General features: G+C 52.7%; 5 protein-coding genes and 6 non-coding genes across 11 annotated transcripts in view; 6 read left to right on the forward strand and 5 right to left on the reverse strand.

Annotated features, from left to right (window-relative positions):
- The first annotated feature begins 2,413 nt into the window (after positions 1–2,413).
- Positions 2,414–23,327, forward strand: CDR2L (cerebellar degeneration related protein 2 like). The gene is made up of 5 exons (XM_062010745.1): positions 2,414–2,849; positions 15,812–15,924; positions 17,218–17,366; positions 18,302–18,466; positions 20,628–23,327. The coding sequence occupies exons 1-5, from the start codon at positions 2,771–2,773 to the stop codon at positions 21,511–21,513; spliced, it is 1,392 nt and encodes a 463-aa protein (XP_061866729.1). The 5' UTR covers positions 2,414–2,770; the 3' UTR covers positions 21,514–23,327.
- Positions 23,328–26,272: 2,945 nt separating this feature from the next.
- Positions 26,273–28,943, forward strand: MRPL58 (mitochondrial ribosomal protein L58). Its single transcript, XM_062010851.1, has 6 exons — positions 26,273–26,456; positions 27,081–27,117; positions 27,360–27,419; positions 28,096–28,178; positions 28,295–28,464; positions 28,741–28,943. The coding sequence occupies exons 1-6, from the start codon at positions 26,295–26,297 to the stop codon at positions 28,823–28,825; spliced, it is 597 nt and encodes a 198-aa protein (XP_061866835.1). The 5' UTR covers positions 26,273–26,294; the 3' UTR covers positions 28,826–28,943.
- Positions 28,944–29,495: 552 nt separating this feature from the next.
- TRNAR-UCU (transfer RNA arginine (anticodon UCU)) lies at positions 29,496–29,568 on the forward strand. Its single transcript has one exon. It is a non-coding gene; the product is annotated as a tRNA-Arg (tRNA).
- A 764-nt stretch (positions 29,569–30,332) lies between these two features.
- TRNAR-CCU (transfer RNA arginine (anticodon CCU)) lies at positions 30,333–30,405 on the reverse strand. The gene has a single exon. It is a non-coding gene; the product is annotated as a tRNA-Arg (tRNA).
- A 361-nt stretch (positions 30,406–30,766) lies between these two features.
- TRNAR-CCU (transfer RNA arginine (anticodon CCU)) lies at positions 30,767–30,839 on the forward strand. Its single transcript has one exon. It is a non-coding gene; the product is annotated as a tRNA-Arg (tRNA).
- A 503-nt stretch (positions 30,840–31,342) lies between these two features.
- TRNAR-UCG (transfer RNA arginine (anticodon UCG)) lies at positions 31,343–31,415 on the reverse strand. Its single transcript has one exon. It is a non-coding gene; the product is annotated as a tRNA-Arg (tRNA).
- A 1,122-nt stretch (positions 31,416–32,537) lies between these two features.
- On the reverse strand, positions 32,538–32,610 carry TRNAR-CCU (transfer RNA arginine (anticodon CCU)). Its single transcript has one exon. It is a non-coding gene; the product is annotated as a tRNA-Arg (tRNA).
- Positions 32,611–32,867: 257 nt separating this feature from the next.
- Positions 32,868–32,940, reverse strand: TRNAR-UCG (transfer RNA arginine (anticodon UCG)). Its single transcript has one exon. It is a non-coding gene; the product is annotated as a tRNA-Arg (tRNA).
- Positions 32,941–40,078: 7,138 nt separating this feature from the next.
- On the reverse strand, positions 40,079–43,369 carry ATP5PD (ATP synthase peripheral stalk subunit d). The gene is made up of 6 exons (XM_062010789.1): positions 43,297–43,369; positions 42,720–42,848; positions 41,587–41,683; positions 40,755–40,826; positions 40,399–40,461; positions 40,079–40,262 (listed from the first exon to the last, which is right to left on the reverse strand). The coding sequence occupies exons 2-6, from the start codon at positions 42,839–42,841 to the stop codon at positions 40,131–40,133; spliced, it is 486 nt and encodes a 161-aa protein (XP_061866773.1). The 5' UTR covers positions 42,842–42,848; positions 43,297–43,369; the 3' UTR covers positions 40,079–40,130.
- Positions 43,370–43,413: 44 nt separating this feature from the next.
- Positions 43,414–53,742, forward strand: KCTD2 (potassium channel tetramerization domain containing 2). The gene is made up of 6 exons (XM_062010692.1): positions 43,414–43,707; positions 45,503–45,611; positions 46,226–46,317; positions 46,948–47,043; positions 49,651–49,776; positions 50,456–53,742. The coding sequence occupies exons 1-6, from the start codon at positions 43,438–43,440 to the stop codon at positions 50,483–50,485; spliced, it is 723 nt and encodes a 240-aa protein (XP_061866676.1). The 5' UTR covers positions 43,414–43,437; the 3' UTR covers positions 50,486–53,742.
- An 8,104-nt stretch (positions 53,743–61,846) lies between these two features.
- The window catches only part of SLC16A5 (solute carrier family 16 member 5), a 9,832-nt gene continuing 4,363 nt past the window's right edge, over positions 61,847–67,315 (forward strand). The window contains exons 1-3 of the mRNA XM_010199123.2: positions 61,847–61,944; positions 62,463–63,099; positions 66,233–66,376. Of these exons, the coding sequence (XP_010197425.2) occupies positions 62,880–63,099; positions 66,233–66,376 (364 nt within the window). The 5' untranslated portion in view covers positions 61,847–61,944; positions 62,463–62,879. The remainder of the gene's footprint in view (positions 61,945–62,462; positions 63,100–66,232; positions 66,377–67,315) is intronic.

The following is a 67,315-nucleotide window of genomic DNA, read 5'->3' on the forward strand; positions in this document are numbered from 1 at the left end:
CCAGGTTAAAAGAGACTCCTGGATTCTAGTCTGCAACTGCATGAAGGTAGAAGACTTTCCAGGCAGTCATTGAATATTGGGGATAGGTAGATGTATCTGGAGAGGTCTGTGAGGATAGGAAGGGAGGGGAATAGTCTACAATGTCTCTTATTCTCAGCTTTATCTCCCTCCTCCACTGCTGTACCTAAGAGCCGAGAACTAGCCGCTACTTTAATCATCCGTGGCCCTCGGCTGCCTGTCACTGCAGGGCAGGATGGAGATTTCTGACACAGATCCCATCTTTTCTGGATGCACAGTCTGCTGCTCTTGTGTGAACATCCTATATCACCTTTTCTGTAGGCACCGCTGCAAGGTAATGAAATCGAGTCTAAATCCATTCCATCACACAGAAGGGAAAAAAAAAGAATCTAAACCCACTGTCACACGAGTTAATTTGGACCTCAGAGTCTCTGATGGATTCCAGGGCTGGTAAGGACAAATCAAATCCCTTGGACCAAACTCAACACTAGAAACTAAGAGAAAGGCCCCACCTTCTCTAACTCTTATTCCCTTTAGCTGAAAAGCAAGTACCAAAATCACAAGTCTTCTCTGGATTTATTTCTATGTAATAGATCTATCTCCTCCCCAAAACTCCACAAATCCGCATTTCACTTTAAGCTCCTTCTACCCTTCGGAAAGACATGAGAGTTTGTCCTCAAAAGAGATGAGTCTGCATCAGAAGCACTTTCTCTTCAGGGTACAAACCAGGCAGTGACTGCCCTGCTCCTGCTGGCCACACTGCTTCTGGTACAAGCCAGGATGCCATTGGCCTTCTTGGCCATCTGGGCACATTGCTGGCTCATGTTTTGTCACGTATGGAAACAGCGCCGGCCAGAGCGCTGCCGGGATCCGAACCTGCGGGTGCCGGGAGCGCTGCCGGGATCCGAACCCGCGGGTGCCGGGAGCGCTGCCGGGATCCGAACCCGCGGCTACCCGGAGCGCTGCCGGGATCCGAACCCGCGGGTGCCCGGAGCGCTGCCGGGATCCGAACCTGCGGGTGCCGGGAGCGCTGCCGGGATCCGAACCCGCGGGTGCCGGCCCAGAGGCGCGCGGCCTCATCGGCGACTCCCCGCGCGGGAACGCGCACAGCGCCCCCTGCAGGCCTCGCGCAGCGCCGCGCCCGCCCGCGCGCTCCCGCCCGGCCCCTCAGGCGCCTCAGCTGCCGCCCGCTCCAGCCACACAGCGCACGGCCCCCGGGGCCTCCCGCCTCCTCCCGCCGCTTCACCTCCCCATCGCTGGCCCTCTGCTCACACACCCCAAGGCCTGGCGCTGCTGACACCGACCTTCCCGGGCCCTTGGAGGGTCACCAGCATTGCCCACAGAGCTGCATGTGGTGCTCGCCTCACCTGGCCAGTCTAGGGGCATCCTCAGGGTGTGGGATGTTCTCCTTGCAAACAGATGGAATCCTTCAGTCACACTTCCAGAACCAATATTAGGCAGTAGAAAATGTGAATTCCCTCTTCTCAAGGAAGTTCACACAATCTCATAAGCAAAACACTAACTGGTGCAACAGAATCAGAGAATCACTGAGGTTGGAAAAGACCTTTAAGATCATCAGGTCCAACTGTTTAACCCATCACTTCCACTGATGTCTCCCAGCACCATGTCTACATGGCTTTTGAATATCTCCAGGGGTAGGAACTCCTCCACTTCCCAGGGCACCCTGTGCCAACGCTGGACAACCCTTTCAGTGAATAAATTTTTCCTGATACTCAATCTAAACCTCCCCTGGCACAACTTGATGCCAGTTCCTCATGCCCTGTTGCTGGTTACTTGGGAGAAGAGATCCCCACTGCCTCAGCCACAACCTCCTCTCAGGGAGCTGCAAAAAGCAAGAACGTCTCTTCTCAGCCCCTTTTTCTCCAGGCTGACCACCCCCAGTGCCCTCAGCTGCTCCTCATCAGACTTGTGCTCCAGACCCTTCAGCAGCTTTGTTGCTCATCTCTGGACACATTCCAGCATCTCAATGTCCCTCTTGTGGTGAAGGGCCCAAAGCTGAACACGTTATTCGAGGTGCAGCCTCAGCTGTGCTGGGTATAGGGTGACAATCTCTGCCCTGGTCCTGCTGGCCGTACTTTCTGACACAAGCCAGGATTCCTCGGGACTTGTCCACACTGTGTTTGTAGACCATTGCTGGCTCACACTCAGGCTGCTGTAGACCAACACCTTCAGGTCTTTTCCCATTACTCAGCTTTCCTGCCTCCTTGCACCTCAGCTCTCCCTCACCTTGCCCACTCCACAGCCCGCTGTCCGCGGCTGGGCTGGGCGGAGAGGAGGAGGAGGAGAAGGAGGAGGCCTCGCCTCCCCCTTCCCTGGAGCCGGGTTTCCTTGCAGCATTTCCATGCTAGAGGTCTCCACCGAGCTGCGGAGAGAGGATCTGCCAGGCTGCGCCGGGCCCTCTTCCTTCCTTTGTGCATCCCCCAGCCCCGTGCAAGCCCTGTGTCCTCCCCGCCCCGTCCCGCTTCATCCCCCGCAGAGCCTCCGCCGAGCCTGGAGGCAGGACCAAGCCTCCTTCCCGGGCAGGCAGAGCCGGGGCAGCGGCGAGGCACCGGCTGCCACGTCGTGTCACCTCCCCCTTCCCCCGGCCCGGCCGAGGCACCGAGGCCGCATCCCCGCCCGCATCCCCGCACCATCCCCGCACCATCCCCGCACCATCCCCGCTCCCCATCAGCGGCAGCGGCGGGGAAGCCTTCGGCGGATGCTGCGCGTCTCCCCGGGCCGCTGGTGCTAAATGCTGAGCGCCGACAGGATGGAGGAGTTTCAGAGCGAGGAAGAGGAGCCCTGGTACGACCAGCAAGACCTGGAGCAGGGTAAGGACGGGGACACCCCGCCAGCTGCCAGGGATGGCAGGCCAGGGGATGTGGGGGCAGGAAAGAGGGCAGATTCCGGGTAAGGAAGGGCGGGATACCTTCTCTCCAGTCTCATATTTGCTTGGCCAAGCCAGTCCCAGCGGCGGCACCTCAGTGGAAATCTCAGCTCTGCAAACCGCAGTCCTGGCTGTGGAAAGTTTAAACCCAATGAACAGAGGCAGAGAAGGCAGAGCTGTCCCGAGTACTGGGGAAGGAAAAAAATTGGTACGTTACATCTGCGAAGAAGCAGGTTCCCAGACAACTTGCTGCAAGCAGAATCGAGCCTGGGTAGTTATGACATTGCTTTCATCTCAGGGCAGCTGCAGGTAGTGTTAGCAGGCACACTAGTGAGAAATTAATACATCAGAAAGAATATATTGCCAGGCTGAGGATGCTGAAAGGGTCTTTCAAAAAGCTTTTGCTGTCCAAGCTCAAATGCAAAGGGATCTTCAGCTTCTGAGTCACCTAATTACTTGTGGAAATTTTTCCAATCAGCCATAAAAGCAGGAGAAATTGGGAAGGAGAAAATAAAATAATCCAAGCCAAGTTTCAAGCAGCAAAGATAGGCTTGTTAGAGGATAAAGATTCACTTGTGAAGTTTGTTGTGAAGTAACTGTGCCTGTGTTTGCACTAGTTCCATGTCATGTTCATCCAGAGGCTGGACAGTTGGTAGCTGGGGGTGTTTGGGGCTTCCTTTAAAATTTTGTTTGGCTTATCTTAATATTTTCAGTCAATACACAGTAAGTAAACAACTGGAAGAAGTCCTGTTTCAGGCCAGCAACCCGGGAGTGAATTGAACTGATTTGTCAATGCATAGGGAAGATCATTCCTACCTAAACCCAGTACCCCTCTGACACGTAGCACTGGAGGTACAGCCCAGTTGTACACTTCTGTGGCCAGCTGACTGTCAGCAGGGACGTGTGGCCCAGCTGCAGTGCCTCTGCCCACCGTTATGTCATGATGTAAAGTTTACACAACTTCAGCTGCAGGGCAGAGGCCCAGCAAGGAATGATAACCAGCTCCCCAGGGATTGCTGCAGCTGGTTTTTCACTCCGGTTTCTCAGTTAACAGGAAGTATTGATGGCCAGATCCTGGGCCTGGTTCTTGGAAATGGAACACTCAAATGAAGCCAGGGCAGAGCAGAGAGATGGAGCTGTCAGCTGAACAAACAGTGCAGCCTTTGAACGCTCAGAATTTCACATTTCTGGGTGACGTCTTCCCAGGGCTCACAAGGGGCCTGGGCACAAATCCCAGGGCAGGATGCAGGCTGAGGAAGAGCAGGACTACAAACAAACACAGGGAGTGTTGAACAATGTGGAACCGATTGATTTTTATCCCAACATTGTCCCTGGTGTCAGGTTCATGAGTCAGCATTGGCACTGTACAACTGGCTCACAACAATAAAATCACCTTCTTGCTGCCAGGTTCTCAGCTCTGACCTGGAAGCTTAAATGCAGAATCACTGCCTGCAGATGATGGATTGATGCTAGGGACAGTCTTCACCTTTGAGCACATACAGGACTGGAGGAAAACCACAGACCCAAAACAAAGCCCAGCTGTAGGGTTTACAGCCTGCTGTATGAATGAGGGCTGCACAGGCTTGCACAAACTCAGAAGGAGTGATGGAGAAAGCTTTAACTGTAACCAGCCAACTGGAAAGGTCTCACAGGGTAATTACAACCGTAATTAATTTGCATGATGCACAAAGCATCATGAAGGACAGTGCTAGACTTTGTCCACATACACCACGCCTTCCCATTACAGCTGTAGGCATACCCAGAGGTCTTTGGTGACAGCACAGCCATGAGGCTGTTGGTTTAGAAATGGAGGGTGGAAGTAGAGTGCAAGACATCCAGCGCAGCAGCGTGATCAGCACCAGCATTACTGAGAGGATTGACCTGCCAACAGCCCAGGGTTGCACAGAAGCCCACACCTGGCAGAGGACAAAAGCAGAGGCTTAAAGACTGATCTAATCCTTGGGAGCACAGGGTGAGGGAAATAAGACAGAACCTAAGCCAGGAGAGCAGAGAAGGTTCTTTCCTGAACCAGTTGGTTGTTGGGCCTTTATCGTCATATCACAGCATCATCAAATATTTATTACATTTACATCCAAAACTGTTTGCTAAGCAACAGATGGCTTAACTGGGAGCTCTGTGATGACTATGTTAATTAACCATTTTAGCACCACAGAGGAAACAGTGCCTCCAGCTCCACACAGAATCTCAAGGTCTGCAAGGGACCTCGAAAGCTCATCCAGTGCAACCCCCCTGCCAGAGCAGGGCCACCTAGAGTAGGGCACACAGGAACTCATCCAGCTGGGTTTGGAATGTCTCCAGAAAAGGAGACTCCACAGCCCATCTGGGCAGCTGTTTAACTCTCCTGCTGTGAACTTTCCTCCCCATCCTTCCCAGAGCTTTGCCTTGCTGAAGTAACTAATTTTTCAAGAAAATAAAACACAATCACTCTTCCCCCCCACCCACCCACCCAAAAGTGCCCACAGTGACTGACTGCAGCCACCACATGCCTTGGAGGCAGCAAGATCTGGTCCCCAACCTCAAAGCCCTCCACCCTTGTTCAAATGATGCTGGTGTCTTCAGATTCCTTTACCTGTTTCCTAGCATCTCGTAAGCCTGTGTGGTTCAAGGCACTGTACTTAGAATTGTACTGAGTCTCTGCTTCTGTATGCTAAGGCACAATGAATATGTACCTTAGTACATAGAAGTAGAGATTTAAATCCCAGCCAGGATAGTTGGGAATATTTGTAGTGTCCCCTGAGGTATTTCATTCTTATGATGTTCCCTCTGTGAAGGTTTTCTGGTTTGAAGAAAGTGGCAAAAATGGAGTTCCAAGGTGTTGGCAGTGTGGCCTTGCTTACTGCCAGGCTTTCTAAGCATGAATAGATGTCAGTGTTGCTTTGGTTCAAGCACAGCCTCACCTTCCATGGACTGGAGAATCTGTGCCTCTAAGCATGAGAACCAGGATGCAGTGATGGTGGGTCTTTTTCCAGCCCTTGGGAACTGATGGTGCAGCTACAGTTGCATCATACCCCATGCGCAAGGTGTACGTGCAGCCAGACCCCAAGAGAATGAATGAGCTAAAATTAGAGAGCCTGAGCTGGGGGTAAGTGGGGACACCTTTTCTGTTCTGTTCTCTGCCAGCCACTTCCAGCCTTCATCTCCCCTGCAGCAATCTCCCACGACAAGTCCTCCTCACACTCACCCCGCTGCATTCCCTGATTGTCCCAGCCTCCCTGTCTCCCTGCCAGCATCCAGGTCTAAGCCAAAGAGCAGAGTGCAGCCCAAGAGGAGAGCTCTCAAAGCCACTCTTGTCATCTCTGGAGTCTAAATACAGCCTAAGTGCTGGGGCGATTCCTGTCATGTAAACAAGCCTCTCACCTCTCTGAGTTAGCCAGCAGGACCAGGGGGAGTACAAGAACTAGCACAGCATCTCATTGCCACTGTGAGACTGATAAACCTCTCCTGGGCAGCTATAGGAACTTGTGGGCCAAACCATCTGCAGGCTTAGGACTTTATGGCTGTAACCTCTAAAGGTCTCCAGATTTAAGGATCTTATTTTAATTCCTCCTCCCCCTGCCAGGTATCTGATTGCTTGCATGCTAAGAAGGAAAATGACACAAGGTGCTGAGTTTGCACCACTCTGAACTCATCCCTGTGCAAAGACACAGGGTCACCAGAGCTCCAGTGATGGGCTCCTTGGAGTGAACCCATTAGCTAGCACCTGCCAGCTATCTACATCACTCAGCTTATGTGGGTTGTCATTCACACCAGCTTGCCCAAAGGATTCCCCTGCACTGGGGAGCAAGTGGTACCCCAAATCCTGTCCCTCGGGATGTGGTTATCCCAGCAGTGCAGCTCAGGGATGAGCCACGCAGCTTGCCTGTCCTCCAGGAGCACAGTGGTGAACTCACTGCCCTTCCTCCCCAGCCACAAGCCAGAAGGACAGTTTTACCTGCAGTAGCTGAGCCACTGCCTTATTTAGCAGTGCAGTAGCTTATGGAGGTGGAAAGTTTTCAATAAGTAATTGCTGAGCTGCTTGGGAATGACAAGAGGGACCAGAAGTCACAGGAGACAGGGAAATAAGTTGACAGTGAGGTGAGTCTGAGGAAGGGATGAAAACCTCCAAATATGGGGAGGGTAAAAAAAAGAATATACATAGCTGTATTTTCTTAGAATAAAAATTCCCCTGTTATTTGAAAGCAGCAAGAAAATGGGGCATAAGAGAGCTCCCACACAGCAACTGCCAGGATCTCCCCCCTGAAATTCCTTCCTACAGCTGCTGAACCCCAGGCACATACTTCCAGCTGTGGGAGGGAGCAGAATGAGAGGAACTGCTGGAAAGAAGAGGCAAAGGGGGAAAAAACTAAATCTGAGTTTTCTCCCACCCTGAAACAATCAGCTAACAATGGCATTTCTCCTTGGCAAGGATTTATGGTCTGAGTCCTGAAGGCCATTCCCCCACAGCAGCCCTCAGCCTGAAGGGTGGGAGACACTCTGCACGCAGGGGCTGTCCCCTCACCCAGCACTTCCCAGTCCTTTCTTTCCTCCTGTACCAGCCAGTGCTGGCTAGTGCCAGGGCAGATGCACTGACCCCATGTGACAGTCAGGAACTACTTAGAGCTGTGACAGCACCAGGGTCCCATCCTGCTCCTGCTAAACACAGTGCCAGCACCCAGGCTATGCAGGGCTCACTCCTACACACACTCCCTCTCCTCTGCTAAAAGGCCTTTCCCAAAGCAGCACAGTGGCATATCCTCACCTCACCCAACTAATACATCCATGTGCTCACACCAAACACAGCATTAGGGCTTCCAAAGCTTCTACTTAACATACTGAAAAACACATATGTGGGCCAAGAATTTAGGAAAATATCTCCAAAACAAAACATCCTGGAGGAATGAGACCAGATGTTACACAACTGCCAGTCTGTGCTCAGCTGGGAATTCTGAAGTAACTTTATGTTAGAGTTTTCTCTTTGGCTGTTGTAGGGTTTTCTTTTCCCCCATGCATGTTTAACAAACAGTTGCAAACCTTCTTTCCAAAAGGTGACAGTTTTTTTAATGGCTTAAACAGCCTGTTCTGCAGCCTTCTGGGAAGTCACTCTAATTTGTCCTGTGTGCAAGGCAGCTACCCTGGCACTGCTCAGTTAACTTGTCTCCTCCCTGAAGAATCTGGTCCTTTGAGTGTGTAGCATCCAGGTCCACGCTGACCTCTTTGATTCCACAGCTGCAGCGATGGCAGCATGCCCTCCTCCAAGTTTTCTTGGCCCACAAGCAAGTGTTGAGTCCTGGGAAAGCACACTGGACTGGGAGGTGGTAGCTGGGCACTGGTCTCTGCAGGAGGAGGCAGAGCAAGCAGCAGCATATCATTCCCCCAAGATTCAGTCCTTGAGGCAGAGCTGTTTTGGGAACACTGATTTTGGTGTTGGGCTCCTGAAAGAGGCATTGTCCTACATCCTGCTCTAGGACTAGTGATGGACACAAATAACACCATCTGGAGAACTCATCAAGGATTCCATCACCCCTTTCCCTGGCAAACTCAGGCTGGAAGGTTATGGCACTGTGTTCCTCCTGCATAGCTCTACAAATGCTACTCCTCACTCACCTGAGGTCAGGACCTCTTCCCACATGGGCAGCATCACCAGGTGGGCAGCTGAGCTGTGTGTGAGCTGTGGCATCTTTGGGTGTTTTAAAAGCAATGTGGGCAGCAGGTTGAGGGATGGTCTCCTCCCCCTCTACACTGCCCTGGTGAGGCCTCATCTGGAGTCCTGTGTCCATTTCTGGGCTCCCCAGTTCAAGAGAGACAGGGAACTGCTGGAGAGAGGCCAGTGAAGCGTTACAAAGATGAGGAGACCAGAGCATCTTTCATATGAGGAAAGGCTGCAGGACCTGGGGCTGTTCAGCCTGGAGAAGGCTGAGGGAGGACCTTATCAGTGCTTATAAATACCTAAAGGACAGGTGTCAGGAAGATGAGGCCAGTTTTTTTTTCCTGTAGTGTCCAGTGTCAGGACAAGGGGTAATGGGCAAAATCTGGAACACAAACAGTTCCACTTAAACACAGGGAGAACTTGTTTGGTGCTGAGGTGAGGGAGCCCTGGCCCAGGCTGCCCAGGGAGGGTGTGGAGGCTCCTTCTTGAGAGGTTTCCAAACCCACCTGGACACGTTCCTGTGCCCCCTGAGCAAGGGGAACCTGCTTTAGCAGGGGCTTGGGCTGGATGAGTTCTGCAGGGCCCTTCCAACCTCCACCATTCTGTGATTCTATGGTTCTGTGATACATGGAAAGTAGCAGACAGGAGTAACCAGCAGCCACAGTGCTGGTGGCGGTCCTGGTGGCTATTGCAAGTGGTAGTTGTACTGAAATGTGGCTGCTGCTAAGAGATCAAACCACTTGGGATCAGTAGTCCCACCTGCCTGGCCCCAGCAAGGGCAGCCAAGCTGGCTGGCAGTGGCTCTGGGTGGGAGCACAAGCAGGGCTGGAGAGCTGACATGGTGTGGCAGCCCTGTGCTGTGGGCACTGTGCCCTGTCCCATGAGCACACAGACCTGTCCTTTGCTTCTGCCTGGGGATCTGCACGTGTACAGCACTGTGCTGCAGCAGCAGCCACCAACATACACAGTCTCCTTGTTGTCAATCCTTGTCCATCCTGGGTCAGGTACAACCTCCTGCCCCCAAAACACAACAGGGAGATGAGGTTTCTTCGTGGCAGCAATCCACATGGCTGTGTCTTTAGCTTTAAAAGAGTAAAAGCCTCTCTTCACGGTTCTCTGCATCCCAACATAATTAATTAGTTGGAGCTTTGCTGCCTGGAGGAGTGCACGCAGGAAAGCACTGGCTGCCTTTCTCCCTCCCCTTGCTTCTCCTCCCCAGCAACCTCACTCATATGTATTTACTTAGGACACTTTTTGATCCAGGTGCACTGCCAGAGCTTCCGAGCCACCAGCCACTGAGCTCTTTGAAACCATTTTAGCCTACAAGGCAAACACAGGTTGTTTAGATAAGAGAACTGCAGGGAAAGACACAGCTGGGGCTCCAGCCATGATCTAATAACATACCCCAAGTTCTGGTGCTCTAACAGCTTGGCAAAACACTCATGGGTTGCTGAGGGCACAAGGACGGGACTGCTGGGCATTACATACAACTTGTAAGCAAAAGTAACCATCCAAAAAAATACAGAAGGCAGGGAAGGGAAAAGGAAGGGCTGAGAAGTCTGGAGGGCTTTCCTGCAGCACACCACAGTATAAACAGGGCACCCCTGAGCCCTTTTGTCAGGCTCTTCCACTCCTTGCTGGTGCCTCTCTTGCTCGGGGGATTAGAGGTGGCATGGAGGCAGCTGCTCTCATTGCACTGCTTGCCTCGACCCCCTGCAAAGCACCTCTCTCTCTGCCACCACCTGAGCTTTACCACGACCAGGAATGCTTGCAAAGCCAAAGGCAGCCCAGGGCTGTGCAAGAGTTTACACAAGAGAAAGGAAAAGGAAGGAAAAAAGCAAGCAGGAAATCCAGCTGATCTCATCAGGCTGACAGAAATGCCTGTGTGCCCAACACCAGCAAAGAGTATTTGGGCAGCAGAGTCTGAATGATGGCAGTGTGAAAGGGATGGAGAACTCATACCTCTGCAGTAACACTGAAAGCTCTGCCTGGCCACAGGAAACACTGTCATCTGTGGAATGGGCATGTTGAAAAGGCTTTTCCAGGTTGTTTACAAGATGCTGTCAGATGGCATTTGTTTCTCTGCACCCCAGCAAGTTCCATTGCAAAGGCTTATAAGGGCTAAGTACATAGATTGCTTCCATCACCTGGTATAGAGCAGCAAGTGATATACCAAAGCTGATCTTCATTGTAATGTAGCCAGACAGCATAATCCCTTGCAACTAAGAAGAGAAATAAATGAGTAGCAAAGTAGCTCTACCCTGGGGTAAACCAACATAGGATCATTTGTTTAGATTTTGAAAGGAATAATTGCACCTACCCTTGACTGTAAGTACCCATGTGTAATGGAGCAGACAGCTAATGCAATTAAATTAAACATCAACAGCATTAAACATCATTTCTTAACTCTCAACCTACCCCATCCATCAGCCAACAAGCAAAAGAACTTCCTCCAGAGACCTCCACACCAGAGCTCTGCTACCAGCTCCTCAGCGGGTGAATTTGCTCTCTGCAGCTCCTTCTCTCAGGAGCAGCCCTTCCCAAGAGCCAGCCCCAGCCCTTCAGGAAGGGACAAGTAATTCCTTATTAGATGTTTAGCTAAAAAGAACCTGCAAAAACATGCTCCACAAACACCTGCTTTTTAGCTTTATGAGCCAAAAGACTTCTGAGCCTGCCTGTCTTGCATGACAGGGAGAAGGTTCAGTTATTGAAAGGTGAGAAGCAAAGGACAACATCCCTCACCTGGACTCAGAGCACTGAACATGATCTCTCAGAGCTGAAACAAAGCTCAGGTGGCCAAGAAGGCCAGTGGCATCCTGGTTTGTATTAGAAGTAGTGTGGCCAGCAGTGCCAAGAATGTACAGGAAGCCCCTGTACTTGGTGCTGGCAAGGCTGCACATTAGTGCTGTGCTCAATTATAGGCCACTCACTACAAGAAAGACAATGAGGGGCTGGAGTGTGTCCAGAGATGGGCACCAGAGCTGGGGAAGGAGCTGGAGCACAAGTGTGATGGGGAGTGGCTGAGGGAATGGGGGTGTTGAGCCTGGAGAAGAGGAGGCTGAGGGAGACATGAGCCCTCTCTGACACTCCCTGACAGGAGGCTGCAGGGAGCTAGGGGTCAGTCTCTGCTCCCCAGTAATGAATAACAGGACAAGAAGAAATGGGCTAAAGTTGCCCCAGGGGAGGTTGAGGTTGGAGCTGAGGCAGAACTGTTTCCCTGAGAGGGGTGTCAGCCCCTGTGCCAGGCTGCCCAGGGAGCTGGGGGAGTGCCCAGCCCTGGAGGGATCCCAAGGCTGTGGAGCTGAGGGTCGTGGGTCAGTGGTGGGCTGGGCAGGGGGAGGTGAGGGGAGGGCTGGGACTCCAGGAGCTTAAAGGGCTTTTCTAAGCAAAACTATTTAGTGATACATGTGAATCCTGGGACCATCTGAAGAGCTACCAGATCACCATTATGTTAAGAGCAGCTGACACCTCCCCTGCTCAACACCAGGCTTGCACTTTCCCAAAGCCACAACCAAAGAAGTGCAGGGGAGGAACCTTCAGAGAACAGGCTGCAGCAAATGCTGCTCTGCCCAAACAGATGCAGGTCAGCACTGGGAAGTCAGAAATGGCTCCAAACCCATGTGTGCTTTACTGAAAGCTGCTGCAAAGGCTGAGGCAGCCAGGAAGTGCTTGGCTCTGTGGCAGCTCCATGCAGCACACATGTGCCTGGGCCAGGATTGTTTTGAGATGCTGCAGCAGGGTAACATCCTGCACTTTATTCCCCAGCCTCTTTTATCCAAAGACAACGTCCTGCAGCTTTGGGATCAGGATTTTTTTGAAGGCTGCCAGCAGAATTAGGCTGGGCTGCCAGTGATCTTTGCAGCTTCAGGCCAGCTGCCTCTTAGATGTGCTGCCCAGCCATGCTCCTGCTCCCTTCACACCATATGGCCTCTCTTCTCTTCCCCTCCCTCCTTGCTCAGGCGCCTTTCCCATGGAAGCTTGCAGGAAATGCAGCCTCAGTCCCTCCCTCTGCTTTGCTCTGTAGGCACAGCTCTTTGTTTGGGGACGCAGGGTATCTCCTTGCCTGGTGTTAATTAGAATGGTCACACCAGCACTGGTGGTACTGAGAGCCTGAGGGCATCATGCTGGTGCTGCCCAGGACAGTTTACATCTGCAGTCCTCTCCCAAACATGATTTGGGCAAGCCCTAGGCCCCCATGTTTTAAATGGAATGTTGTCTGTTTAACGTGGTGCCTTCAGCACTGGCACATGGAGCGGCCACGCAGCACAGCCGCTCCTCACCACTTCATTTCTCCTTCTGCCTCCAGAGGGGAGGGGGAGGGGAGGCATCAGCATATCTGCTAAATTAGGGCAAGTCATACAGCACTGGCTGGCTGATCTGGTAGTGGAAAAGCAAAGAGGAATACAAAAAACAATGTGGAGAATCCACACTACTGGAGAACCCCCAGATTCCTAAAGAGCTCTTTTTCCCTCACAAACAACTTACTGAAATTTCACACTCAGGTTTCCATCCAGGGAGAGAAGTTGTGTGCTCTCCCAGCCCTTGTAGAGCCACAGTTAGTGCAAAAATCAAGAGGAATCTGGTCTAAAGACAACATCAAAGCGCTTCCACACAGCATCCTCCCCCTCTGCACGGCCCCACAGCCTAGGACAGACCAACAGGTGGGGAAGAGGACTGTGGTGTAAGGCGGAGGGATGAGACAGCATTGCTGAGGATGCTTGGGCTGGCTGGCAGGCAGACAGTGAGTGAATGTGTATGTGACGATGGCTGAGGCAGTTAAAAGACAGTAAACGACTCAATTCCCCCATGTCCTTCAAATCTGGAGTCTCCCAGGCCCTTATGCTCAAAATGGAAACGAAGAATCAATTTCCTCCTCGGAGCTCAGCCCCATTCTTTCCTCTTTCCCACTTGTCCCCAAACGCTGCCCATTTCCCCCATTAAATTATTGCTGACAGAGCCCTTTAAATTACAATGCAGGATCTTGCACTGCCTAATCCACTTAACTCAACCCCAGCTGATTAAATTGGATGCCATATGGTGGGAGAGGACTGGGATAATCCACAGGGACAGGGACACACTCAGCTCATTACCTGGAGCGCCGCACAGAGCCCTGTAAGGGATGCAATTTGGGAGGTGCTGCTCTCCAGCAGGCTCTGGAAAGGTGACTGTGCCATTAAATACAGCCCCAAGCAGCTCAAAAGCACAAATTGTCCTCCATCTCTGCTAGCATCTGGCTGTTTCCCTGTCCCCAGCTGGTGTAGCAAACACTCGGCCTCCCAACGGCACTTTGGAAACCGGGAAAATTTGGTGCTTGGGGAAAAAATGAAATAGGTGGAAGAGGTCAATCTGTGGGGAAATGTGCCAATATCTTGATTGCACTGATAGCTGTGATTGCAGCCCTCAGACCAGGTCACTGGGCAATGATGACAATGATAATTAAAAGGGCCATAGCCTAGAATAACACCCTGCAGTGCCAGCCGCAGCTGGAGGCACGTTGCTGCAGCACAGAGGAGATCTGAGGACACACAGAGCAGCTGGTGGCTGGCCCATGGCTGGGGAGCCACGCAGAAAGAACCACGGCCATCAGCCACACTAAAACTATGGCAGTGCTTCCCACAGGCCAGCATTGTCCCTCAGGAAAGCCCCATCCCAAGCCCTGGCAGCACTCCTCCCAGCCAGCATGCCTGCCCAAGGCTGGCAGAAGCCTCATTTTGGGGTGTACCATTCAAAGTGGGAGAGATGAGTGATATGCCCAGTCTCAGAATAGATCCTAGACACCTCGTTTCTCTTTCTTCTTGGCTTACTGACCAAGTATCCCTCTTTCTCAATCAACCTGACAGCTAAATTAACCACTGGGAGAAAGTGTAGCCACTTGCAGCTCTTTGCAAAACACATCACTAGCTGCAGACTAGAGACAAGCATCACCATGGGCTGAGGAAATGCCAGAGCAGGAGACCCAAGTCCCCTCACACACTGCAGGATTGCCACTCCTTAATCATCTAATGCTGCATGATAACCGTACTAGAGAAAGAGCAACAACACTCATCAAGACCTGTTTCCTTGCCTTTTTGAAGGTTTAAGGTCAGCTTTTCAGTCTGCCACTGTAAGAGCTAGAAACTCACCTCTAAAAGCTCCAGGAAAAAGTAGAAACCCAGATGATTCTAGGAGGTCAGGCTTTAAGAAAACAGCCAATTTCTGTGAAAGCAAAAGGATGTTGTCAAAGCCAGCTGTGCCAGCCCAGCCCCACAAACAGCAGCACCTGAGGTGCTCAGGCTTTAACCAACACAGGACTCACGGCACTGGGGCCTTGTTTCTTTACCCAGCAGGCAACAAACTCAGTATTTTAAGCCAACCACACTGTCACCATGTGATTTTTCCCTGCATTTCTACTTAAAACGATTTCAGTGGCTTCCTAGTGGCATTTAGAGGTGGCAGAGAGCAAAGACAAAGTGGTGTGGCCTGACCCTGGAGCTGCCGCCGGCCCCCTCAGGCCACGTGTGGTTTTATTGCTCATGTCAGTCTGTTAGTGGGTGATGGATGGAGGCTGACAGGGAAGGCAAGGCACTCCCTTCATTAGGAATAATAATATCCTTCACACAGCATCCCCAAGGCCCCACGGGATTTTACCAACCCTCGCTCTCATTCTGATGGATGCTGAGTCCCCCCACAGGTCTCGGCCACAGGGGACGGAGGTGCAGAGCACATGCCACAGCCAAGCCTCACAGCCTGATCCTGGCTCTGCAGAGTGCAGTGCAGGTGCAGAAGGGTTATGCAATCAGAATAGCATCTCTGTTACATGAGAGAAGGCTGTGAGCCCTGAGCCTGTTCAGCCTGAAGATGAGTAGACTGAGGGGGGACCTTATCGATGCTGATAAATCCCTAAAGGGTGAGTATTGAGAAGATAGTCAGTCTTTTTTCTGTGGTGCCCAGAGACAGCACAAGGGCTAATGGACATAAGCTGGAACACAAAAAGTTCCCCTGGAACACAAGGAAAAACCTGTTTGGTGTTGAGGTGAGGGAGCCCTGGCCCAGGCTGAGCAGGAAGGGTGTGGAGGCTCCTTCTCAGGAGGTTTCAAACCTGCCTGGACGTGTTCCTGTGCCCCCTGCTCGAGGGGAACCCATGTGTCCCATAAGCATGCATCCATATCAAAACTTGCCAAAACAAACCAGTGCCCTGCAAGCTGTGGCACTGTGAGACCCCACAGCATCCACCCACAGAGCCACAGGAACTGCAGCAGCTCTGTCCCATCTGCTTTCAGACTTGCATTTGGCTGCGGAGCTGGGCAAGACGCTGCTGGAGCGCAACAAAGAGCTGGAGGACTCCCTGCAGCAGATGTATGCCACCAACGAGGAGCAAGTGCAGGAAATCGAGGTAGGGACACGGTCGGGCCCAGGGCAGGGACGGGAGCTGCTCAGCCACTGCTGTCCCCTCAGGGTGCTGGTGGGCAAGGGATGCTCCCAGCACTGCCAGCAGCTCAGGTGCCAGCAGAGAGGCAGGGATGCGCTCTGGGGATGGGAGTTAAAGCCCAGCCCAGTCCTGGAGAGGATCCCCTTTCCCCACCAACTGGGATTTTCTCACATCCCCATTCCCTACCCAGATGTGGACACCAGATTTGGGCACCAGGATGTATCTGGGGCACGTTTGGCCCTTCCCTGCCCATCCACCAGCCTTCACACTCATTTCTCTTTGCTCTGCTGCAGCTTTCCCTCGAGTCCAGTCATTCATAATCACGTTTGTTCCCAGCTGGCCCCTTGGTACCCCCATAACACAGTCCCCTTTGTTAGAGGCATAAAATAGCTCTTTCTCCAAGAGCTACAGTCTAAATCACTATTTCAAGCATCCTTTGAGGTCAGGGCAGAATTTCTAAGAGCCCACAGAACTGAGCTTAGAGGCTTAAACCTGCTGTGCCGGGAGGGTTTTCATCCACTGGAAAACTTCTAGGGATCTGTGAGTTCAAAAAGATTGGAAACCCTCTGATTTAAAAAGACACAGGGCAGAGGAGAGCTGCAAGTTCACAGGAGCAGCATGTGATGGCTGTAGGGATCTGACAGCTGGTGCCCAAAGAAACTGGTGGATGGATTTAGCTGCTCCCCTTAGCAGCCCTTTGGGAGTGTGTCCAGCGCAGGACTTGGGATGTGGCCCTAGCTTAGGGTGAGCTCTTGGGTAGATGCCCCTCTCCCAGGATAAAATCCTTCAATGACAGACTCACAGAGGAGTCTTTGAACACCCAGAAGCTGCAAGTTTCCTCACATTTCACAGACTCGAGCGTTTTAGCCTGAATTCCCAAGGAAACAACAGCTTCTGCAATCGATCTGTCAGACAATCCAGTAACCAACCAGTTTCAATCAGCTTTGGTGAAGGGTCATGGTCCCAGGGATATCAACTTTCTTTGGGTACTGGGAATGAAAAAGCAGCTGAATAGAGAGAGATTGAGGTTAGTGCCCTTCACAGAGGGCAGGGGAAGTTCAATTGTGTTTTAGACACCAAACTCTTTACAGTGGACAGGGGGTTTGAATATTTCAGCTGTGGAAGAGGCTTCAACCAGGCAGAAGGTCAATCAGCCACAAAACACATTATCAGAGGAAGGAAAGGCTGTAGGAATCTCTGCCTGTGAAACAACCTGGATTGTGGATGTGGAGTGTTTGTTTCACTGTTTTCTTGCAGTACCTGACCAAGCAGCTAGAGATGCTGCGGCAGATGAACGAACAGCATGCCAAAGTCTATGAGCAGCTGGACCTGACAGCACGGGACCTGGAGCTGGCTAACCAGAAGCTCGTGCTGGAAAGCAAGACATCCCAACAGAAGATACAGTGGTAAGGTTTCCCCTCCTCCCACCACAGCAATTCTGTAACTCAAGAGACCTTCATCTCGCCTTTCCCCTGCCCCAAAGTTCTGTCTGTGCTATTTGAGCCATTCTCTTATCAGTCACGTTTTGCAGCTATTTACAACAAAAGCTCACTGCACCAATGGGGGTTAGTGGAGGTCAGCCACGGCACAGGCACCCCTGGGACAAGGGCTGGATAAAGGAGTGTCTGAAGCTGCCAGGAGAGAGGCACAGCAACCTCTCCTCAGATGTGTTTCCTTGAAGAAGAGGCACATAATTATATCAGGGAGATCCCCAGCACGCAGGCAGCACAAACACTAGGCACAGATCCAGCATCTAATGAAACCCTGGCTAGTCCATGCTGAAACACCACTTTATCAATAGTATTTCTTTCCTAAAACAAGCCCATGATCAAGGTCATCCATGGAAACAACAGACTAAGCCATGTCCTTGCAACGCAGCATCTTTGGCAACCAGCTGCAGGGAGGGAGTTTCAGAGCAGAGTGTTTTACAAACTGCATTCACAGCCAGAACAAAACTAAATCTCTGCCCAGTCTCTCTGTGTTTATCTCTACAAGATAAACACAAGGAATAGAGTAAACAGCTCACCTGCTTGCTTCTAGCAAAAAGATATTCCAGGATTGTGCTTGTGTCCCAGAGGTGACTGTTGCAGCCAAGTGATTTGTGGGCAGATGGAATCCCTTGCTGTTGCTTGGGTCCCCCATCCTTTCCTACAAACACCCCCATTCAAGAGCAATCCTGCAAAGACCAACCACTGCCATGACAAGAAAGTGCTGCTGTGCTCCCAGGGTACACGCTGGAAACTGGAAGCAGTTTCTGTAGACTGGCTTTCTCTGTAGGGAAAAAAACACCAAGCACCTGTAGTTCCTGACTCCTCATCTGTGCTCCCTCCTCTCTCTGCAGCTTGACAGAAACAATTGAGGGGCTGCAGAACCAAGTGGAGGAGCTGCAGAAGCAGGTGGAGGAGATGAGGAGCTTGGAGCAGCTCCGCATTCGGCGGGAGAAGAGGGAGCGGCGCCGGACCATCCACACCTTCCCCTGCCTTAAGGAGCTGTGCTCCAGCCCCAGGTATGGAGCCTCGCCTTTAGCAGCCTCTCCAACCTTCTCCTCTGCCTGTGAACAGGGGATGTGGTGGGTTATCCCCTCTGGGGATGCAAAAAAGCCCACACACGCCCCTACAGAGATCCAGACTCACAGAATGGTGGCGGTTGGAAGGGACCTCTAGAGCATATCCAGCTCAACCTCCTGTTAAAGCAGATTCCCCTCGATCAGGAGGCACAAGAATGTGTCCAGGAAGGTTTAAAAACCTCCAGAGAAGGAGACTCCACACCCTCCCTGAGCAGCCTGGGCCAGGGCTCCCTCACCTGAATAGTAAAGAAGTTTTTCCTTGTATTTAAGTGGAATTTACTGTGTTGCAGCATTTGCCCATTACCCCTTGTCCTGTCACTGGACACTACAGAAAAAAATCCTGGCCCCATCCTCTTGACGCTAACCCTCTATTATAAGCATGAAAGCATTAATAAGGTCCTTCCTGACTCTTCTCCAGGCTGAACAGCCCCAGGTCCCACAGCCTTTCCTCATAAGAAAGATGTTCCAGTCCCCTGAGCATCTTGGTAGCCCTCACTGGACTCTCACCAGTAGTTCCCTGTCTCTCTCGAACTGGGGAGCCCAGAATTGGACACAGGACTCCAGATGAGGCCTCACCAGGGCAGAGTAGAGGGGGAGGAGAATCTCCCTTGACCTATTGCCCACACTGCTGTGAATCACCTCTTAATGTACCCCAGGATGCCATTGGCCTTCTTGCCCACGAAGGCACATTGCTGGCTCATGGTTAGTTTATTATCTGCCAGCACTCCCTGGTCTCTCTCTGCAGAGCTGCTCTTCAGCAGGTCACCCCCAGCTTGTGCTGGTGCATGGGGTTGTTCCTCCTGAGGTGCAGGACTCTGCACTTGCTCTTGTTGCTCCTCATGAGGTTCCTCTCTGCCCAACTCTCAGTGAGATCTGACTGAATGGCAGCACAGCCTTCCAGTGAATCAGTTGGTTGTCTCAATTTCATGTCATTGAGATGGTGCATTTTGTGTGACTCAGCACATCCAGAAGCACCAGTCACACATCAAGATATGCCACAGGCTGCCAAGTGCTGCACAAACAGCCTCAGCACTATTGCACACTTGATCCTCCTTAAAGCCTAGCCACTGTGTTAATTCAGTGACCTCGTGAGGGCATTTCTTGCTCAGCTTTGTCTACGATAGAGGCTTCTTTAAATAGATAAGCAATCGATAAACTTTGATACTGAAAGTATCCTCTGCCAGAGGATACAACCAAAGACACTTTTACTGCAATGGCAACAGGGGTGTTTATGAGGCCACAACCTAACCCCCAGCAAAATCCACTTAATGTCTCTGTGGTTCTTTCCCCCCGATCCCACTCACCCCTCAGTGCCTCAGGACCTCAGCTTGGCTTGCAGCTCTGCAGTTGCCTCTGAAGGTCAGGCTGCCCTTCAGTAACTTGGAAATCTGTTCACTCCCCCCTGCACCAGTCATGCCTCCCAGGGGAAGCCACAGTGCTTGCTCTTTTCCAATCTGTTCTAACCAGAAAGGATGCCATGAGCACTTCACTGAGGAGGAAAATGTCATTTCCCAACAGCAATGTGAGGGAAGAGGCAATGAAGGAGGGGCAACTCTGTCAAAAGCCTCTGTCTGCCTCCCTTGCTGTAGAAATCTTCTCCTACTCCATCTGGAGCACCTCCCAGACATGGGACAGCAGAGCCTGTGCTTCTGCTTTTTGGCTGTGTGGGGTCTGGGGTTGTTAGCAGGTACAGCAAATAGCTGATGAACTCCAGCAGGAACAACTCAAAGCCTTCTACTTTCAGCTCTTCAACTGGCAACACTTGAGACTTCATCCTTGCTTCACAGCACTGTTGGCAGCTTTGTCATTAACCAGATGAGTCCTTCATCCTTTAGGGTTTCATTTCCCTCCTGCCATTCATCACTGCTACCAAATAAGAGTGCAGGTTTTCTGGGTCAGAGCCTGGCCCCTGTGTCCAAAGCAGTCACAGCCACACCTGTGCTCTCCTGGCTAAGGGGAGGAGGCAAATCTCACTCACGAGCTCAGGTCACCTCCTTCCTGAGCACCGGTAGGATTACTTACACCATGATAAGATACAACCCGAGACCCTCGTGGACCATCATTTGGTCAGATCCTCTCAAGGCTCTTTCTTCCCTTTCAGGTATGAGGATGCATTCCAGGTCCACAGCAATTCCACAGAGTTCAACCAGAAGCCACTGGAGAGGGAGAACGAGCGTCTCCAAGCCATGGTGAACTCCCTGAGGTCCCAAGTGAACCAGGAGAAGCAGCGGAAGGAGAGGGTGGAGCGGGAGTACACCTCCGTTATTCAGGAGTATTCGGACCTCGAGCAGCGCGTGTGTGAGATGGAGAACTGCAAACTGCGCATCAAGGAGCTGGAGGCAGAGCTCCTGGAGCTACAACAGATGAAACAAGTCAAGAAGTATCTGCTCAGCAGAGAAGACAACTTATCCGAGGCCCTCCTCGAGCCGCTGAATAACGCCCCAGAAGCGGACTACATCGACCTGTCCGAGGAGGAGGGAGGCAAAAGCCACGGGCCGTCCATGACGCCTTCCCCAAACCACCCTGTCCGGAAGAGCTGCAGCGACACAGCCCTCAACGCCATCGTCACCAAGGACGCCGTGAGCCGGCACGAGGGCAACTACACGCTGCACGCCAACAACGTGCGCAAGCGGGGCATGTCCATCCTGCGGGAGGTGGACGAGCAGTACCACGCGCTGCTGGAGAAGTACGAGGAGCTCCTGAGCAAGTGCCGCCAGCACAAGGACAGCGTGCGCCACGCCGGCGTCCAGACCTCCCGGCCCATCTCCAGAGACAGCTCCTTCAGGGACTTCCGAGGGGAAGGGCATGAGTTGGAAGAGAGGAAGAGCATGGAGAAGACCATCAGCAAACACGTGGAGGCAGTGGACAAGCGGCTGGAGCAGAGCCAGCCCGAGTACAAGGCTCTTTTTAAGGAGATCTTCTCTCGCATCCAGAAAACGAAAGCGGACATCAACGCCACAAAGGTGAAAAACAAGAGCAGCAAATGAGCTCTGCCTCTCCCCAACTCCCACGTGCAATCAGCAACAGCCAAGTCTTCTCCTCAGCCCCAGGACACGCCACGTGGCCACACTGCTTTGAAGGTTCGAGAGGTCTACAAGCGAGAAAACGTCACGGAGACTCAACTCCCTTTATCTTTTTTAAGCTTGGGCTCCGGACAGCTGGTTGGGACAATTGTACATTGTAGTTAGAGGGTTTCAGAAACTGTGTGAGGGATGTCTGCATGAGCTGCTGCTGCCGCCAGACACCGCAACAGCAACAGAAACCGCACCGCAGAATGAAAAGCGAGCACCTCCTTCCACCCGTTTCAGCTTGTCTTACAGCCCGGCTATCTGCAAGCAAAAGCCTGGATGTCCTCCAGCATCCTGCCTCAGCTGGAGCACGGTGTTTCACAGGAAGATGAAAAGCCATCAGAACTTCAGGGGCAGCCCAGTCCTCCACTTTGGTTTTCTGGCTAAGAACCTACGCTTGTAGCCCAGAGACTTCTCCACCTTCCCCTTCCCCAAAGGGCAGTATGTTCTTGCTACTGAAGCCATTCTCCTACCAGTCAGGTTTTTCAGCTATTTACAATGCAAGCTCATTGCAACTGGAAAAACTTGAAGAGAAACATAAAACTGATTGTTCTGTCCTCATCAGCATCGCTTAGTATTTCAGTCCATACTCTCCAGACTCTGTAGGCATATGGGATTTACACCTGCCCCAGTATTTCAGTCCAGGTGAAGCACTGGGCCTGGTGGGAACTTCATGATCAGGGCTTTCCCATAAGCTCGACAAGAAGTGCTATTACAGTATCAGAGACCTGCTTCCATGCACCAGCCCTCTGTCCTGTGCTCTTCAAGAGGTTCGTGCTGCCCCGTCGTAGCCTGAAACACAGCTTGCATGGGCTTGCAAAACTGACTGCCATGAAAGCACCCGCCAGCGTCAGGAGCTCTGGCCCTGGCAGTAGCACTGCTCACACATTGCCCCACACTTGTGCTCCAGACATCTCCCCAGTAAAGAGGATGGGTTTCAGATTTTGGCTGAGATACTGTCTCCAAAAGTTACCACCTTCCATGTTCCAGTTCACTTCCCAGCACTGAAATCCCCTCACTTTGCTTCCACAGACATGCAAACACGCAGCCAAAAGGCCACTGCAGTCTCAGGAATCACCAGTTTCCATCTTTCATGAACTAGATGTTGACCTTGTGTGGTCAGACACGTGTTTTGGGCACAGAAGCAGCATTTCATTACAGCTTCAGCCAACACCCTGAGCCACAAAGGTCAAGCAGTTCAGTGTAAGCTACCTATTCTGTACCTGCCTGGAGAAACTTCAGGCCAGATTTGGATTCTGTTTTCACCAGCTTACATCCCAAAACCTTGGGAAAATGGTTGGGATCTTTGCAACATTGAGATCAATAAGTGAGACTGTGGCTTTGGAGGGGGAAGACTGTTAAAATGTGATTGTTCTCCGAGTCTAGGGCCTTGATGTTAAGAGGAGCCACCTTTCTTTCACTCACCATGGAATTAATGCCAAAATACTCTGGTTTATGAAGCTGAGTACCAGGGAGGTAAGTTGACAGGAGTATGATGCCCAAGCCACCCCTGCTCCCGAGGTCTCCTCCTCAAACCACCCACCACCGCCTGCTCGGCTTTGCCACGCGCTGCATTTTCAGGTGCCCCGTGGCCCCACACCTGAGATAAACTCAGAGCCCTACACACCACTGTGGCTACCAGCTCTGTAACAGTATGGACAACCTTCTTGCCTTATTTATTTATAATGGAAAGCAGTTGTCTAATAAAATAAAAACCAATAAAAACAACCAACAATGGCAACAGGAGCAGCATCGTGGGTTTTTCTCAGAGCCTTCAGCACCCTGTCGGTTCGATGGCTGGAGCAGGGGATAGCTGAAGCAATGCTGGCTTTGAGTCAGTTAATCTTTACTTTGCAGTCATCTGGTTGCTGCAGAGGTGTGGGAAGTGGATTGCCTTCCCTTCCTATTCCAAACAATGCCACTGATGTGAATCGGCGCCACAGTTAAGTGGGCAGCAGATTAAACAGCTGCATTTTCAGCTGCTTTATTCTCTTAATAAAGAGAACCCCAGACTGGTATTCTCAAAGCTGGTATTTTCTTTACAGCTCTTTTTTCACTTTTAAAAACAGAAGAAGAGTTATTTCCTCATTTTTTCCTGTACAATTTGGGTCAAGAAAATGCTTCAGGCTCCTTTGCAGGGTGCACAGAGACTATGCCAAACTACTGCTGCATTATTTATATAACATACATTTTATGCACTTGGACTACCAACATTTGCCAGATGATAAAAAAACCCTTCTTTTGTCAGCTCTGAAGGCTCTGTAAAACTGCACCATTCCTAAGCTTGCAATTCAAATGCTATTTTTGGGTTGCTCTTTCTTGAAACCCACAAATGACTGCTGTAAGTAACACTGGATTAGTATTTGGCTTCACAAAGGAACAGCTGCTGTAGAGCAGCAGTTTGTTCACCAAAGTGCTGAGGGCAATTTTCTTTTTCTGCATCCAAAATTATTAGTGGCCACATCTACACATCCTGATGACTCCATGAGTCAGAGTCACTTGATTCTTTTTTTCCTTAAGTGAGGCTTTCAGCCATCAAAGGAGGAAGGGGGGGCGGGGAGGGGAAAGAAGCATCTTCTGGCCTTTTATCCCACCTTCTATCTAAACTTTTCAAATTGCTCTGGAAACACCAAGGAAAGCTGCACAGCTCCATTAAGAGGTAAGAAGAGTGTTTTAGCAACCACACTGCTCACCACAGAAACGGGTCTCACAGACAGCAGCAGCTATTTAATAGCACAGCCCCACAGTTCATGACAGAAAGAAATGCTGCATGCAATTAAAGGGAAAAGCAGGATATCAGAAGAAACGAAGATTCATTTCAGAATCTGGCAAAAGCAATGTCCCCATCCAGCTCCCATCATTAAGATCAGTAAGGGCACAGCTTGTCAAGAATCCAGTTTGATGCAGATGACATTTAGACCAGTGCATTTCCATCAGATCCAGTCTGGCTTCTTCCTACCACCACTGATTAACCCTTTGGAGAAGCCCCCATCGTTACAAATAGAGATGGACTGCTTGAAGCACAAATTCAAAGGTTTTACACCGCTCCAACTCTCAAAGGGATAAAGATTTCCTCATTTGGCAGTCTGGCCTCTTACAAGGAGCTGAGACCTTCTGGAAGGTCTCTCAGTCCCATCTTGCTCCTACACTAACAGCTTGTGCCCTCACACAAGGAGTGACCAGCTGCTTGCACACCTCAGCTTTTGCATCACTTTTCAGGGATGGCTCCTTATAGCTCTTGCTCACTGGTGCCCCTCGAACCAGCATCAGTACTGAAGTAGTTTGTTTCTCCAGCTTCAGTGTCAAAAGCTCATCTCTCCTGGGGTCATGCCAAAGCAAGACCTTGTCACCCCATGCCCTGCCTGCCAGGAAAGGCTGTTTCAAATCATCCAAGAGATCATTCTGCTTTTCACTAGGGCTCTTTGGACATCTGCACCCATCAGTGTAGTATGGGACTGAAGCAAAACCAGAGAAATGTCCTTTTAGATGGGTCTGGCTTCAACTGTGTGACCTTCAAGCTCCTTCCCCAGCCCCTGTGTGCACCACACAATGACACTGTGCTTGGCCTGTGTTACCAGCACAATAACAACACTGACATGTTTGACAGCAGTTGGCAAAATGAGTCATCCTGCTTTGGACATTTTAACCATCCCTCTGGCTACAAATCACAAACCTTTACTCTGTTAAAGATTAAGGTCACCAGATGGCATGGTTTGTCTCTGACAGTTCTGGGGTTTTTTTTCCTTAAAGCGTTACATTTTCAGCTGAGTTTGGATGGGGGAAGAACCCCAGGACACAGAGAATCGATTAAAACAAAGTGTGGAGCTTCCCATGGCCCCTGAGCACTGCTCAGCTGCAGTCAGGGCAGAGTGACCCTCAATGTCCAGGACTTGCTCCTTTCCTAAGGACTGACTTTCCTGATTTTGCACTGATTATCTAGGTGGGACTCAGCTCAGATCCTCAATCGCACGCTGACGTCATATCAGCTTTGAAACACCCATTTTGACTTCACCCAGAGTTTCAAAGAAAAGGTAGTCATCTCCTGTCAAAACACCAGAGTAAATGACATCCCCATCCCTGCCTGTGCATCTTCCTACTGCCAGAAATAGCAATCCCTGCCCCTCGTGAATGCACACCCTCCCCATCAAACCATCCTGACAGCCCAACAGGAGCAAAGGCGGGAGGACTGACACAAGTGCTTCACTGCCCTACATCCCCCATCCCTCACAGACCTGGAAACACATATGTGTTGCTGTAGCAACGTTCAAAAGAGACATTTCACACATATGTATGTATAAATAACTTTTAGCACTCTCGAGCAGAGTGGTGGTGACCTCAGGTGCCAAAGACAGACAGTACATTGCAAACGTGGCATGTATCCTCACTATTACACCCATCCACCACTGCTGAGGTGTGGGGTGTAGGTGGGAGCACACTGTCCCCCGCTGCTGTCTGCACGAGCGGTTGGGACCAGCCCCTGGCGCCCACCCCAAGGCCTCTCACACCCCACACCACGCCCCACATGGCGGCTGCACCCCAGCACCCTCGTCGCAGCCATCCCAACACCTCCGCTGCAAGGCCGGCCTCAGCCTGCACACACCCTCCAGACACCACTGACCCCGCACCGCCAACACGCTCAACAGGCCCCGCGCCCTCAGGCTCCGCCCCGGAACGCCGCGGCCGTTTCCGCGGGAGCCAACATGGCGGCGCGGGCGCTGCGGGCCGTGTGCAGGCCGCGGCTGGCGTTTCTCTGCGCTCGGGCCTCGCAGCGCGGAGCCGCCGCCGGGACCGAGTACCGGAGCGCCTACAGCCTGGACAAGCTGTACCCGCCGCGGCGGGACGGGGCCGCCGCCGACGCCACGGTGAGAGGCGCGGGGCGGACGGGCGGGGCCTGGCGCGGCGAATCGCCGTTGGGGGCGGGGCCCGGCAGCAGCGCACAGCACCGGGCAGGAGGGGACCACGGAGCTCATCCGCCGCAAACCCCTGCTAAACCAGGGTCCCTCAGCAGGCACAGGACTTGGCTGGGCTTTAACTCCCACCCCCAGAGCGCATCCCTGCCTCTCTGCTGGCACCTGAGCTGCTGGCAGTGCTGGGAGCATCCCTTGCCCACCAGCACCCTGAGGGGACAGCAGTGGCTGAGCAGCTCCCGTCCCTGCCCCGGGCCCGACCGTGTCCCTACCTCGATTTCCTGCACTTGCTCCTCGTTGGTGGCATACATCTGCTGCAGGGAGTCCTCCAGCTCTTTGTTGCGCTCCAGCAGCGTCTTGCCCAGCTCCGCAGCCAAATGCAAGTCTGAAAGCAGATGGGACAGAGCTGCTGCAGTTCCTGTGGCTCTGGGGGTGGATGCTGTGGGGGCACTGGTTTGTTTTGTCAAGTTTTGATATGGATGCATGCTTATGGGACACATGGGTTCCCCTCTGACAGCCCTGCCTCCCTCCTGGCCTTGCCCCAGCTCCTAACACAGGCTCCCCTGCCATGTTTTGCAGGAGAAGACACAGCCGGATGCCCTTGACATTCCCCTAGGTGAGTCTACCCTGAAAACAGCCCCAGGACAAGGTGCTTGGCTGAGCCTCTGCCAGGTCAAGTGCCTGGAGGTGGTTGATGCTCCAGACTATGGAGTGCAAGTTGAACACCCAGTGTGAAACCACAAAGTCACAGGCACCTTTTGGGCTTGTGTGCTGTTGCCACATTGTCGTGGTTCCCAGCTGCTTGAACTGACCAGGGCTGTGTCTCCATCTCAGCACGCTGCTGATCTTCTCTTCCAGCTCGCCTGACCATCTCCTACAGCCGGAGCAGCGGCCCTGGCGGGCAGCACGTCAATAAAGGTGAGGAACAAGGTCTCCTGCACTGAAGGAAAAGTCATCATCTTCTACTGTTTCTCTCTACTTTCATAGAATCGGTTTGGTTGGAAAAGACCTTCAAGATCATCAAGCCCACCCCCTAAAACACATCTCTCATCATTACCTCACTGCCAAGCACACCTGCCAAACACATCTCTCATCATTACCTTACACAACTTCTGAGTTCTCATAGTGCTCGAGACCAGAGGTAACACATTTGGTTCTCCTAGAAACACCCATCCTGGGGTCATCGCTGCCACACATGCCACGTGAAACACCACCTCTGTCTAATCTGTTTTCATCGATCCAACAAGCCAACTGGATTCTAAAACTTTACAGTGCAGGAAATTCTCAGCTTAAACTAAAAATGTTTCCTGTTCTGCCATTGCCAGTAAAAATAAGGTGGGTGGTGACTGGCAATAATAGTAAATCTTGTAGTGTCTAGAAGGGCAAATGCTATGATGGAGTTTGCATCAGAGTTGAGAGTTTGTCTCGTAGAGTGTTGTGTAAGAATATCACAAGAAAAAGAATGAGATCTTTCAGGAAATGATTACTGAAATCATCCCATGGTCAAAGCTAGATGTGAACAGACTGAATTCTCTCTGAAATCTTAGGAAGGAAAGCCATTGCATTGAATAAAAGATCCTGTTTTTCCTCCCAGTGAACACCAAGGCAGAAGTTCGCTTCCACTTGGCCTCAGCAGACTGGATTCCAGAAGCTGTGAGAGAGAAAATGGCATCAATGGTGACTACCGTCCCCCTTCCAGCCATGGTTTAAATCTCCCACTCCCAGACAGAACATGACAAGCTAAAGAGATTTCAGGGATCACATCACTCTTTTTTTTTCCCCCTCCTCTTTAGCAAAGGAATAAGATAAACCGAGCTGGTGAGCTGATTGTGAGCTCTGAAGAGAGTCGCTACCAAATGAGGAATCTGGCCATTTGCTTAGAAAAAATCAGAACAATGGTGACAGAGGCCACTGAGAAGCCCAAGGTGGTGTCTAAGGAGACAACACAGAAGCTCATAGAGAGGTATCTCCATTGAAGTGCTCTGTATTTGGCAAAGGATTGGGGTTCTGGTACATGTTTCAGTTTGCAGCATGTTTCAATGTCTGTATTTCTTATAAAAAGATACCACTAACCTGTTAGATTTAGGCTGTTCCTGGGTAGCATCCCAAGAACAGGGCGTGTTTCTTCCTTCTATCTGTGGGCATTTGCCAGCTTATCAGAACCACATTTTAACAGTGCTCAATGTTGACTATTCAAGTGTTTTCCTTTACCTTAAAGCATCCCTTCATTTTGTTTTAGGGTGGAAAAGATGAACCGTGAACGACTACGACAGAAAAGGATTCACTCAGACAGAAAGCAGAGCAGGAAGGCAGACTTTGACTGAGAACTGCAGAGATGGAAGAAATCCTTGGCATCTTTATAAAGAAATGGTGTTGGCAGTGTGGATGAGGCTGGACTCATGAGCTGTGTTGAATAAAAATGATCTGAAAGTGTAAATAAAAGTATTTAATTTCTCCTTTTGAACCCAGCGATACACTGAAACCTGTCAGTTGTTTTGCAGAGACATGATTGCTCATGTTTGCAACCAAAGATTGGTGGGTTTTGTCAGCTGCTTTAGTTCTTTGTGTCCTTCATCCAGCCCTCTGCTTCTGAACTCAAGCAGCAGCAGATTTTGGGAGAAGGAAAGAGTAAAAGCAGTGTCATCTTTTTCTAGCAGAATATTCACTGTTTCAAGCACTTTCCTTCCCTTTTACTTTTCCTAATGAAAATAAGTGTGACATCTTGTTAAATTAACCTAAAGCTGTGGCAAGAACTTGGCAGGAGGTAGTTGTCCTCTGTTAGTACCCAGAGACAGAAACCACCCTGGATGTACAGCAGGGCTCTGGCCATCAAGATGGAACACCAAGAAACCTTCAGCTGAGTCAAAGGGGCTTCAGAGGTCACTCGTTAGCAAATCCTGTTGAAACAACAAAGTTCTGTGGTGTAATGTTGGGGTTCTCACTGCAAGGGCCCCCAAAAATACTGAAATTGCCCTTTTTTGATGCTCTTTCAGGGCCCCAGTGGCCTAATGGATAAGGCACTGGCCTTCTAAGTCAGGGATTGTGGGTTCGAGTCCCACCTGGGGTGAGGAGAGGTGGTTCTGTTTTAGGCAAAAGGCCAAATAAGAGAGGAATGTGTCTCCCCAGTGGTCCCCGGAGTTTAACCGAGGGACAGCCAGGTGAGGTCTGCTCTGGCCACTCTGCTACAGCCAGTGCCCGGTCCGTTTTGGAAGGAGAGGCACTGTGGAACACCCCAGTTCTGCAGCTCACATCAGAGAGCTCAGATCCCACATCCTCCCCTAAATGGGCTGCTGGGAGGGAGGAGCAAAACCACCAAATCCCGCACCATCCAGCTCCCTGCTCCGGGCTGTTCACCCCCACTTCTTTGCCCAGCAAAGATGAGAGGTTTTCTCCCATCTAAAGCTTTTCTGTGGTGGTGGGGTTCGGCAGCTCCACGCCGTGCCCCCCCGGGCTGTACCGGCAGGGTGGGGGTGTGACCAAGCAAGGGACATGTTAGTGCCTCAGACATGCTTCTGACACTGAAAGTCATCACACAGACCTCAGCTGGGGCAGCAACCCGCTCAGTTGAGACCTCCAGAGGCCCCCCATGGCCTGCAGCCCTCCCGCCAGCCCCCGCACAGGGCTCTCGCCCCAGGTTTTGTGCAAGATGTCCCTTACAGCCCGGGACTCCCCCGCAGAGACGTGTGCTGGGAACAAAAACGCGACGCGAGGCGTTGCCTGCTCACACACCAACAAACCCCCGAGGCCTCGCCCCTCAGCGGGGCGCCGACAACCCCGCACCCGAGCCGGGGGCACCCGGAGCCAGTGTGGATCCCCGAGGGAGAAAAGGATCACCCCAGATGGGACTCGAACCCACAATCCCTGGCTTAGGAGGCCAGTGCCTTATCCATTAGGCCACTGGGGCTTTACACAGCTCAGTTTTTGGCGCCTCAACTTAACTCTCTGATGGCCGGAGGGGAGCGTGTCCGCAGCGCGCGGGGCCGGGGGCGTCCCGCAGGGCCTCGGCAGGACCCCCACGGGCCTCACTGTCCCTCGGAGAAACGCAGCTCCGTCCCTTCCTCCCTCCGCCACTCGGTAAAGCTGCCCGTTACGGCCCAGACGTGACGGGGAGGTGGAGGGGTGCTACCAGTGCCCACCGCCTGTTTGGGGTACAATAACCCCCCCAAACCATCCGCCTCCAGCGCCGGGGCCGTTTGTTCGGCACCCACGCGGGAAAAACCGCGAGCGGGTGCGGGGCAGAAGGGGGGGGAAGAGTGCTTTACGCGGCCCCAGTGGCCTAATGGATAAGGCACTGGCCTCCTAAGCCAGGGATTGTGGGTTCGAGTCCCACCTGGGGTAGCAGCCGCTTTTTTCCGCGTCCTGGTCCCTTCCAGAAAGGAGGGGTGACGTGCGGACCCCACGTTACACCTACAGACCCTCGTGCCCTCTCCTCAGTCCCAAAACAGCTCACCTGATGCTCCTACAGCTGTGACAAGCCTCAGCCTGAGCTGCCTGCCCTTTCTATTTCCCCTGCCCTGGGAACTGGCCCCAGCTGGGGCTCAGCACCACCTGCGTGGGCTCCGGTTTCCTCCACTCGCGAAACAGGGCCCCGTGGGCAATTGCCCAGCATGGGGCTGAGCTTCAGCTGTGCAAACACACCCCAGCCCGGAGATCTCTGGGGGCTTGCAGGGCAGATCACACCATAAAACTGCCCCTAAACATGGGCATGTTCCTCGGAGCTTCACCCCGCTGATGTCCCTGGGGATACTCCCACCCCACGGGTATAGGTCACCATTCCCCCAGGCCAGTGGCACGGGGAAATGAAACAACTCCAGTGGGGAGCATCTCCCGTGGCTTTAAAACAACCACGAAGGGACTCGAACCCTCAATCTTCTGATCCGAAGTCAGACGCCTTATCCATTAGGCCACGTGGTCCCCCATAGGCAGGCGTGGGGGACAGTGACACACACCGGGGGGGTCCCACATGCGTCTCTGCCGCCCCCCTGCACGTCACCCACACTCCCATCCCTCCTGGGACCGCGGCTGCTCCTCCCAGCCCGACGCTGGTGTTGGGGGTGAGCGTGGGGGCGTTTGGGGGTGGAACTCTCCCCCGTTGACCCTGTATGTGTTGGTGGAGACTGTGCTGAGCAGGAATCCCGTGGGCTGGAATGGTGACATTCCCCTCCTGCCACCAGCTTTGCTGCCCACTGCTCTGCAGCTCAGAACACATAGTCTGCAAAGACACTACCCAGGGGACACGTCCAACACAGAGCAGCTGGGGTCACCCCCACTCTCCAGTGGTCAGGGGGACACTCTGTCCTTCCCTGCCACATAGCCATGGAAAGCCAAAGCCAAGTCAGTCACTCAGCTGAGGCTGTGTGTGAGCATAAGCAAGGGAGGAGTGTTTGACTTCCAAGGTTGGGCATTACTAGGGAAGAAAGAAGGATAGCGACAGCCAGGACCATGGAGACAACTGTGCCTTCCTGTGACAGCACTGTGTGATGGTCATGGTGTCAATGAGATGGGCACCCACTTTAACACAGCGTCCCTGCAGCACCCAGCACCACGTGGCTGGCTGAGTAAAGCATCTGCCTTTGCACTGAGGCCTGGGACAGTTTGTTGCTGCTCCTCGTTGTTTCTCTTTCTCATGAGATGTAACCTGGGACCATGTCATCCATACAGCACCTTGTATAGCAGCCATTGTCACAATCACAAGGCCTGGGGCTGCTCTGGGGATTTCTCTGCCCCAAAATGCCTGTCATGGCCCAGCTCAACGTCCCTCTTCAGCCTCCTCTCTGCAAGTCGTGTCTCCATCACACACCCGTTCAGTGGGGTTGCTGAGTTCATAGTTCTGGGTTCTATGGGTATATTAATCCTCTTAACATCTGGCACTGGGAATGGAGAACATCTTCCCATCCAGCAGCCAAAGCCAGCTCCCACCGGGCAGGAGGAAGAGGAAGAGGAAAGCCGGGCAGTGCTGGGGGGAGTTGGCATCACTCAAATGGGCAGAAAGAGCAAGGAGGGCAAAAAAGGAATGGTGGCAAAAACAGGCACCCTCACCCCAGATGGGACTCGAACCCACAATCCCTGGCTTAGGAGGCCAGTGCCTTATCCATTAGGCCACTGGGGCTGCGCAGGGCGCGCGCCCCGGCCCGCGGGAACGGCCCCGACGCGGGAGCTCGTGCGGGGGCTGGGGGGCAACGCGCTCGCGCGTGGCCCCGCTCCGGGGCGCTGGGGGACGGGCAGAGGGGTGTCCCGGCAGCGTGTGTGCGGGAGCACAGCCGCCTGCGCTTCCCCCGCTCCGAGGGGAAGAGGCGCGGCCGGGGACAAGATGGAGCGGGTTTAAAAACGGGGTGGCAGGAGGGGGGGGGGCTGAAAAAAAAGGGCCGACCACGAAGGGACTCGAACCCTCAATCTTCTGATCCGAAGTCAGACGCCTTATCCATTAGGCCACGCGGTCGCTGGTGCTGCAGCCCCCCCAGCGATGCCCCCCAACCCCCGGCATCGCCCCCTCCTCCCGGCTCCCACCGGAGCCCCCCGGCAGCGGCAGCGGCCGCGCAGCTGGGACCGGCGCTGGGGGCACGCTGGGACGCAGAAAACGCGGCCTGGGGAGGACGGGCTGCTCCCGCGGCCATGGCGAAATCGAGCGTGGGACTTGCCGGCTGCAGTTGCTGCACGGAGCCGGGTGACAGTCGTGTAGCCGGGGCCTGGGGGCTTTGCTGGGGAGAGGCAGAATCAGGGTGCTGCACAGGAGCATCTGAGACATCCCGTTGTCTCACCCAACCTCACAAGTGCCACACAGGTCCAGCTTCCCCACGGTGAGGTTGTGCAGAGTGTGCAGTGGAGCTGAGGACTTTGCTGCAAGAGGACACGGTGGGTACCAGGAGTCTGCAGAGCAACAGGACAGATGCACAGCTCCCATCTACTCACCATCCCACCAGCTGCTGGCAGACATCAAGGGACTGCTGGAGGATGTCCCCTCTAGCACCATTCCAGGGGCTCAACCTTATCCCAGCACAGAGGTCACCCACATTTCTGCTCATGCCCCTTGTGTCTGATTCAAACACTGTCTTATGGCTCACACACTTCCCACCTACTGTCTCAGACACAACCAGAGGCCACAGTAATAAGGTGTCACCTGCTGTGTCTCAATGTGCTGGGACTTTACAAGCACGTGAGAATTGGAGCCACTCCCCAGCAAGGGGACCATCACCTTGGGCAGCTGGAGGCATTGCTGGAATCACAGCAGAACAATCAGGCAGTGATGGAGAGTGGCTGAGGGAGATGTGAAAAATAAAGTCTCTGAGCCTTTTGTCTTAACTGTGAGGACTTTGAGAAAAACCTCAAGAGCACAGGAGATCAGCAAGGAGGCAGGAACAGAAAGTGCTCAGTGCTTTGAGAAATGAGCCCACAAATGAGGTCTGATGCCCACAGCCTGGGCTGCTGTGGAGCAGGACTGGGCTCGAAGGAGAGCAGCATCTCCTCCTCCTCCCCAGCGCCTCTCACATCACACAAGCACTAATCCCTATTCCATTTCAGCAGGGCTGCAGCAGACTCTCAGCTTGTAAATGAGATCAGATTTGCTTCTGAGTGGCTCTGCTTCCTCGCCTTTTCTCTGTTGAGATGGGCCTTTTTTTTTCCTCCCACTCAAACTGGTTTTGTTTTTTTAATGATCTTATTTTTCCCTTACCACTGAAGGCTGCTCCCAAGAGCCAGCTGAGTGCATCAAACCATTAGCAACTTCTTCCTTCCAATGCAAAGAAAATAGATGAAAAAGCCCAGCTTCTGTTTACAAAATATCCGCTCCTCATTAATAAATATCAAATTAACTTCTACACAAGGAATGACGTGTCCTGGAAGTGTTCATAAGGCACACTGTACGCTTTGTCTCCTAATTTGGAAGCAGGGGACGATGCAGCAAGCTTTTATAGCTGTCCTCATCTTTTCTGTTGGGACAGGTAAGTTCAAGAGGGATAGAAAAGCTTTGAGCAATTCTGTCCTTGTCTGTATGTGCAAAGGGATTCACGGGTGTTAATGATGTATTTAATCTCCTCAGCCCTGTACTCTTTCGGTACATCTCTCTCACCCAGGTTGAGCTCGTGCCTGATCCTTCTCTGATTCAAGTGGAGTTTGTTTTCCCAGCAGGGGCTGCTCCGAGGTACGTCTGTACCTACTACGATGTTGTTGAGCACCTGAACGTTTCCTCTCACAGCAAGCTCCAAGCACACATCCTGCCCAAGACAAACCTGAAGGAGCCTATGGTAGTGAAGATGGATTTTATGCTGATTGCTATTCTCTCTGTGGTAAGGACCTAAAACTCCTGGTGAGCCTTTCTAACAGAAAAACAGGTGATTGTTAGATTTGGGTCTGAGTCTTCTGCCAGGCAGGGCTGGGCCAGCCAGGCCATGGGGGTGAGAATCAGCCCCTTCCACTTCTTCACCTTTCTGCTGTTTGAAAGCATTTTTGGAAGATCTGAAATCTTTTTTCTCACCTATTTCAAGGGGGGAAAAAAAAAAGCCAAAGGCAGGTTCAGCCAAACAGCCTGCTTTATAGTGGGCTGTAAACCCAACCCTGCAGAGTGCCTGAGCTGAGCAATGCCTTTGCAGGGCACTGTGTGGAAATGCCAGCACTCATCTGTTTGTGTTTTCATACCACTGGACTGTATGCTCCCACCCTTCAGCTGCTGGACCAAGAACCTTGAGCTCTGCTCCTCAACTGAGTTTCTGCAATCTGTGCTGTCCACTGCGAGACCAAGAGGGGAGAGCTTCTGGGCTCTGCGTTGGATGGACCTAAGAAAATCACCCAAATACCTTCCCTTTTTTTTCCCTCCAGGTGGAAAAGCTCCAGACAGTCACTTTTTACTTCGTGTTGAACCTGGTAAGTCCCTCAGGAGCATTTTTCTCCTGGAATGCCCTGCATGATGGCTGGTGCCAAGCCCAGCACTAATTTCTCTCCTTCCAGGAGTGGAAAAACACTTTTGTAACCTGGAACCCGCAGGATTTCTGTAACATTTCCAAAATCATTCTGCCCATTGATGCATATTGGTCTCCTCCCATCTTCATTTTAGAGCGGTAGGTTCCCCTTTCATTTTTATCTGCTGGCTTGAGAGAAATACGATGGGAGCAAACTGTGGGTGTTACTGTAGGAAACGGGAGAGACTCATTGTTCAAGTTGTTCCCAAGAGCTCTCTGTAAACCAAGAACCTTGTCATTTAGATTAATGGTGACCACAGTTTATGTGAAACGCTTTGTGGCTCTGTAGTACTGTAACATCTCCAGAAATGACCCATCTGGGCTGGAGTTAAAGCTGAGGAAGCAGCAGAGAGCAGCAATGTCGTGGAATGGCATGAACCCATTGTAAGATACAGGACAGAAGGATAGGCATTGCCATCAGCTTTTCAGCTGGGAGGGAGGAGAGAGAGGCAGCTCTGCAGCACAGCAATGAGCCCCTGCCCTGGGGGAAGGAGAGGAGAGAGGAAGGAGAGGGACCTGCAGAGCTCCTACAAACCTTAGTCCAGAGGCACTCACCAACCCTTCTTCAAGCCCCAGGTTTTATCTCCTCCCTTCTGCATCCTGTGGCTGGGGGATGGTGCAGAGCTCCCTGAAGGCTGCTCACAGCTCAGCTTTCCTTGGGGCTGGGAGTGTTGCAGCATCTCTCACTCTTCACTTTTGTTTCCTCCAGAGTGAACGGACAAAACACCGACATGAACTATGCAACTGTCACACACAACGGCAGCTTCAACAGCACCCAGCCCTTCCAGGCCACCTTAACCTGCAGCTTGCTGATCTTCAGGTTCCCCTTTGACACCCAGATGTGCAACTTGAGCATAGCTTCATTCCTGTACCCAGGTACAGCAGCAAGCCAAACTTTTTGTTGGAGGCTCCTTCCTTGGAGGTCTTCAAGACCCACCTGGACACGTTCCTGTGTGACCTGATCTAGGTGAACCTGCTTCTGCAGGGGGGTTGGACCAGATGATCTCTAAAGGTCCCTTCCAACCCCTACTATTCTGTGATTCTCTGATTTACTGCAGCTGGGCTCAATGTGCAGGAAGAGGAATAGATGAGACAGACCCTGGCAAAGTCCTCAGCAGCACCACACATTCACACAGGGTTAGTGGAGTTGAGGTCACGTAACACCAGGGAGAATGAGCTAAACCACTGTCATTGTCTTCTGGCACATTTCCCAGCAACATCTCTGGAAGCATCTGGATGTTCTGTGGCAAATTCTCCCCTGGGACTGGTTTCTACAGGCTGAGAGTGTGGGAGGCTTCTGCAACATGAGTACTTGTTCACATATAATTCTGCAGAGTTGATCTTTAAACATACCTGGAAGCCATGGAAATGAGAGGAGATTCAGGACCCTTTCAGGGATCCAAACTGCAGTCAGAGTTCACCCTGACAGAAGAGGTTATAAAATAAGCAGAGGTGACACGAGACCCTCCAGCTCCCATCTGCAGAGGACAATTGTCCTCATTCACTAGAGATCCCGCCCTGATCCACATTTCCAGAGGTCTAGTCAAGTCTCTTCACCAAAGTCCTTTCTAATTTCTCTCTGATGTGCTAACAAACCCCAGCAATGTGAGAAACTGCCTTTCCCCATCTGCAGCACCCTTGGGTGGGAGGGGAAGGGAGAGGAAGTAGCTGACCTCTAACAAATACCTACATCCTGCATCTTGTCTCCTCCTCTGCCCAAACAGCAACAGATCTGGTGATGAAGATGCGACGGACACCAGCCGAGATGATGAGAGACAGCCAGAGTTTCCTCCTCACTGATGGAGAGTGGAAGTTCACCAACCTGAGCATCATTGAATATCTAGAAAACATTGATGATGACAAATTCTCTGTGATCATCTATGTGGTATGGCAGCTCTTTCATACCCTATTGCACTCCTGTGCCACTCAGGAAGAAGTGTGAAACGTAATTGTCTGCATTGAGGAGCAAACACTGGCCCAACTCACTGTTAATTCCAGCTCACCTGCATTCTGCCCATCTTCCTCCACAGGTTTCCATGGAGAGGCGACCTACTCTGTATGTTTTGAACCTGATCCTCCCAACCTGTGCCCTGTATCTGCTGGACATGGCTGTGTTGTTTGGTCCCAGCTCTCTCGAGGAGAAAATCAGTTTCCAGATTGCCATCGTCCTTGGCAGCTCCATGTTAGCTGTGATTCTCAACAACATCCTCCCAACTTCCTCCAACAAACCACCTGTAATAGGTACCCACCTTTATTCAATAAAAACTAAGGGGGTTTTACACAGGTCCCAACCCTAAGGGAGGTCTTTGGGTGTTTATGGAGATGTTCATGACCATTGAAGTCATCAACAGCTAAGCTTGGAGTTACAAACTTCCCCTTTCCCCACTGGCTAACTGTGGGCAGGAGGGATTACAGTGAGGAAAATGATGCCAGTTATCAGGGATCTGCTTTGGTTTTGTCTTGTCCTGCAGTGGTGTTCTTCTTGGGCACCTTCCTGCTCATGATCATGGCTGTGTTAGACACCTTCTTCCTGTTGCACCAGCAGCACAAATCCCAACGCTTCCACAAGGTTCTCAGGAGCTTCCAGGAAGGTAAAACAGACCCAGAGCCTCTGGAATGAGCAGGTTGGGTTGGGTGAGGGTGAGCTTCCTCAGGGCAACCAGCAGCCCAGGCAGGAGCAGTGGTGGTGGCTACCACCCAACCTCCCTGTGCTGACACGAGCTCTGTGCTCTTTGCAGATGTGCGTGCTGAGCTGGCACTGAGAGCCACGGGCACCCCGACCATCAGGCACCTCACCAAGGAAGGCCCCCAGCTGCTGAACCCTCCCAGAAAGGCTCAGGGAAGAAGGCAACCAACTGAGCTTCGCTGGCAACTGCAGAGGCAGGACCTGTTCCTGCCTGTTCTGGAGAAGGTGCTTCTCTACAGTCACTTCTTCCTGTCCCTGAGCTTCTTTGCTATTATTTGTATAAAGTGGAGCAGCTAGAGACCAGCCCTGCACAACCCTCCTTTGCTTCTTCTCCCTTGTATCGCTTCTAATCCCTCCCCTGGATTCTTTTCCCTGCTCTATCCATAGTGCTGCAGTTGTTTCAGTTGCCTGAATACACCCCAACACCCCCAAACTCCCAGGGCATGACCTGCATGCTTAGTGCTTTGTCCTCTAGCTCAGTAGAACCATCTTCCTCAAGTGGGCTACCAAGAGGTTGGAATAACCCAGTGGTGAAACTAGGGGTGAATAGCCTCACTCCATCTGCCTGTGATTTTTAACCACAAAGGTGACCAACAGCAAGAGGAGTTAAGGCCCTGTTCCCCTGAGCAAGATGTTGCTGATTGAGGGGAAGGTGTTTAGATAACTCAATAAAACAATGCAACTCTGGAGTGTCTGTACTATTGTTTCTGCCAGTCTCAGGGAGCTCTGCAGCATTCAGAAACCCAGGGCAGAGAATAGTGGGGTCACCAAGATCAAGACGACCCCATTATTGAGCTGTGGGGTCAACACAGCTCAAGGTGCCTCTGCCTGTGAAAACAAGGGATGGATCTCCCCTGGCAGTGCAGTTTGCTGCTGAATACATCCCTGCTTCTCCAAGGGCTATATCTGCTCCAAAGGTTCAACTTCTAGAGCAACCAGTTGCCTGCCACAGCCCAGGAGCTCCATTCCTTGCACTGGGTGGTTGTACAGATGAGCAGAGGGTGTGTTTGAGGCACAGATGAGACAGGACTCAGTTTGATCATCAGGGCCAGCTGAGATCTTGGCCTTTGCTACAAAAAACAAGCCCACAGGCAGAAAAGACAAAATCCAGCAGAAGTGGGTGTCTGCAGGTGCAGTGGTTCTGCCTGGGACAGGTTTTAGGGAGCAGAGAGGCTACAGGGGTGGCTTCTTTAAACAAATAGCTGCCAGAAGCTTCCCCTGTAGCTGACAGGGCTCATGACAGTCAGGAGGTGCTTAGGCCCTGAAAGACTCCCCTGTGCCCTGTGGTGCAGCCCACGGTGAGGCAGCTGTGCCCCTGCAGCCCATGGAGGCCCCAGGGAGCAGAGACACACTGGCAGCCCGGGCAGGACCCCACGCCGGAGCGGGTGGATGCCTGAAGGAGGCTGTGACTCTGTGGGAAGCTCACCCTGGAGCAAGGACCTGGCAGGAGAGAGGAGCCCAGGCCAGAGCAGGTTTGCTGTCAGCACTTGTGATCCCGTGGGGCACTGTGTAGCAGTGGGAAGTGTGAGGAGGCCTCCCCCTGAGAAGCAGCAGTGGCAAAGTCCATCTGTGATGAACTGACCAGAACCCCCATCCCCTGTGCCACTGGGGGGTAAGAAAGGAGAGACCTGAGCAGAGGGAGTGATGTGGGGAGGTGTTTTAAGATTCAGTGTTATTTCTCATCTGCCTGTTCTGATGGCTCATTGATAAACCAAACCCATTTCTCCCCCCATTCAGTCTGTTTTGCCCACACTCATTGCTGAGTGATCTCCCTGCTCTTAACTCACAAACCTCTCTTTATATTTCCCTCTCCCCTGTCCAGTTGAGGAGGGGGAATGAAAGAATGACTTAGCACCCAGCCAGGGGTAAACCACCACAGCAAGGCAGTGTATTGTTCCATATTTGTCAAAACCTTGCAGCCCCAAGATCTAAGCCACAGCCAGGAGGGAAAGTACTTTATTCAAAATGCCACTAAGCTGCTTCCAGGCAAGTTTACAGATCAGCAATGGGTTTGTGGGGCCAGTATGGATACTTCTGCTTGTCCAGCCTGGTTTCAGGGAAAGCATCGTGCAAGTCGTCCAAAGTCATCTGATCAAAGGGAATCATGCTTCTGAGCTTCTGGAGCTTCAAGTGGGAGCAGAGACAAACACGTTACAAGTCACTGGGCAGCAAGAAAGAGCAAAGCCCACCCAAGAAAGCACCAGGAGTGTGTGTCAGGATGGGCTTAAGAGAACATTCACTCAGCAGAGCCCAGACTTACCTCCTGCTCATATTGGGCAATACGAGCTTTGGAGGCCTCCACGTACTCAGCTGTGCTCTTTGCCTGCAGAGAGGAGGAGGCAGAGGATGTGGTGAGTATGGTTCTGGTAAGGGCAGTGACCCAGACTGGATCTGCAGCCCTGTGCTTTCAGCTGGCATTAGAATTCATTGCTAGGTAAGTGGAAGGAGTCTCCCAAACAGCCAAAGCCTTCCCTGTGCAGATACTGCAGATACTCTTGCTTAGCTAGAGACATGGATGAAGCCCAGAGCTGTGCTCCAATATGTGCAGAACAGCCCTTCCCTCCCTCCCATGAGTCAGAGACAACCCTGGCATTAGGGAACAGCTTCAACACTTACAGCTTCCTTCTCCTGGGCATCAATTTTGGCAGTTTGAGTGTCCACAGGCTCAGGAACCTTCAGTGCACTGAACTGTAAATTGAAAAAGAAATTTTGATAGGGTTTGGTTGAACTGATCCTTGCCAGCAGGGTCCCTCGGGACAGAGAGCACTCCCTCCCTCCTTGGACATGCTCACAACCACTGCAGTTCACAGCCTTCCTAGAACTGATCACTTAAGCTTGATTGTGTCCTCCCCAAGCAGCACCTGGGAGTGCTCCCAAGCTCCCCTGTGAGCTTAAAGTGATCTACTCTGCAGTGCAACACAGTGACACACGGTACCACACCTTCATCTCAGCAGTGCCAAGGGAAAAACACAGCACTGAGGAAGCAGGGAAGGCTCATACCAAAGACTTAGCACAACACAGACTTAAATCCCCCGAGACAAAACTGCCAGGTCCACAGCTGAGGTCAGCTGGTGCTCCCAGGCCAGTTGTCACAGTGCCAGTGGCACCACATGTCCTTTGGCAAAAGCCTTGCTCGTGCTCTTCAGCTCCTGCTTACAGAGGGTGGCAGCCCCTGGCAGCTGGGAGCTGCAGGACAGGCACTACCCAAACACACTGCTGCAGCCAGAATGACTTATCAAGCTTTCTTTCACCAGCTGCGTGTAGAGTGCCAGGGGTTCCCTCCTAAAAGAGGACACTGCAGTGACCTGCTCAAGGCTGGTGATGCTGACTTGCAGGACACTGAGCTGGGGCCAAAGCCAGCCTCCTCTGCCCAGTTCTGGTCTTTTCCTCTCAACACCAGAGACATCCCCCATTCAGACCTCCAAGGAGCAATACAAAGAGAACTGACCTTCTTCTGGAACTCATCCACCATGCCAGCCTTAGCAACTACTGCCTTGTAGTGAGCCCAGTCGATGGCCGGGGGCTTCTCTGGGAGGGCAGCCAACCTAGAGAGAGGGGAGACAGCAGCTGCACCCACCTGCCAAGTAACCTCCTGCTGTCATTTGTTCTCTGCCACAGCCATGTCCCAGAAGGTCAATAGAACCTGCACAGTTCAGTTTAACCATTTCCAGGCCTGTCATTAACCAACAGTCATGAGCCATTAAAGCAAATCCCTCTGCCCCGGCACAGGCTTCTCTTTAGAGACAAGAAGGGTTCAGCCTGCAGCTCTGCTCCACAGCAACTGTGGCTGCAGCCCCAGGGGAAAGGGCTGTACCAGAGGCCATCAGCAATATCACCTGCAACAGCCAATGACACTTGTGTCAAGCAGCAGGTGCTGAAGGGTTTGAGATTTGTGCAGTGTCTGACAATAACAAAACCTGCAACACGTTTTCAACAAGTCAAAGCAAAGCTGCTCTCACAGAGCACACTGCAGTGATTGTTTCACTCTGGGGAGGAGTCAGTAAAGATCAGGAGACTGAAGCATCTTCCTTATGAGGAAAGGTTGTGGAATCTGGGGCTGTTTAGTCTGGAGGAGACTGAGGGGGGACCTCATTAATAGTTACAAATATCTAAAGGGTGGGTGTCAGGAGCTTGGGGCAGCACTTTTTTTTCTGTTGTATCCAGTGACAGGACAAGGGGTGATGGGATGAAGCTGGAACACAAAAAGCCTCATTTAAACATAAGAAAAAACTATTTGACTGCTGAGGTGAGGGAGCCCTGGCCCAGGCTGCCCAGGGAGGGTGTGCAGGCTCCTCTGGAGGTTTTCAAAACCCACCTGTGTGACCTGACCTAGGTGGTGCTTTTGCAGGGGATTGGGCTGGATGAGCTCTGGGGGTCCCTTCCTACACCCACCATTCCATGATACTATGAAAGGTGATTTAGCAACGAAAAGCCACCAGCTGCCTTGAAGGTGACTTATTTAAATGTACCAGGCCACATCTGCGAGGCCACAGTTAGGACACGGCTCAGGAAGCACCACAGAAGCGGAAGGGCTGGGGTTTGTGGCTGGAGGGGCTCACAGAGGGAAGCGAGGGCACTCACCTGGCCGACAGCGCATCGCTGCGGGTCTTCAGGGCGTTGAACATGGCCTTCTGGTTGGGAGGCACCCGCTCGGCGAAGGCCGCCCAGTCGATGGCCTTGACGGCAGCTCTGCGGCCCGCCATGCTCCGGCTGCGGCGGCAGGCACGGCGCGTCACGCTCGGGGAGCGGCCGGGGCGAGGGGGGACCCGGGACGGGGACACGGCACCGGGCGTGGGGCGGGACACGGAGCGGAGAGGGACGGGAGACCGAGGAGAAAGGGCGACCGGGACTCGGGACGGAGGCGCCGGGACGCGTGGCCCGGGACAGGGGGGTCACCGCTCCTCAGCCGCATCCCGCCGCGGCCTCTCGGCCCTCAGCAGCCGCGGCCGCCCAGGCCCGCCCCCCCTTCCCCGGCTCCCTCCCCGGCCCCGCTCCCGCCTCAGGCTCTGGCCCCGTCCCCATCCCCGCTGTGTCCCGGCTCCTGGGCCGTGTCCCTGTCCCCGCTCTGTCCCGCTCCGGCCCCATCCCCGCTGTGTCCCCGCTCTGTCCCGCTCCAGCCCCGTTCCGTCCCCCGCCGCGGCCCGGGCCGCGCTCTCACCTTCACCGTCCGTCCCCGCCGCGGCCCGGGCGCAGGCGCTCCGCAAGTCCCGCCCCGCGGCCCGGCGGAAGCGGCGGCCGGCGCCGGCGCCCCGGAAGCGCTGCGGGGCCATGGCGGCGCGGGGCCGCTGACGGACGCGCCATGGCCGAGCGGGCGGCGGCTGCTGAGGGGCCGCCGCGGGGCCGCACGCCCAGCCCGGGCCCCGGCGGAGCCCCGGGGCCGCCCAGCCCCCGTGCGAGCGCGGCGGCGGCTGCCGGCGCGGCTCCGGCCCCGGCCGCCGCCTCCAAGTGGGTCCGGCTGAACGTGGGCGGCACGTACTTCGTGAGCACCCGGCAGACGCTGTGCCGGGAGCCCAAATCCTTCCTGTGCCGCCTCTGCTGCCAGGACGGGCCGGAGCTCGGCTCCGACAAGGTGAGGCGGCGCCGGGGGGACGGCGGGGCCGCCGCTGCTTCAGGCGCGGGGCGGCCGGTGGCGGCGGGCCCGTGTCGCCGCTGCGGGGAGGCCCTGCCGCGGGTGTCGGGAGGCTGCGGCGCCGGGGCCACGGGGCAGCGCTTGTGTCGCCCTGTGCCGTGCTGGTGCGGCCGTGAGCTCAGTGGAGCTGCGTTATTTGCTCAGAACCCGTTTGCACAGGGTCCCTCGCGCTTGGGGCGTGAGCTCGTCATCACACGAGCGGCTTCGGGGACCCTTCAGGACCCTCTGGGGATTGTTGTTTTGATGGTCCTTGACTCCTGAGGCTGCACATTATCAGTTTATTTATAGGACTCGTCTCTTTTCATGGTCAGAAGTCCCTGGCCACGAAGTACTGACAGTTTGGTTGGTGTCTTAGTCTGCATCCTGCACGTTTTAACATAACTGACACAAAGCCATTTCCTTGTCCCTCTTGTCCAGGAGCCCTCAGGCTTCACTTCTCCAGGCTGAACAGCCCCAGGTCCCACAGCCTTTCCTCATAAGAAAGATGTTCCAGTGCCCTGATGACCTTGGCAGCCCTCCCTGGCCTCTCCCCAGCGGTTCCCTGTCTCTCTTGCATTAGTCAGATCTTGTCACTACCAGGGGAGTTTAGTCAAGACTCCTGGTTGTGATCAAAACAGCAGGGAGCAGCATCAGTGAGCAGAGGAGAGGACACTTCAGACTGGGTCTTTGCACAGTGCCTGGTTGCTTCAGAGCAGGTTGATTGGCAGGACCTATGTTGCTCTGAGGGGATTTAAGGGAGTGATGTGGAAATCTGGGCAGGCTTTGTCCACGCTTCATCATGGGCTCAGGAGACAGTTTGGGCTGTGAGTTGTTGGTTACCTGCTGACAGCAGTTGTTGTGTTGGTAGGGACACAGCTGGGGCACTGCAATGTGCTTTTTCAGTAGCAGAAAGAAGAGGATATAAAGCTATTTAGAGCTGGAGAGCCAGTTTTCCCCCAGAGTCACTGAGTTAAACTCTCCTGGAAAACAAACTGAGACACAACACGACTGGCAGCTGCTGTTTTCTGTTATTGCAGTGGAGAAAAGCTGCCAAGCCCTGCTCTGGGTCTGTGTGTGTAAACTCTGGTGCTTAGTTTGAAGCCTCTGCCAGCATGATTGAGCCTCTCTAGCTGAGTTCAGATACTGGGGGGAAAGAAAGGTTGGTTAAGTGGAATTTCAGAGGTTATAGAAGTTTTGGTTGGAAAAGCCCTTTAAGCTCCTGGAGTCCCAGCCCTCACCCTGCCCAGCCCACCACTAACCCCTGGCCCTCAGCACCTCAGCTTTGGGATCCCTCCAGGGCTGGGCACTCCCCCAGCTCCCTGGGCAGCCTGGCACAGGGGCTGACACCCCTCTCAGGGAAACAGTTCTGCCTCAGCTCCAACCTTAACCTCCCCTGGGGCAACTTGAGTCCATTTCCTCTTGTCCTGTCATTCATTACTGGAGAGATCAACCACTACCTCACTGCAGCCTCCTGTCAGGGAGTGTCAGAGAGTGCTCCTGTCTCCCCTCAGCCTCCTCTTCTCCAGGCTGAACACCCCCATTCCCTCAGCCATTCTCCCCAGCGCCCTTGTGCTCCAGCCCCTTGCCCAGCTCTGGACACACATGGCTATGTGTGTGATGCGGAGTCATGAGGACACCTTTCACAGGCAAATGAATGCAGGTTCTGAGAGAGAAACTGTTACTTGCTTGTTTTCAACTGCAATGGTTTTTTCCTGGTGCCACTTCCCCATCCCCACGTCCTTCCTGGGCACCGCAGGACGAGACGGGCGCGTATCTCATCGACAGAGACCCCACCTACTTTGGTCCAATCCTGAACTACCTCCGACACGGGAAGCTCATCATAAACAAGGAGCTTGCAGAGGAAGGTAAGAGCAGAGAGCAGAGAGGAGGAGCCAGGAGCACTGCTTGCTTTAGTAACCTCAGCAGAAAGCTGCCCGCCCCGGCACTGCGCCCGCTGTACACAGCTGCATGTCCAGCAGTGCCCTTGGCACTGGCAGTTTCTCAGAAGGATCCTCCTTAACAGGGATGAAATGGTGAGATTCTGGGTCTTGCTAAAAGCTGAGGCCTGCAGCTTCCAACATGAGCCCTCACTGTTGTGCTTAGCTCAAAGGCTTCTGTTAGCAGAGCAGATCTGTTGGCACATCTGCCCCTCCACTTACGGGTTTCTCCGTGGGTGACTTTCCCCTAAAGGGGCTGTGCAAACAGCACAGGGATTGTCCCACCAAGGTTCTGATAATCCCAGGGGGAGGAGAATAACCTTTCCTAAAGATCCTCTGAGTCCCAAAGGGAGGTGATGAGTAGTTGGTCATTGTCCTGCAGCTTGGGAACCTGAGGTCTGTGGCATGAGCTGTTCAGCATTCAGGGCTTTTTCTCCTCCTGAGATGCAGAGTCAGGTGCAGGCATTGCATCCTTCTGGCAGAAACCTCTTCCTTCTCCCCTCAGTAACAGGATTTCTCTCTGCTTTTGGTTCCTTTCCCAGGGGTACTGGAAGAGGCTGAGTTTTACAACATTGCATCTCTGGTGCGGCTGGTGAAGGAGCGGATACGGGACAACGAGAACAGAACCTCTCAAGTGAGTGCAGCCCTTGGCTCTAGAGCAGTCAGGGGACAAGAGTAGCTGTAGACACTCCTAGCAGCAGTTGTTTGGTTTAATTGTCTTTAAGAGGAGGAATCAGTGCTGTTAATAGATCCAGGGCACAAGGAGGAAAGTGGTTTTATAAGCACAGACCACTGAGTCATCCAAGCACTGCAAGGAAGGACGATGAACAGTGAAACCAGAGGGGCCAGGAGCAAAGATGGGTAGATATAAACCAAAACATATTGCTTTGGGGTGTAAAGAACAGCTCAAACTCTTCCTTCACTAAACCATTGTTTTCCCTTTACCTCTGTCACTGGGGCAGTTTCTCCCATTGCTGCTCAGCTGGTACCAACACACCCAGCAGCTGCAATTTCAGCGGAGAAAGGCTTTCAAAAAGCAGTAAATGGCTTGGACAGTTTTGCTTTCCCTGGCCCTCAGACACAGAGGCTTTCAAGAAGAGTGTGCCAACTCTGTGTACCTGTTTTAGCATCAGTTGGATGCTCTAAGTGGGTGAAGCCTCAGAAAGCAGGGGGAGCTCAGGCTTCCTCCAGGCAGCAGGGCAGGGAAGGTGTGTGAATTTTCTAAGCTCATACTGAACTCACACTTTTGTTCTCGGTGCTTCAGGGGCCTGTGAAGCACGTGTACAGAGTCCTGCAGTGCCAAGAGGAGGAGCTCACACAGATGGTGTCCACGATGTCTGACGGGTGGAAGTTTGAACAGGTACCCTTACCAAAGAACAGCAGAACCCCTCTGACAGCTGCATGTGGAATGAACAGAGTTTGCTGTTCAATTGTACTTCACACTGCCCTGCTCTTCTGAATAAGCAGTGTGACCTGAGCAGCAGTCCACTCAGGTAACATAACTGACAGGGAGAGGCAGAACTCACTCAGACTGCCAAGAGAGATGTCATTTTCCCTCAGGACCTTGTCTCCTTGTCAAATCCCAGAACAATTCTTCCCTTCTACATTTGATCACATAGACCAGGCCCCAGGATGGCAGCTTTATCCAAGAAAATTAATGGAGCCCTAAAAGCCCCACAGCAAGACTTTTCTGGAAGCTCAGAGCCATGGCTGCTGTATTTGCTGAAGAGGTGCTGAGTGACATGAGAAATACCCTTCCTGCAGATGCCTTTAAAGCAGCCAGTTCCAGGGCTTGGTGTCAGTGAAGTTACATATGGCATTGATTCCAGATTTGGACTGCAGTACTCTTATTTAGGAGGATGGAGAACTGGGAACCAGCTGACCTGCCAGTTCATGCTATATTAAGCCACTGCAGAGGGGCTGTGTAGATTCCAGCTCTGCTGCCTTCCCAGGGAACCCAACATCAGTGTAAGTGGGTGTTGTGGGAGAAGGGCTGACAGGAAGCGAGGCAGAGGAGTAGCAGCAGCTCTTGGCCTCACTTGTTCATGTATATCTGTTCTGTAATGCCTGAAACTCCTGTTGCACAGTGGAGAGGCAGCCAAAAACTCTTGCCCCTACAAGCCAGTAGTGAGCTCTGGTGATGGAGAGCCACTATCTGCTTTATGGAAGTTCTCCCAACACCCAGCTTTTGCGGTTCAGAAAGGTACTTGGCAGAGTTTGCCTTCCACACACATGTGTTCATCCCCCAAAACCAAAGGCTCCAGGCAGTGCCCTACACAGGACTCTGCACCCTTCCATCTTTCCTAGTCTTGCTGTTCAAATCTGTCAGGATAGGGTCGAGATAGCAGTTACAAGCAAATGCTTGTGTGTTCCCTGCAGCCTCCTGCTTCCTGCACACCACAGGCACGTGTCCAGCACAGTCCCACTGCCAGGAGCTGCTCCTGCCCTGCCCAGGACTTGCATTAAGCTCAAGCAGCCCGAGGGCAGCAGGCCCACACAGGCCTTGTGCGGATGGATGTGTCTTGTGCAGCTGCAGCCAAAGCCTGTCCTCAGATGTGCAACCTCTGCCCTTCCCCAAATCACACCACTTGGCACCCTGAGACACAGGAGAGGCAGTACCAGCCCTGCCTTTTGGAGGCAGAGTCCATTGCTCAGCCTTAGCCTGGCTGGCAGTGACTGAGCAGAGCGGACGTTCCCTTCCTGCAGCCAGTCCCTTCACTACATCACACAGGCTCCTCCAGCAACCTGCAGGAAAGCCAGATGGGGTAGAAGCTGTTGCAGTCTTATTGTCTGCCAGGCTTGGGTTCTCAGAGGAGCCCCTGGCCTTTCAGGATCTCTGCCTTGTACCATTCAATCCTGCTTGAATTAAGGAGGGAACGGACATTTGCGCTTTTAAACAGAAATCCATCTTCCTGTCCAGCTCCAGTCCAGTCATCTGGGACACTGCAAAGATACTTTGTTGAGTAACTAGTGGGGTCTGGCATTGAAACAAAAGAGCTGAAACAGTCAAGGCAAGGAGCAGGGCAGCAAAAGCAAAACAAAAAGATCTTCCTTTGTTTGTTTTAACCCTGTGTCTGTCTTTGCCCTCAGCACAAACAGCAAAACCTGTTTAGGACAGGCCTGGAGGCCACTCAGTACTCAGTGTCTTCCTGCAGCTGCACTGTGACCATGTAGATAGTCATCTGCCCAGCAGGGCTGATGACTGCATCTGTCTCCTGGAGAAACATGGAGCTGTCTCATCCAGGATCCCTTAGGACATGGGGGTCAGGCCCCACGTTGGCTGTAAGCGTTTCCTAGATTGATGCAGTTGATAAAGTTCCCATTGCTTTCTTCAGCTGGCTTAGATTTATTATCTGGAAAGCAGAAGTGAGTTGTAAATGACAAATTAGCTCTGCACTCCAGGATGTCCCTTTAATGTAATAATAATAAATGAGACAGATGGGATTCCTTGGCTGGAGTCCAGACCCCTCACCACAGCAGTAATAGAACATAATCCCATTTATACAGATATCAAACTCCATCTTGACAGCATCTACATAAAGAATGGTGTCAGTTTGCCACGTGTCCCCTAGTTAATCTAACATCTGTCTGTGGTAAAGAATTGCCTTTCCAGTCTCTGCACATCAAAGTCACAAGACAAGCTGAGAGCCAAGTTCAGCACAGCCTGGGCCAGGGGGTCTGTGTTGCTGCCCCATATCAGTCAGCTGGACACTGCAGACTGCAACACCTGAATGGCATGTTCCTTATTCTGCCCTCAGTAATGGCAAAAACAAGCCAAAGTGGTTGTGTTCAGCATCCCAGTGTCAGGCTGGAGCTTCTCCCTAGGACTCAGGTGCCAGTAGAGGGCTCTGGAGCTCAGCCTGAGCTGCCTTTCACACGCCAGGCCGGGTCTCGCTGCAGCTGTGTCAGGAACAGAGCACAAGCCCAGACTTACTGGTGCTTACCTTGGCTATCTCCTGTTGTGCAGCTGATCAGCATTGGATCTTCCTACAACTATGGAAATGAAGACCAGGCAGAATTCCTGTGTGTGGTGTCCAGGGAGCTCAACAATTCCACCAATGGCATCGTCAAGGAGCCGAGTGAGAAGGCAAAGGTGAGGCACTGCTCAGGGCTGCTGGAGGGCAGGTTGGATGGGGCTTGGAGCAGCCTGCACTAGGAGGAGGTGTCTTTGCCCATGGCAGGGGAGTGGAGTTAAGTGATCCTTAAGGTCCCTTCCAACCCAAACCATTCTGTGTATTGACTTGAACTCCCCTCTCATAGGAAAAGCCCTTCCTATACTGATAGATCCACAATTTGCAGTAGCAGTGCTGTGTTAGCAGCCTCCCTGTCTCCTCCTGGATGATCTTCCTCTCTTGGAAGATCTCATGTTTTGCTGGAAGACAAGAGCAAAGGTTCTTGCTGCATTTCAAAGACAGACCAAAGGAAAAAGAGGAAAAAAAGAGCCTTGAGCAGGGAGGAGAGCAGAGTGAGGTGTGGGAGGCTGGCCTTGTTCTGTGGCTGAAGGATGTTGCAGAGAGCAACAAGGGTTTTTCCTCTTTCAGCCCACCTTTTCCCCAGAATGGCAGCAAAAGGTGATGTGCTTGACCCCTGGCAGGCACTGAGCAGCCTCTAGACAAGGCGCTCAGTCAGCCTGAGCCAGCCCAGCATTCGTTGTGGCAGCCTGTCAGCTGCTCTCACCTCACTCCACCTTCCCTTTCTCTGCACAAAACCCCCCCCAAAGACTCTAAACCTGGACTTGCCTCATGCATTTCTGGATCTGTCTTGTCTCCCAGATCCTTCAGGAGCGAGGCTCCCGGATGTAGCTGAGCTGCCAGCCGGTGCCCAGCCTCAGCCCTCAGCAGCGTCCGACCACACGCCAAGCAAAGCCTGTCCTGCCCACGGGGAAGAATTCTGGTCCTAACCAAAGGCTTCCCTCTTACCCTGGAAACCAAGAAAGGAAAAGACTCTTCCAGTTGGATAGTCCTTGCCACAAGTATTTGTTTTCTTTTCTTGGCCGGCACTGGCTGGGGTTTGTCCAGCCCTGGCTGGGCCGGATCGCCAGCCGCAGCCTTGGCCAGGGATGCTCAGGTGCACACGCCCTTGGGATCAGTCCCACCTACCACAGGCTGGCGTGGGTGGGAAGCTCTGTGTTTGAGCTGTGCCATTTCTTGCACCCAGGTCTGCCACAGGAAGAGTGTAGGGACCTTGTGATGCTCCCCCTCCTGATCAGCCAGCCCCTCCACCCAAATCAGAACAACGGGGCTTTCAAAGGAGGAACAAAACCAACCACTCTTAAAAGCCCCACAGACTTTTCCTTCTTGCTTTGTGTTTGCTCCTGGTTCACTTCCTGAGTTTAGATACTAAGAGGAGGAATCATTTGAACATCCAACAGGGTGTCACTGGTAATTCTATCACACCCAGGCTCCTGGTGTTTCCCAGAGCCCCTTAACTTCATGTGCATAAACAGAGACCTGTGTTCACCCAGGATAGCAAGAGTGATAGTTGTGTCCTTCACACTACTCTACTGAAGAGCAGTGGTGACATCTTCCCCCCCTGCCACCCTGCCATGGCCATATCTTAGCCTGGTGCAAAGTCACAAGGTTAGGGACTTGCTGCTGCCAAGTTCAGCTTTGCCTTGTTTGTCTCCAGCAGCATGGGCTCTGTCTCCTTCCTTCTCCCCAAGGGAGGGCTTCAGGCAGAATCCCTTTTGTACTGTAGCAAGCAGGTAGGTTTGTTTTAACCCATCAGATCCCCTCCTTCCATGCAGTGATTTTCCTGCAGCCCCCTCGCGTCCCCACCTTGAAGAGATCACCTCAAATTACAGAGGGGCATCACAGAGCTGGGGGGGAGGGTTGGTGAAAAGTTGCCAAACTGTTGTAATGTTTCTTGTCCAAAGTGATGTGTCAACTTCTGTGACTTCTCTTTCTTTTCTTTCTCTCTCTTTTCTTTTTGGAATGCCTTGGATGGATGTGCAAAATGTTCGTTTGTGCCTCTTGAACTCTGATCTTGGCCAAACTGAGTCACCGGTTCCCCTCTATTCACCTGTGCCATCCTTCACCCAGGCCATGTCCCTCCTAGTCTTGGTAAATGAAACTTCTGAGGAATTTGCTGCATGTTTTTCCCCTTTTCATCCTGGCTTTGTTCTTTGTAGCCCAAGGGTCCAGGCACTTGCGGTCTTTTTGAGTCAAGTCCCAAACTGACGTTAAAGGCAAAGCTTCAGAGATGGTGAGATTCAGACATTGACAAGCTCAGAGCAGATGGTTCTCAAGAAGGCATCAGAAAATTCCTCACCTGGACTGAGGAGCTGAGCTCCTTTCTGGGGGACTTCAGCTACCTGTGGTCACCTTCCAAGCTGTGGGATAGAATTAGGCAGGTTCCCCATCTCACCCCTCGTTGCTGACGGGGACTCGCGGCAGCACAACGGTACCAACGCTCCAGCCACCAGCTCAGCAAGCGGCACCATGCACCTTCTGCCCAGTCCTCCTGCACCTCCTCTTGCCTCTCTTCTCCCTCCTGCTTTGCCAACATCCTTCTCCAGTGGAGGCTTTGCCTCATTCTCGAGAGAGACTGCTTACTTATCTGTGCTGGTACCAACAGACCGTGCCAAATGTCTTTGATTCCTGGTGTCAGTTCCAGGCTGTGGGGCACAGCTGTGACTTGCCAGGTCCGTTCCAGGCTGTGACTTGTCCTCACACTGAGGAACCCAGCTCTTCTTCCCTCCATCTTCCCTGTTAGTCACGTGCTGAGAGGGTGTCGGTGTAATGGGACCGTGCACTTGGCTGGGCCTAAAGAACACTGTGATGTCTATAGATCTCTCTCCTCTGTCAGTGTCTTGTAGCCTCATTGTCTGTGCTCACAGCTAAGAAATCAAGAAGCACATGTATGCAAGTTAGCAGCCTAAAGAGCCCTTTAACACCCTCATCTCTCTTCTTTCCCTTCCTCCCAGCAGGGAGTTTCTGGGAACTGGTCATCAAATAGCAAAGTGAAGGCAACAGGAGCTGGCTGGGCTGTGTCTCACGTCAGTTCCAGCTGAGCACTGTGCACTTCAAAGCACAGAGCCCAAAGCTCCTGTGCAGAGGGAGACTCTGTCCTGTGCAGCTCAAGGAGGTAGAAATGACACCTCTTTCCTTCTTCCTGTCACCAGAACTGCCCTGGGTGGAGAGGCCCACCGGGGGGTTGCCAAGTGCAAGAGTGAAGCTGTTGCTTTCCCCTCTGAGCCCCACAGAGCTTGAAAGTCACCCTGACCACACACCCCTGCACAAGAAAGGCTCTCAGAATTGCATCTGGGCTTTTCCCCTGCACGTGCTCCCTGCAGTGGGGATGTGCCAGGGGACTGAAGACTCTTTGGGTTGTCGCGGGATGTTGAATTCAACAGAACAAGTTGGTGGTACAATGATTGGCACAGGACACTGGAGTTCTTGGATGATGTTTAGGACCAGGTTTGAAGCCCATCCAGAGCAGGTACATTCCCAGGGGAGGATTTCTCTTCTCCCAACTGTGCCAGGTCACCTTTACCCTGAGACCAAGGCTGGTTGCATCAGTTGCATCCCCCTTCTGTGCTCCAGACGGGGCTTTTCCTTCTGTCACCATTCACTCAGTCACAACTCTACCCAAACTAGCACTGGATTAGGGTGACACTTGTCCCATTCACTCTGAAAAAGGCAGCATGAGGTGGGGAGCAGGGGTAGATCTCCAGGAGTGCTGCTGCCTCTTGGGAAGGTTCACTGAAGGCATTAATCCTGGGAGTGGAGAGCTGAGACACTTTGGGGTTGGGAGTTGTTTTTTTAAAAGCTTTCCCAAGCAGCCTAAATTGTTCCATTTCTGGCAAGACTGGAAACAACCTCTTAAAGTGTCTTTGTTCCTGCACACTTGTAAAAACCTGGGTTTTTTCTCTCAGGGGTGACTGAGTGGGGCTGAGTGAAGGGGGCACAGTTGGCTGCGGGGCGGTGGGACGGAGCTGCTGTCCGGGGGGCTCCTTCCCCCTCCTCTGCCTGCACAGCTGAAGGTTTTGTACAGTTTGTCACATGTCAGTGCCCTTTGCTACTGTTTCTCTTTGTTTATTAAATGTGTTTGAATAACAGTTGAGATGCTGTGATTGATTTCTTGGGGGGGGTCTTTTTCCCAGTAAAGATTCTGAGATGGGTTGGAACAGCCTCTCTGCAGCCTCCTGCTCTTCTGCAGCCCAGCACACAAACATCCTGCATTTTGGGGAGACAAACCTGCAAACTGGGTACCTGCTTCTGGCCCCATTTGTTACAATCAGTTGCCAAGAGGAGAATAGATTTTGGAGTACTAAATGGGTTTCAGGGAAAAAGGAGCAAACAGACACGTTTCTGGTTTGGTTATACAAAAGAATCTTACTTACAGTCATCTTCCCCATTTCAGCTGACACCCACAAGCAAATAGAACACTGAGACAAGCATAAATGTGAGTAGCTAAGAAAGGAAGAGGGTATTTTAGCCACTTCTGTGTGCTTAAACTCCTGCTTGACAGAGGCCTGACCGTTTCAAAACAGCTTTGCTGAACACCTGCAGAAGCTTTGCAAATGGCTCCACTTCCCACACCAGACCAAAGACACAAAGTTCTTGCCATCACAGACACAAAAAGGGAATGAATGTAAGAAAAGTAACATAAAGCTGTTTTCCCCTTGGGTTCCAGGCTGGGTGACAGACTGCCCTGGGCATCAGCTTGGGAACCCAGAGATTGTTCTGGATAGTTGCTCTATGTATGACCTGCTCCCTGAGAGCTGCCAGCCTTGTGTCTGGAGCAAGATGGGGACTAGCTGAGGTGATTTGGGTCCTTTACAGAGCACTGCAACTCAGAAGTGCTTGAAATGCCAACAGATGCACAGGCAGCAGTTGGACAAAGCATTGACAATTCAGGCGCAACAAGGGGAAAAGGGGCAGGAGCAAAGATGGACGTGAAGAATGCAGAGACTTGGATTAATTTGGTCTTACTTTTGAGTACAAGTGGCTGGTGCCCACTGTAGCTGCTCTGGAGGCTGCCCCAATGGCACATGCCCACCTCCATCCCCACCAGCACAGCAGCCCCACAGGGAGGGGGCTGGCACATCCCCAAACTGTGGCTGTTACACCGACACCGTGGAGGATGATGAGACTCTTACCCCACAGAGAGCTCACAGGCCTGGGGAGCAGAAAGCACAGCTGAGCCAAAGCCACCACATAGCATGGCTTGATTTAAGATGGTACTTGTCAAATCTCCTTGAGCCACCCTCATGTCTCTGTGCCAGAGCTGACTGCAGGTCTGGGCTGCCAGGGAACCTGCCCAGAGCAGAGCTGTGCTGAGGCCACGTGCACACTCACTCATCCTCACAAGGCAGGACTTGTCAGCAGAAACTCAAATCACAGCTGGCATTTCAGGCCTGCAGCCATGGCCTCCCTGCTCCCCTGCTTTACAATCACAGAATCGTTTTCAGTTGGAAAAGCCCTTTAAGCTCCTGCAGTCCCAGCCCTTCCCTCACCCTGCTCAGCCCACCACTGACCCCTCAGCACCTCGGCTTTGGGATCCCTCCAGGGCTGGGCACTCCCCCAGCTCCCTGGGCAGCCTGGCACAGGGGCTGACACCCCTCTCAGGGAAACAGTTCTGCCTCAGCTCCAATCTCAGCCTCCCCTGGGGCAGCTTGAGGCCATTTCCTCTTGTCCTGTCATTCATTACTGGAGAGAAATTGACCCTCCCCTCACTGCAAACTCACCAGGCAGTTTTAGGGAGTGCTCCTGTCTCCCCTCAGCCTCCTCCACACTAAACACCTCCAGCTCCCTCAGCCATTCCTCATAGCACTTGTACTCCAGCCCCTTCCCCAGCTCCAGCGCCTCTGGACATGCTCCAGCCCCTCAGTGTCTTTGTTGTAGTGAGGGGCTCAAAACTGAACACAGCACTTCAGGTGCAGCCTCACCAGGGCCCAGTACAGAGAGACTGTCCTAGAACACCATGAAGGCTGGAAAAGCCTTTGTGCAGACCTTTGGGAGCTCCAGGTTTGCCAGACAGGCAGTTCCTCTAACACAATGCTACATCACCCTGCAGAAGACAGCAGTGCCACTCAGCAGCTTCTGCAGGCTGGAGCAGCCTCTGCTCCATCCCTCAGTTCCCAGCCAAGGCTGAGCCACCCCCTCAGTTCCTTTTAAAAAGAATTTCTTTACTTCTTGCTGCAGAAAGCACAGACAATGCCTCAGGATTAGCAAGCAGTGAGAGGCTGTGTGGGTTAGGCAGCAGCACTGCAAGTGTTTACCTTACCCAGAATAAAGTGAACCCTGTGCACCACCTCGGTAATAAGCAGGTCCTGCTCCTGCCAGGGGCCAGCCCAGAGCTCAGCACTCCCCTGGCTGATAAAGACCTGTTGCAGAGAAAGAGAGCATGGTTGGCAGCAGAACCAGCCTCAGCAGAGGATTAAGGCCCTGGCTCTTGGCTGGGTTTGTCAGGGCCATCTCCAAACCCAGGGGAAACGTGGGATACCTGGAGGAGGCAGCTCCCCAGGGAGAGGCAGCTTCTGGGGGCGAGGGGCTCAGTCTGGGCTGTGCCACCATGGAGGTGGATGGCAGCACAAACACCCTGGCAGCTCAGTACCTGCCCGTGGCAGGATTTGGTCCCTCCTACCTCTGGGGAAAACAAATTGCCTGGGTGTCTTGGGCAGGTGCCTGGGAGGAGGATGGGTAGCACAACGTTGCCAAGATTACCCGACAGCCACACGGTCAATCAGCAGCTCAGGCATCCAAGCTGCAGCAGAGGGACTTCAGAACCTCTTTATCAGCCTTTTCTGCATTGGAAAAGGCATCAAAGGAGCAGCTCCACAGCCCTCCTCTGAAAGGAAAGGCTCAGGCTCCCACCAGGCTGAGCCCAATTTGGCCACCACACTGTGGCCAGGGGCCACCCGGCTCCCTGGGGCTCAGGGTGCTGCAGCAGGGCAGAGCTGCCTCAGCCAGCAGCTCAGCCTGCCCCTGCCAGGCTCTGCCTGCAGCACAAGCCTTTGGTTTTTCTGGCCTGCCTGCTCATGTCTGTGGACAAAGAGGAAACCCAAACTGACATTCAAGATAGGAAAGGGATTTAGCAGCATGAGGCACCTTCCAGCAGCCAACTGCTTGGCCTGGGGCTCCTGCAAAAAGCAGTGGAAGCTGCTGCTGCCTTTCCCCTCTCCACACAGGTCATCAATGCAGAGGTCTGGCCACAGCCATAAGCACATCTTACACAACACATAAGCTCTTCTGCTGTGCCCCAGGCTCTCACATAAAGATGAAGGTCAGTTCATCATCCACCTCTACCCAGAACACAGCAATTGAGCCAGGATCTATTTGCAGACAGAAAGCCTGCAGATATTTTCAACCCAGCTTACCAACTTGTTTGGGAAACAAGGACCTTAGCCATGTCCTTCCACCTAGATCTGGTTTTGAAGCAGTCACTGAAGGTTTATCCCAGCTTTCATATGGACAAGTAACCCCCATGTAGTCCCTTCTCCCTTCCAGGAGACCACAGGAAAGTTTCAGCAAACCACAGCAAAGAGGGAGCTGCAATTTCCTGCCAATTACCTTCAGCTGGTGGTGTAACACACGAGCAAAGGCATCCATATTTCACCTGGCAATATTTCCTATCAGAGGCCTCCAGCCCTCCTAGGAGTCCCCTGGACTTCAGCAGGTGGGAGTCTGATACAAGTCCATCATCAAGCATGAGGAGTCCTCAAGTTTCATGGGTCTCAAGCAGATCTTCAGTGAGCTGAGAGCTCAGCTGGTCTCTGCCTCACCAAGAAAATCCACGTACAAGGTGAGCACCTTCCAGCTGTGACTTAGCTCAAGGCAATCTGGGCAGCAGGTCTCAGCATGGCCAGGAAAACACACATCAGTGACCTTGATGAATTCAAATGTCAGTGGCTAAAAATAAGGAAAACTCTTTGGGCAACCAAGCAAGGAGGCAGGACCTTAATGCAGGTGCTGAGCTCAAGATGGCTCAGAAAAGCAGGAAGATTAGTCACTAAAGGCCTTAGGAAGTGCCCAAGGAATGGTCATCCTCGTCCTAAATAGTGCAGTGGGGTTTCAACTGAAAGCTGAACACAGAGAAGCTCATAAGAAGGGGACAGTCAGATGTGCTAAACCAAAAGGGGTTTGCCCATAAAACAAAGGCCACATTTTAGTTTCCCACACAAATCCAACACCACCATCTGCATTTCCTAGGGGCCTGAAGAGCTCCTGTTCTTCCCTTTCCAGGAACCACCATGCTGAACACTGTGGTCCCTCTGGGTGCAGGCAGGAGGAGCCCAGGTGTCAGCACTCAGCTACCACATCTCCTTTCCTGCCCTGGTGTGACTTCCAGGCATCACCTGTACCTTGGAGCAACTGTCCTTAGACAAGAAACCTGAGCAGGATGTGGCTGGGATGGTAGAGCATCTGCTTGTCCTGGCTAGCTTGAACCCCCTGACCTGCCAGCTTCTAAAAACCACACTCCACAAGTTGTGGCCGCTCACCTAAAATCCCTCACCTCCTCCTCCACACATCCAGCCACAGGGAAACTCTTCTCTTGATCCTTACCCCGCTCAGTTACCTATTCCTCAGTAATTTCAGCCAAAGGAAATGACAATTAAGAGCTGGATAGGCAAAATCTGCTGGAGGGAACCCCCCAGCCACAGCTCAGGGTTCCCAGAGGTCAGTCTACAGGAGGGATGGGTTGCAGCAGGGTTAGACTCTCCCCCACAGCTGCCCCATTGCCCTCTCCTTGTGCCTCATCCTCACCTGCCAGCCAGAGTTTTCATGCAGCTGATAATGAAGTAGCTCCATTTCTTCAAAGGCCCCACTTTTCAAGGAGCACATTTCCCCTCCCCACCTTCACAAGTGCTGGAAATTGTTGGAAGAAGAGCCCCAGCAGCTTCCAGGTATCCTCAATAACCTCAGTCAGGCTCCTGGCCAAGGCCTCCATCTGTTTGTGTAGCCCTGTGCCAGCACTGACCCTTTTCCTGCCCCAATTCCAGGGTTGCACAGGGCAACAGGGCAGGTCAGGGGCACTCAGCATGAACCAGAGCCACTTCCAAAGCCCCCTGCAGCATGAACTTACACAAGCACATCTTTCTCAGACTCGCCTTAGGAGCCATGCCCATTGCTTTGAGGAGAGCTGCCCTTCTTGGCACCGACCTGTCTACCTCCTGCACAAAGCACAGGCTCTGGGAAAGCCACAGGCAGTGGTGGAGCGAGGTGGCAGCAGTGAGGACGGCAAGGGTCAGTGCACACAGACAATCTGCAGTCACTCACCAGCCAGAGATTTGCCACCAAGGTAAAGAGCAGAGACAAGCCACATCTTGCCAGATTCCTGGGAGCTGATGGGAGCTGTCAGTGCATGCTCTGGTGCCAGCTGCCTCCCCAACCCTCAGGTCCCAACTCCATGCCAAGCTCCCCAGTACTGGCTAATGGTCATTAAATTGGTCCCAAAAGGAAGATTTCTCACCTGGTGTTACACCCATGCTGGGGGTGACTAATGAGCACAGAGCAGCCAAGCAGATCCAAAGTCAGCCCAGGAGAGCAGAAAACAGCAGGGAAACACATCAAAAACCAGTCAAGGCAAGGAGCTGGGCTTAAATGCAGGGGGGGAACAAATGAGGTGGAGAGTGTGTGGGAGGAGGTCCCAGATGAGTCTTAGACCTGTTAGGGCAGGCAGGACCCTGATGCCCTTTGCAGGGGGAGGGTACAGGAGCAGCTTAGGAAACTCAAACCAGCCCTTCCTCCATCCTTGGTACAGTCTCGTTTTCCTCAGCAGCAGCAGAGCTGGCCCAAGGGGTTTTGCCTGGGTTGTTCAGGTCCTGTCCCAGACTCGGGCCAGGAATCTGGTTTCTGCTGAGTCTGTCTGGGTTCAAGGGAAGGATCAGAGGAGGAGTTTAACTGGGGACTGAAATTGAGGCAGGAATAATTCCCTGCCCCAAAGTGCCCTGGAACCCAGCAGCTGAAGTGCCACTTAGTTTCCTTTGCCTTAAAACAACCAACACACCCTCCCCCAACATTCCCGTGTGAGATTCTGTGTCAGAGGATTCACTAACCAGGAACTCCAGAGAAAATTCAACTAGTCTTTCCCAAAAGCAATTTGCAAGTTCTGAGGCACTTGCACTTTGGTTTCCAGGTACATGGTCTGTCTCCAAACTGCTGCTGAGGCTCCTGAGCTCCGGGCTGGCTCACACAGCAGGAGACGCAGCCACCTCCCCCCGTGCCCCAGGCTGCGACTGCTGGCAAGGGGCATCCCACAGACACAAGCCCAGAGCACTGGGCCAGGCTGCATCATTTGGGCCAGTGCTTTAATCCCGCTTTAACAGAGCTGGATTCTCTGCTGTCAGTTTGCTGAGTGACCTTGGCAAAGCCAGCTGGGACAGAATCCAGCCTGCCTGGGAGAGGATGGCAGAGCGAGGCAGGATCAGGGGAGGAAAAGGTCCTGAAAGAGTCACTTAGAAAGGTGTTTGAAAAGAGAAATGCTTGGCTTTCCTACCCCCAACAGACACCCAGTGACCAAAAAAAGAGTTTCCCACCCCTCTCAGTTTACAGTAAACCTCTCCCTGCTGTGCATGCAGCTTGTTTGACACGTCCATAAAGCCCGTCCAGCACATGCTGGGCTGAGCTGGGCTGGCTGGAAGATGCTGTGAGCCACACAGAAGGATGCAGACACCCAGTGTGCCATGAGCAAGGAACTTTTCTCTCTGTTTTCCTCCCTGCTGCTGGGTCTCCCTCCCAAGAAGCTGTCAGGGAGAAGTGGGCTGCCCTTCTCCAGCAGCTTGTGGGCTCTTACTGAGGACAACATACAGATCTCATCATCACTTACAGGCCAAATAGAAACTTCTTGCTAGGAGGAGAGCTACATAAATGCCCCAGACCTTTATGTTTCTCAGCATAAGGGGCTGCTTGCCCTTGCAGGGAGCAGCCAGCAACCCTCATCCCAGCAGCTGCTTGTCCCCTGTCCCAGCTGAGGGAAGCTGAGGCACGGAACAGCAGGGAGAGTGGCTGTGTGAGCACTTCTGCCCTGCTGCCATGAACAACATCTACTAGGGCAGTTGCATCATAGCTAGGGAAATCCCAGAAGGCTTGAATGTTGGTGCTTTGAGGGTCACTGGGAGAAGAAGGAACAATATTCAGATGTGAATGAGAGAGAATCAGCTTATCAGGGCAGAGAGTGGTCAGAAAGAGAGACTGAGACCAGCACTGAGTCCCTCTTGTTCCATGCAGGGCATCGGTCTGGCCCCACGCAGCGGGGCTGGCAGATGGAGGCACCTTTGCACTGGTTCATCAGCTCCCAACAAAAGCACTCTGTTTGCAGTAGTCACCCAGGTGTGGCTATTGCTGTGAACTTCAGTCCTAGCCCCAACACTTGCAGCATGAAACGACCACGTGAATGTGGAGCCCTGCGTGCGTTTCACGGGTCTCCCTGTTCCCTCGTGTTCACTGCTCCGCAGCACAGGCAGCTCACCTGAGAGCACCAAGCCCACAGGAACATGAGAACATGCACTGGCCCTCCATGTGTGCACTGTCCATCCTGTCTGGTTACCCTGGGAAAGATTAAGCCAAGGTTTTGTTCAGTGTGGCTAAGGCAGTGCTGGAACAAACCTGTTCCTTTACCTTTATGCAGGTAGGAAGCAGGGAGGAGGCCACGTGGCACTTGGCAGCACATCTCCACGGTCCTTGCAGTGACTTGGGCTGTTCAGGGGAAAGGGCATTCTGCAGCCAGGGAAGGGAGGTGGACAAAAGACCCACAAAAGTGGGTCTGTAGCCTCAATGGAGAACCCTCCCCAGTAAGCAGACACACAGGGAGTCGTGAGGGGAGCCAGAAATCTGCTGGACAGCCTCTGGACCAGGACAGGGCAGCTGGGGGCAGACAGGAGCTGTGCTCTGTGCTTCTGCCTTTTTTTACGCAGGTTTGCTGTTGCTGGGGAGAGGTTTCAGGCTGTCCTCCAGCTAATTCACACCACAGAGACAAGCACTTGAATCAGATGCATTATCTGCAGCCCAGCCAAACTGGACAAAGGATTAAAGTGTGCTGAGCACCATGGCCGTGATTTGCATCTCAGAGCCCCTTCCCATGGGGCCTCCTCTGCTCCCAGCCTGTTTGTTTTTTTCCTTCTGGCTGGGAGCCAGCCAGCATAAGAGCCCTGTTTACAGAAGTGATGCCTAGGTTAATATTGCAAAAGACTTCATCAAAGCTTTCAGTGGCCACTGAAGCAGAAGCACCCAACGTGTGGGCCGTGAGCTGCGCACACAGGGGATGAGCCACCCACGCTCGCTGCCCTTCCTGGGACCCAGCCTGCTCTCAGCCTGAGGTATGAATCCATCTACCACCCTGGCATATGGGAAATAATGAGCAAAAATGAAACTGGGATTCGTTCTTTTAAAGCCTCCCACGAAACCTGGATGTAGCTGTTGTTTTAGGGGAAAGCCAGGATTGGAGTGCTAAATGAATCCTGCGCTGTGCAGGGACCTGATGGGCACTGTCTGTGAGTTCATCCAGCTGCAGGAGGTGTTGGGCTTTAATGCCTGTTTATTCATGTGGAGAGGATGGGGAATGCTGCTGCTGTACATTTCCTGCTGGCAGGCTCAAAGAGATCAGAGCTGGGATCTCTCAGATGCAGCTCTAGGTGTAAGCAGAGGTAAAGCCAAAGCCTGTCTGCAGTCGCTGCAGCCGGATCAATTAACGGTTTAACGATGCTTTTTCAGCACTTGCAGTTGAGAGGAAGGTGCAGTTTCCCTGCAAGGCTGGCAGCCAGCTCTGCTGTGACATGCATGCTTTATGTGTTTCTATTTTCCTTGGCATTTGCAGAGCATTTCCTTCTCTTCTCAGCACGAGGACCGAGTGACCTTAGCAATTGCCAGCAAGGGGACTCCATATGATGAAAGCAGGTGAAAGGGAAAATAAGGGCGGGCCGTAGGTAAAGGCCAATTCATACCTTGGAGGAGGTGTGGTCCTGTGCTGTACCTGGCTGTGGCCACAGCCTTGTGAAATATAAAAGGGAAAGGCAGTTGTTTCTCCAGCAATCTGTTGCCAGGATCCTGCAGTGAGAAGGAAGGGAGGTGCTAGAAGAAATGCAGAGTAAGAAGTCTACAGTGTCAGCTGCAAAAGGTGTGAGCAACACGGGCACCTCTGAGCCTTGGGAACACCATCAGCTCCTCTCTGGAGGTCCCTCCGCCAGGCTGAGGGCTGCATGGTAGCTGCACTCCCTTCCCCAGCAACCTGGCTTAGGAGGAGGAAGAAGCCATCATGTCCCAGGGAAGAGCAGCAGGACGCAAAGCTGCCGAGCCCCAGGACAGGGGCTGGGCGTGGATGGTGCTGCTGGCTGCGGTGCTGCTGCAGGGGATGACCCTGGGCTTCCCCTCCTGCATCGGGGTCTTCTTCACCGACCTCCAGCACGAGTTCCAGGCCAGCAACAGCGAGACGTCGTGGTTCCCCTCCATCATGGTGGCCACGCTGCACGGAGGCGGTAAGTGATGGCGTGGGGAACGTCCCCTGTTGTGGCTGCTGAGGGGCTGCAGCGAGCCTGGCTTCATAGAATCATAGAACCATGGCATCACAGAACCATAGAGTCATGGAATGGGGGGTGGAAGGGCCCTGCAGAGCTCATCCAGCCCCACTAAAGCAGGTTCCCCTCGAGCAGGGGGCACAGGAACGTGTCCAGGTGGGTTTGGAAACCTCCCGAGGAGACAGAATGTAAAGATTGAAACATGTGTTTAAGGCAGAGGGTGGAAGGGACTGGGAGGCCAGAGCAGACTGGGCTGGTTGGTAGCACACAGCATCCCTCAGCCACTTTGGTCCATGCCTTCACGGTCCAAAGCCAAGTCTCCACACACACACCAAGCTCCCTTTTGCCGAGCTGAAAGACAACCGAGACCCTTGATGAAAGGAGGTGAAGCCCTGTCTCAGCTCAGCTTCTCCAGACCAGTGAGAACTTCATTCTTTCCCCCAGCAGTTCTTGGAATAAGCTGGCAGCAGCACTTGGAGCTCGAGTACTTTCCTGAGTCATCTTCTGTCCACGAGAACACATCTCCCTCCACGTGCCACACAACAGCCATGTTCTTTGTGGCTGAAAAGATGCCAAAAGCCAACTGCTCCGAGCTGCCAGCTGAGGCAGGGCCTTAAAAGCAGCTCCTTGGGCGGTGGCAGTGAGTGCACACCCAAGCAGGCACGGGGCTGGACGTGAGCAGAGCTGGATTAAGGTAGAATGTGGGTCAGGCAGCACCCTCCAGGTGAAGGGGGGTGGAAGGAGGGTTGTGCCTTGTGGAGAGTGGAGTGAATCACTGGTTTTCCTCCCAAAGACAATGTGGGAGCTGCACGGGGCAAGACCCTCAGACTCCACAGCCAGATGGATGCTTCTGCACGGAGGAGAAAATGGAATCACCGTCAGCTCGAGGACTTGGCAGTGAGAGGGCTGCGGGGCTGCCAACCCCTCAACGTGCAGCTCCCACCCCTCTGACAAACAGACTCCCCAAACTCCACCTTGGCAAAAGCAGCAAATTGCAGAGTGCCACCCACGTACCTGAGCTGCTCCCTGAGCTCACAGCTGTCCCCTTCCAACACTACTGAAAGGTGACACTCCAGGATGAAGGAACCAAACCGCAGGACCCTGAGTCATGCTGATGTGAAGGCTGGGGCAGGTTGAGTCTCTCCTAAGCAGGTCTTGGCTGACAGCCACATGACATGGGAGAGAGAGTTTGCACCTTAGCAGAAGCGGTTGGGGCCAAAATTGCAAGATGTAGCTGGAAAGAGACCTTAGGAGAAGCAATTACAGGAGGAATTATCACTGAAGGTCAGCAGAAATAGAGCAGTGTCCCTCAGGCTTTGAACTTGGAAGCTGCTGGGTGTTCCCTGTACTGCCTTCCATCCCCTCTGGCCCTGCTGTGGTGAGTGGGAAGCAGCCACGTGGGACCTGGTGGCTCTGGGAAATGGTCTTCGGAGCAGCTCAGTCCCCACATGCCCAGGAAGGACGGGTCTGGCAGAACTCACAAGAACATATCAGCTCTCCTACCTTCTTTAATGAAGTAATTGTTTTGTAGGGGGCTGGAACCACAGAAAAGGCAATATAAAGGCAGCCAATAGACAGATCCAAAAGTTATAAATCAGACAAGGAAAGAATCACCTCATGTTAATGATATTCACCAACAGAACTTGTCAGGCCATAGCCAGGGAATTACAAGAGAATTGCTCCTTTGCTTGCCAGTTCTGTCTCCTATTGCAGGCTCTCAAAGCAGAGGAGCACTTGTTCCTGAACCCCAATAGCATAAGGCAGGAGTAACACAAGCATAAGCCAGGAAGAGAAAAGAAACAGTGGAAAACCAGAGATAAAAGACTCTCTCAGGCCAAGCAATGTGGCTTTTGCCATCGCTTCTGACCTCCTCTGCAGCGGGGCAGGCTCTGATTCAGGTCCTCCAGTCACATCCATCACCATCACTTTTCCAAAGCTCCATTCTGCTATGCCACCAGTAGCTCTTACAGGTGCTTCTCTCTTTTCTTCTCTCTTGTTCTCTTTAATTCAGAGGAACTGAAGGGGAAAATAGAAAATCTTTGTTGCACAAATTGAGGAATGGACCAGAGCAGAGCTCTGAGAGAGGTCAGTGCAGCGAGAAGGTCCCACACAGAGCAAAGCTCAGCTGAGCAGAGCTGTGGAAGGAAACAGGGAAGGGCACAGCGAAAACAATAGCTCAGAGCTCAGGAAACCAAACATTTCCCATTGCCCATGCAATGTTCCCAGGGAAAAACAATTAACCATTATTTCAAGAGTCACTTGAGAGACCTCAGGGTCCTGTGGCCTCTGCAAAAGGGGAGGCTTTGCTCCTTGGGATTCATGCACACCTACCTGCCCACACTCATACAAACACAGCACTTCTGATGGGCTGATTTTTGCAAATGAAAGCACAAAGAGAGCCCCAGGCAAATGAGGAATAATGTCTGAAACCTGGAAAGCAACTCAGCAGGAGCAAATAATGAAAAAGCTTTATGATTTTTTTAAGGCCAATCTCATTATTTCCGAGCGTTCAGTTTATGACTTCTGGCTCCTTGGGTTGGTTAAGCAGCACTACCTTAATGTCTTCAGCAGGAGGGAAAATAATCCAGTCACCAGTTTGCTGAACACTTTGTCAAAGGCCAGTTGAAGTCTGAGGGGAAAATCTCCAAAGCAGATCAAAATACAGACAGCTGCACCCCTGATTTTAATAGTGTTCCACCCTTCCCTTGGCTGTGTGGGTTTCATTTCCACCCAGACCTTGATTTAGGTCACAAATGTGCCACAGGTTCTTCTCCCTGCACCAATGAGCTCCTCGTTCTGAAGCTTCCAGTCGTTTTGTGTTTGCTGATATAAGGGGGGAGAAGGGGGGGAAAGAAAGAATGGAACCTGGAAAACTTTGAGGCTCCTCAAAGGAACAGGAAAAGAAACTGTGTGGATGAGGTTCCCCCCTCAGCCTTTTCTTCTCCAGGTTGAACAGCCCCAGGTCCCACAGCCTTTCATCCTCAGAAGGGTTCCAGCCTCAAGATTATCTTGGTAGCCCTGATGCAGCACTCCAGCAGGTACAAAGTACTTCTTTCCTTCCCTAACTGCTTCCGTTCTGCTTCTTCGCTTGCAGGGCCCCTCTGCAGCATCCTGGTGAAGCGCTTTGGCTGCAGGTTTGCTGTGATGCTGGGAGGCCTGCTCAGTGGGGTGGGCATGGTGGCCAGCTCCTTCTGCAAGTCCATCAGGCAGCTTTACCTAACAGCTGGCCTCATCACTGGTAAGTACCCCAGACTGCAGGAGAACCCAGCTGCCTCGCTTGACAGAGGGGAAATGGTGAGAGGCCCAACTAAGTGCTCACGTTTTTCCATCGGTCTGTGAAACGGGATCAATCAAAAGCCCCAGAGCACAGGAGGAATCACAGAGCAGCTGGACTTGCCCTTCACACCCCTTTAACACACATTTCATCCAGCCAAGCTCTCTGGAAAGTGCCTGTCTCTGGAAAAAGGTCTCCAGAGGGAGAAACAGAGAGCAAAGATGTCTGTTCCTTTCGTAGCTTCTCGGCCTTTTGTCTTTGAAGAATGGAGGGTTTTTTTCCCTCAATCTTGGAACACAATGTGTTGGGACAACATCCTTCCCAAGCTCCCTGGGCTTGTATTTCACCACTCCCAACCTGGGGAAATGTGGAGATATCTTTTTTCCTAACAGAAGAACGTGTTGGTTTTGAACAGAAATAACAGATGGGAACTTTTCCTTTCCAAATATTTCTCCTGTGTGACTGTTGTTCAACTCTTGCTCTTTTCCAACACAGAGAAATTAATTTCCTCAGCCAGGTCACTTTGGAACCCATCCTGTCATATCTTGCAAGCTCAGCTGTGTCCAGTGCATAGAGAGAAAAAACAAGTAACTCCCTGAACCCTGATGAAAGTGTCACGGTGTGCTAAGAACCAAGTTTTTAACCGACCATGCCAGAACAATTGTGAAAGTGGCAGTTTGCCCCAGACTGATGACAGCTTAGATGGGTGTATTTAGTGTGCTCAAGTACATAGGTAGTTTAATTTACACACAACATCCCACTTCATCCCTTGTGTGAAGTTTCTGAGTGGGGGTGGTGCAGCTTGATAGGTGAGGAAATGAGTGGCAGATGAAGCCATCTGGGGGTACACCTTGGATTTGGGCTCTTTCCACTCTTTAAAGAGGGATCAAGTGCTGTCACTTT

Source organism: Colius striatus, chromosome 18 (genome assembly GCF_028858725.1).
Source record: "Colius striatus isolate bColStr4 chromosome 18, bColStr4.1.hap1, whole genome shotgun sequence".
Classification (NCBI taxonomy): Eukaryota; Metazoa; Chordata; class Aves; order Coliiformes; family Coliidae; genus Colius; species Colius striatus.

Excerpts from the sequence above, each read along its gene's own strand:
- CDR2L (XM_062010745.1), top strand. The coding sequence starts at position 2,771 with ATGCTGAGCGCCGACAGGATGGAGGAGTTTCAGAGCGAGGAAGAGGAG. Across the intron at positions 17,367-18,301 it reads TCCCAACAGAAGATACAGTG|CTTGACAGAAACAATTGAGG; the intron begins GTAAGGTTTCCC and ends CTCTCTCTGCAG. Across the intron at positions 18,467-20,627 it reads GAGCTGTGCTCCAGCCCCAG|GTATGAGGATGCATTCCAGG; the intron begins GTATGGAGCCTC and ends CTTCCCTTTCAG.
- ATP5PD (XM_062010789.1), bottom strand. The coding sequence starts at position 42,841 with ATGGCGGGCCGCAGAGCTGCCGTCAAGGCCATCGACTGGGCGGCCTTC. Across the intron at positions 41,684-42,719 it reads AGCGATGCGCTGTCGGCCAG|GTTGGCTGCCCTCCCAGAGA; the intron begins GTGAGTGCCCTC and ends CCCTCTCTCTAG. Across the intron at positions 40,263-40,398 it reads TTGCCCAATATGAGCAGGAG|CTCCAGAAGCTCAGAAGCAT; the intron begins GTAAGTCTGGGC and ends TCCCACTTGAAG.
- KCTD2 (XM_062010692.1), top strand. The coding sequence starts at position 43,438 with ATGGCCGAGCGGGCGGCGGCTGCTGAGGGGCCGCCGCGGGGCCGCACG. Across the intron at positions 46,318-46,947 it reads ACGAGAACAGAACCTCTCAA|GGGCCTGTGAAGCACGTGTA; the intron begins GTGAGTGCAGCC and ends TCGGTGCTTCAG. Across the intron at positions 47,044-49,650 it reads ACGGGTGGAAGTTTGAACAG|CTGATCAGCATTGGATCTTC; the intron begins GTACCCTTACCA and ends CCTGTTGTGCAG.
- MRPL58 (XM_062010851.1), top strand. The coding sequence starts at position 26,295 with ATGGCGGCGCGGGCGCTGCGGGCCGTGTGCAGGCCGCGGCTGGCGTTT. Across the intron at positions 26,457-27,080 it reads GGGCCGCCGCCGACGCCACG|GAGAAGACACAGCCGGATGC; the intron begins GTGAGAGGCGCG and ends CATGTTTTGCAG. Across the intron at positions 28,465-28,740 it reads ACACAGAAGCTCATAGAGAG|GGTGGAAAAGATGAACCGTG; the intron begins GTATCTCCATTG and ends ATTTTGTTTTAG.